The 72,089-nt window shown below is 37.3% G+C and overlaps 1 long non-coding RNA gene across 2 annotated transcripts; it reads left to right on the top strand.

Moving 5' to 3' along the window:
- The first annotated feature begins 36,739 nt into the window (after positions 1-36,739).
- LOC141558054 (uncharacterized) lies at positions 36,740-63,164 on the top strand. Of its 2 annotated transcripts, none has more exons than XR_012486944.1 (3): positions 36,740-36,896; positions 59,109-59,206; positions 59,941-63,164. It is a non-coding gene; the product is annotated as an uncharacterized LOC141558054 (long non-coding RNA). The 2 variants fall into 2 exon arrangements; XR_012486943.1 differs by lacking the exon at positions 36,740-36,896 and adding an exon at positions 45,321-45,575.
- The last annotated feature ends 8,925 nt before the right edge of the window (positions 63,165-72,089 follow it).

Raw genomic sequence — 72,089 nt, 5'->3', positions numbered from 1 at the left:
TGCCTTCAACAAAGAGCTCCTGGCAGACAAAAGTGCCAGTTCAGCTTATAAGCCTGTAAACCCAGTTCCAAAGCCCCATTGGTTTAAGACTTTTTCCTTAGTAATAGAGATTGAATGCCTTGTCCTGCATGGGAATAGAATTGAGAAATGCAAGAGAATTTCACTTCTTTTAGTCTCCTATGAGTCTTCTCCTAGTTCTCTTTAAGCTTCCGGGAGGCTTCTGACTCACAATTTCAACAGGATAGAGAGAAGAGCCCAACTCTATCCTAGGTTGCTAAAGGAAAATATTCTGGGAAGACATGAGAGAAATTTCTATTGAGAGAAAGAAAACTGAAGCTCAGGGAGGTCATTTGGCTTGCCCAAAGTTCCATAGACACTAAACATCAAAGATGAGAGGGACTTAGATCCTCTGGCTCCCCAGCCAGTGTTTTCCATCTTACCACATTGCAAGGAAGATCTGAGATCCTACTTCTGAAAGTATTGAGATAAATGTCACAAGCCTGGACAAAAAACTGGCACATTACAAGAATTCCAGTTTAGGGAGTTAAGAGCAGATTTTTTTCCCCTCAGCAAATTTGTTCACTTCCCTTGACCCAACAGGGAAGGGAGGGGGGAAGTTATGGGGGGTGGGAGGGGGCAGGCTGATGGGGCCTATGGGAGCAGCACCAAAGAAGCTTTCTTCCAACCCCCCCCCCAAGTTTAATCATCAAAAAGAAAACCCCAAGAGGTGGCTGACCATTGTTCTCTTCTCCTCGCCCCTGGGTGGGGAGTGGAGAGGAGGGGGAGAAGGGCAGGGAGAGTGGGGCGAGTGGAAGCCCAGCTTCGAGGTCAGGGGTGTGAGAGCCCCATGCCCTGAGCCAGCCCCGCAGCCCTCGACCCTTCTCCTCTCTGCCCCCCCACTCCTGGAATGGTACTGGCCAGGGTAAAGTCCTTTGAAGTTCTAAGCAAACTGGCTTCAACCTACCTTTGAGATATATTATTTATTACTCTCCTTTATTATACGCTCTGTTTTAGCCAAACTGGTCTTCTTTCTGTTGTTCAAATATCATTTTGCCCTCATCCCTTGTACTGAACTCATTGCTTCCTCACCTCCACAACTTAGAATTCCTGGTTTACTTCAAAACTACCTCAGGTACTTCTTTCTACAAAAATGGTATTTAGTGTGCTATACTTTCCAGTAACTTGTCTTGCATTTACCTCGTATATAATTTATATACTTATTTGGATATATTGTTTTTCTGTGTACATTGTAAAATTCTTGAGGTCATGGTATATATCTTCAGTGCTTAGCATAGTACCTGACGTATTCTAGATACTTAATAGCTGCTTATTAATTGATTGCTTATTGTAGAACTTCATTTATTGGAATGATAGTTTGAGTTTGTCTTCATATAGTCTTTGGAACAATGAAAAAACTTGAATTTTGTTTGTCTTTTATCCCTTCTTCCATATTTATCTTTCTCCATGTTGATGCAGAATAGTTCATTAGGTTTGTCCTTCCATATGATGTTCATATTTAGCAGAAGACTTCATTGTTTCAGTCTAAAGAATGATATCCAATAATACTTGATACTATAATAGGCTGAAAGGAGATTTAATTGGTAGCAGAAGGATCTTTGATTACCCTTCAAGTCACCATCTACTATGGATTTATATGGATATTCTTAGATATTTTCTCTTCTCCAAGATACACCAAATCCAAAACTGACATCATATTCTGATTTTTTTCTCTGAACTCAAAGCCCCACATGGAAATGGCTATTTATAAGAATTTTACAGCAAATATTTGTTAGGTGCCTCCATAAAAAGATGAATAAAGTCACAGTACATATCCTCAAGAACATACAATGTAATGGGGTTATGAGTAAGTTTACACATAACAAATGCAAGTAGATAGGGCTGAATGAGTTTGTCTCATGTTAGTTTCCTAGAATTGACAGATAATGACATGGTAAAATATGATTGGACCAAAAGTAGGAATCAAAGTGTACCCTAAGAAATAATTAAGGTAGAAGAGATGACTTCTAGATAGGAGAAGTGTTGCTGTTGTTTTAAAGAGATGGCTTTCAATAGGCAGAAATATAGTACTACTATGTTCTTGGCATGGAGAAATTTTAGGAAATTTTAGGAAATAGGGAATGAATGATGAGGCTGGGAAATAGCTTCATGACTAACAAATTGATAGATTAAACATTTTCTTCAATTCCCATTAATTTTTAAAAGCCTCAAAAAGAGGAATTACATGCCAAATGTAGAAAAATTACAGTCAAATCTATAGGATTTTAAAGTAAAAGTACTACAAAGTACTATTATCTTTATAGATAATAATTTTATGAATTAACACTGGAGAACAATACTCCTAAAGGAACTCAGTTAGTACACAGGGTGGGACTCTCGAGTGGGGCTAGCTTGAGCCTTTCACCAGTCTCTATAAAGTCTAAAACAAATCCTAAAAATAGCAGGAAGGCGACTACTAAATCCTCAGAAAGAGTAGAAAGATCTCAAATATACATGCAAAGGAAAGTGAACATTGGCAAATGGAACAGGATCCTGTGGAAGACCAAGCCCAAGAGAGCATGAAACAATAATAACAAACTTCTATATTTGTGCTTAGGCCCCAAATAGGTATTTTCCGTCTGCTTCAATTACTGCTACTTTACCTTCTCTTTACTTTTCAAAGAAAACACTGATTTAGTTGAGCCACCTGAGGGAAAGGAAAGCATGGTATTTTATACTTGATATGGCCCCAAAGTTAAGGCCCCACAAGCTATAGACATTCTGTCTTTAGCACTCCACCTCACGTAAGTCCTGCCCCCCCAAAAACAAACAAACAAACAAACAAACAAAAAAACAACAGCAAATGCTGACTCAATGCAATCAAAGATAGAAAGAAGAAAAAAAGGAGGGAAGGAACTTAGGTAAGGAGTTTTAATAATTTTTAATTATACATAAAATATGTTTTAAAATTCAGATGGAGATAGTGCCTTCAAGAAGCTACTTCAGGCAGGGATATAGCAGGGATATCAGTCCCTCCTATTCCTAAATGTTGGCAGATTCTTCTACACTTCTAAGTACAGCCCCAATGTTATGCCCAACATAAAAGTGGGGGAGGGCAGGAGAGAAGTCAGAAAGTGACAGTGCAATAGAAAGTCTAAGACACAAAAGATTTCAAAAGTAAGATAATTCAATTTAAAATCCAATATATAAGTTAAATCAAAAAAGATTCTAAAGACAGCAGGAAGTTGACCAATCAAATCTCAGAGAATACAAATATCTCAACTATACTGACAAAGGAAAGTGAACCATTGGCAGATGGAACAGGATCCTGTGGAAAAACAATAGCAAATTCCCAAATCATTCAAGAGGAACATCTATAAGAGAAGGAGTTAGAATGAAACAAAGGCCAGAATTTATGCATTTCATGTTAGAAATAAAATAGCATTCCAGTTTAGCTGGAAGGTAGAGTACATAAAGGAGATTAGTATGAAACAGGTAAAAAGGTAGTCTGAACCCATATTATGAAGTACTTTAAGTGCTGTGAAAAGGAGTTTTGTAGGAGGGGGAAAAATGCTTGCTTTTGGAATTTAAGGAGTCTGATTTAAATCCTGGTTTTGTATCACAGCTAGGTAGCTTTCAGAAGTGTCTGCATTTTAAAAAATTGCATTATTTAAAAAAATATATAATCTTGTATTAGAATTCCAGGCTCAATTACAATGTGAATCCAGATAAAACTGCTGAAAAAAAATCAAACATTGGTTTTTATAGTGCCTCTTCATGGTGGTTAAAATTGAAATCATGGATTGCCCTGTGTGTTATGTTGTTACTGCTCTGTTGTTGCCCTGTAAAATTAGGATGCTTTTATAGATCTTTCTCCACCATCCTTTCAGAGGTTGCAGCTCAAGAAAGGACTTTTTATCTAAAAGATAAAAAGGGGGACGTGCAAGGGTATGGGATTCTGCTGAGAGGGAGTGCCGAGGCCACCTGGACCTTTGATGCACAATGAGTTTTCTGTCACAGTGCAGAAATGCCCTTGTTGATCAAGGAGCACTGATTTGTGATGGTCAGGACAAGTGTAAGCTGAGGGTCACAACCAGTGGCTACATATACAGGGATCCCTTTCGCCTGGGAGCAAGCTGCTGAATTGCTAGATTGGCTCTACTCCCATTGATAGATATCATGCATACACAAAGCCCAAGAGTTGCTTCTCTGAATGGTGACTGGGGATTGCCTACTGTTCACGCATTGATCACCCTTGCAAAAATGTATATCAACAAGGCTGAATAATAAACTGTAGTAGCTCTTTTCACACTCTATGAGTCTCCTGCCTCATTCATCTCACCTCTGAGATCAAAGGGCTCATATGCCATGAGCTCTTAAAAGACAGTGGCAACAATCTTGACCCTAAATGCATTTTTAATTTATATAGCCTCAGACTGGGAAACAAAGGAAAATTGATACCTCCAGATAGAATGGAAGAGAGATGGAAGAAGAATCTTCCTAAGACTTTATCAAAGCACCAAGAAAGTATTCTTTTATAGAGGGATTGTTTTCTTTTAAATAGAATTTTATTTTTTTTCCAATTACATGTAAAGACAATTTTAAACCTTCATTTAAAAAATTTTTGAGTTCCAAATTTTCTTCCTTCGTCTTTCATTTCCCCTCTGCCTAAGGTGGTAAGTAATTTAACACAGGCTATATATGTGCGTTCATGTAAAACATATTTCCATATTAGTCATGTTGTAAAGGAGGAAACAGGCCAAAAGATTAAAAAAAAAAACAAACATGATAAAAATAAAGTGAAACTAGCATGCTTTGATTTGCATTCAGACTATAATTCTCTCTCTGGATGAAGATAGCATTTTCTATCATGTGTCCATTTGAATTGTCTTGGATCATTGCATTGCTGAAAAGAGCTAAGACATTCATAGTTGATCCTAGCATAATGTTGCTGATACTGTATACAATGTTCTATGATTCTGTTCACTTCATTTTTTATTAGTTTGTGTAAGTATTTCCAGGTTTTTCTGAAATCTGATTGCTTGCCATTTCTTGTAGCACAATTGTATACATTCAAGCACAATGTAGTGTTCAGTTGCTCCCCAATTTCTGGCCATCCCCTCTCTCTATATATATATAGGGTTATTGTTGTTTTATACATGACCTATTGTTGACAATTAAGATCATCTTTTAAAAAAAACAATTTTTTTCTTCTTTTTTTTAAACCTTTTTAACCTTCTTTTGAGCCTTGTATTTGAAGATTAAATTTTCTGTACAACTCTGGTCTTTTCATCAGAAATGATTGAAAATCCCCTCTTTCATTGAATGTCCAGTTGATTTTTGGGTGCAGCCCAAGCTCCTTTGCTTTCTAGAATATCTTATTACCAGGTTCTTCAATCCTTTAAAGTAAAAACTACTAGGTCCAAAGTAATTCTGATTGCGGCTCCTGGATATTTAAATTGTTTCTTTCTGACTGCTTGAAGTGTTTTCTCCTTGATCTGATAAGAGAATATTATCTTTAAAGCTAGTTATATTACCTGAAATAATGATACTTACTTAATAAAATAATATCTACTTTCTTTGTTTTTAGATTGTTTTCAGGTATGTTTATTCTAATTTCTGGACAAGATAGAATTCCCTGGAGGTAGAGAATCAGTTTATTATAAGAACATTAGGGATATCCAGTAACCGATAAGGTCATTTAATCCAATCCCTATATTCTATAGAATAATAGTTTACAAAACAGGTTTCTCATACTGAAACCTTAAGATGATGGTGCTGGGGTGTTTGACCAAGTACTATAATGTCAGAAGATTTAGAAGTACAAAGGGCCTTGTAGTTAACTTAGTTTAAATTCTTCATTTTACATGTGACTTTACCAGAGATGTGTGATATAGGCACATATCACATATAAGTGGGATGAGTAAATGGTATGATGTTCACCTGGAAGACTGGTTAATAACATAGCCAAAAAGGTAAAAAGGAACAAGGAAAAGGAAATGGATGGAAATAAAGGGAAAGGAAATAAGGGGAAAGGGAAAGTAAGAAAGGGGAAAGGAGAAAAGGGATGGATAAGAGAAACAGAGGAAGAAGAAGGAGGAAAAAAAAGGAGGGGAAAGGGAATGAAGAATAGGAAAAGTGAGAAAGAGGAATGGAGGACAGGGAGAGATAAGGAGAAGAGACAAAGAGAAAGGAAGGAGAATGAAGGAAAAAAGGTTTTGAAGGTAGAAGGGGTAAGATACTCAGAGGGGAGGTAGATGGTTCTCATCTAGGCTAGAGGGCTTCCTAGTGAAGGAAGATAATGACGGCTGTGAGTTTGTCAGTCTATAGTGAGATACATTTTAACCATTATAAGATTCAGCATGGTAATATTATGTGAAAACAAGGTATCTTGTTTTATTTTGCCAGAGAAATGTGGTCAATTGAACTTCAGTAGGATGCATTTTTGGATTAGCAGTTAATACCCATGGATCATTGCTGGGAGTATGTCCCAAATCTCTAACCCCACATGCTGCCAAAGGGCCAACTCTTCAGCCAGAAATATTCAGCCAGTGGAGCATCAAAATCCTGGCAAACCTGGTTCCAGGATGGAAAGGATTGCAGAAGTTTCTCCAGAGGGAGATATTGACTTGGACCACATTAGGCATAAAGCCATGCTCCTTTCAAAGCTTGGTTGGAGCTGTGAGATGCAGCCAGTTGATAAATATTGAATAACTATACTGAGAGTAGCTTTTTGCTAGGTTCTTTGCAGCAGTCAAGAGAGTAATGCTACAATTATTATATAGTGCTTGTTTATTTGTTTGTTTATCTATTTATCTATCTATCTATTTATAATGTTTTAGTGTCCATAAATGTTTTGGATTCTTTGTGTCATTTATCTTTACAGCAATCATATAGGAATGTGTTATTATTATCCTCACTTAATGGATGGAAACTGAAGTTGAGAAAAGTAAGTGACTTACCTAGTGTTTCTGACTATAGATCCAGAACTATCAACTGCATCACATTTTAGTCACTGCCCTAAGGTAAGGAGCTTACTTGTAGTCTGGGAGACAGGATGTACCCATAACAACATCTCCTTTTCTGGACCATCATTCTTCTGCTGCTCCCCTAGCCTTTCAGTGTCCTGTCTCTGTCCCATAGCTTCCTCTCTCTCTCTATCTCTCTCCCTCTCTCTCTCTGTCTCTGGGTCTCTCTATCTCTCTCTGCTTGTCTCTGTTCCTCTCCAATGTCTTTCCAATTTCTGCTTCTGTTTGTCTCTCCTCCTTGCTCTTCCTCTCTTTCTCCAATCTTCTCTTTTTTCTGTCTCCCTGTCTCTCTTTACCTTCCCTCTCTCTCTGTGTCTCTTCCCTCCTCCCTTCTTTGTGTCTCTAATGTTGTCCTTTGAAATTTGTCTGTTTCTTCCCCTTGCTCTCCTTCTCTTTTCCTAGTCATTTCTTTCTCTGTCCCTCTATTTGTCTCTCCCTCCCCCTGCTTTGCCCTCTCCCTCTGTTTCTCCACACTTCCCCTAATCTGTTCCCATGGGTTCAATTCTTAGCTTTATGTAAATGCCTTCCAAATATATCTGTCCAACTCTAAACTCCCTCTTGAACTCTACTCTTGCATTCTCAACTGCCTGCATTTGATTATCTGTCATGTCAAGCAAAATGGGGCAGTCTACAGTTTCTTCACACATTTGTTTCAGTTGGGAGCACTACCACTCAACCTTTAACTCATTCTGATTCACAACTCAGAAATCATCCTTCACTCCACATTTTCTTTCATTCACCTTCCATTTCTAATAAATGACTAATTCTTCTTCCTTCTGCTTCCACAACACCTCTCCTATGTGTACTCTTTTATCATCTAGTTATTCCTTAGCATCTCTTGCCAGGACTGTTGCAATCATCTCCCATTTGGTCTCCCCATTTCTTGATTCCCCTCTCTCTGTTCCATCCTTCAAGTGTAGCTGCCAAAACAACATTGCTAAAACATAGCTTTGATCATGTTTATTCCCCAACTCAAGCATCTTCCAGATCTGATTGTCTTTGGTCTAAAAGAGATGGCCAAATGACCATCCTGTTAAATTTAATAATTTGTTGGCTTTGTTAATAAAATGATTAAATTGCCAATAAAAAAGGATCTTCCAGAAATTTCTATTGCCTCTCTTTCTCCTACAATTTAGAGACCTGCACAATTTGGCCTCCACCTGACTTTCTAGTCTTGTTCATGCTATTCCTTTTCATGTAATCTATATTTAAATTTGATGTCACATTTCTTATCTTCATGACTTTATATAAGCTATATTCCAAAACTGGAGTGTATATCTCTCCTTAAATTCTTTTAGAATTCCTAACTTCCTTCAAGGCACAACTTAGGTGCCAAATCCTATGGGAAGTCTTTCCTAATTTCCCTAATTGCCAGTACTTAACTTCCTCCTGAAATTATCTTATATTTCCATATCAGTGTATATGTTAGATTTAAGAAGGGTGAGATACAACTCCACTCTAGAAGAAAATGTAGGCTTTTTGAGGGTAGGGAGTGTTTTGTATCTTTTATCCCTAATGCATGGCACATACTATATATTTAATAAATATTTGTTTAATTGAATTGAAAATTGTTCTGAGAAACAAAGATTTACTAAGATGAACAGAGTATGAGAAAGAGCTAATTCTTGATTGGAGTGGGAGAATGAAGGCATAGAATCATAGAACATAGAGCTAATGAGGAACTTAGAGATTATTCATTTGATACCCTTTATTTTTAAAAGGAACTAACCTCTATAGCTGAGGCCCTGAAAAGTCAAATGATTTGCCCAAATTGACATAGTTACATGGCACAGCTAGAGAATGTTGATGATGAGTACCATAGTGGTGAACCTGGAGTTAGAAAAACCTGAGTTCAAATTCAGTCTTAGATACGAGCAGTGTGACCCTGGGCAAGTCATTTAAACTCTGATTGCCTCAGTTTCCCCAACTATAAATTGGAGATATTAATAGCACTCCTAGGGTTGCTGTGTGGATAAAAAAAAAAAGAGAGAGAATAATTGTAGAGTTTAGCACACTGCCTGGATCATAATAAGTCCTATATAAATATTAGTTAGTAGTAGTAGTAGTAGCAGTAGTAGTAGTAGTAAGAAGTAGAAGTAGAGTTGGCATTCTAATCCAGGTGCTCTGGATTTCCAGATATTTTCCAATCCATCAGACTTTTTGTTCTGAGCAAAGTTTCACTTTTTTTTTCATCAGTAGGTGTCAACTGTGAACTTGTCAAAAATACCAAAACAACCAATGGCTTTAAAACAGGAATAAAAATGGATATGAAAATCAAAATTGAACATTCCTTCATCTTATTCTTTCCTTGGAGCCACTTATATCACATGTGTTCCTGAAATATGAAGCTGAAAGAATGAACTCATAGAAACTACTGCCAATGTGCAATTTAGAATCTTTGGTGGTTAAAAACAAACCTCCTAAGCTAAATATGTGGACACAGTCACAAAACAAAACAAAACAAAACAAAAAAAAGAGGAAAAAAGGGAAAGAGGAAAACAAAAAAAATAAAAACCAGACATATTTTTGCTTTCTCTTGGAAGGACCAGAAAACTAAACCTGTTCCCTGAAGGGTTGGTTGCAAGAAATTCTAGCCCCTCGCTAGAAACTTTGTTGCAATAGGAGAGATAGATTCAATGGTTCTGGCATAAGAGAACCTGGAGCCTCTCTATATATTGCCTCAAGGGAGATAAAGAGGGCTGGGGAAAAAGAGGAAGAGATGGTATAACATATGACCTTCTATCAAAAAGCTACTCAAATTCTTTACTGTAATATCGAGGTGATCCAGGGCTCCCAAAGGCTTCAGTAGTAAAGCACAGGTACCAGTATGTCCTTCCATGCTGGAGAGATTTTGAGCCAGGGTCTATTGACAGGTTGTATGACTACCCCATAAGGATTGGATTGTTTGTGTCTCCAGATTTATCTTTACATGCTCTGGCTATAGGAGAATATGTTATTTTTGTGTATGCTACTAATTCTTATTCTTTTTCCTTCCTCATAGCGTTTTCCTCCCAATACATGTAAAGATAGTTTTCACCATTCATTTTTATAATTTTTCTCCCTCCTTTCCTTATCTCCCTCCTCCCCAAAACAGCAAGGAATCTGATATAGATTTTACATGTACAATTCTTTTAAATATATTTCCATATTTGTTATGTTATTAAATAAAAATCAAACCATGAGAAAAATAAAAAAACCACAAGAAAAAGCAAACAAACAATAAAATGAAAATACTGTGCTTCAATCAACACTCACTCTTCACAATTTTCTCTCTGGATGCAGATCACATTTTATATCTGAAGTCTGTTGGAATTGTCTTGGATCACCACGTTGCTGAGAAGAGCTAAGACCATCATAGTTGATCATCACATAATCTTGATGTTACTGTGTACAATGTTCTGCTGATTCTGCTCACTTCATTTAGCATCAATTCATGTACGTCTTTCCAGACTTATCTGCAACTAGTCTGCTCATCATTTCTTATAGAACAATAATATTCCATTACATTCATATACTACAATTTATTCATCCATTCCATAGCTGCTGGGTATCCATTAAATTTCCAGTTCCTTGCCAATTCAAAAAGAGCTGCTACAGACATTTTTGCACAAGTGAGTCCTTTCTCCTCTTTTATGATTTTAATTGGGATATAGACCTAGTAATGACACTGCTAGAGCAAAGGATATATACTGTTTTATAATTCTCTGGGCATAGTTCCAAATTGTTCTCCAGAATGGCTGGATCAGTGCACAATTCCACCAACAATGCATCTGTGTCTCAGTTTCCCCACATCCCTTTCAACATTTATCATTTTTATCATTTATCAACATGTCATTTTAGTCAATATGAAAGGTGAGAGTTGTCTTAATTTATATTTCTCTAATCAATAGTGATTTAGTCACTTCCAATTGAAATTCTATGTTTCTGTGATATATATATATATATATATATATATATATATATATATATATATATATATATATATATATATATATATATATAGGCATTATGTGGCCCAGTAGATAGAGCACTGGTTTGGAATCAGGAGACTTCTCTTCCTGGATTCAAATCTGGCCTCAGACACTTACCAGCTCTGTGACACTGGGCAAATCATTTAATCTGTTTACTTCAGTTTCCTTATCTGTTGAATGAGCTGGAGAAGGAAATGGCAAATCACTACAGTATCTTTGCCAAGAAAAATCCCAAATGGGGTCATGAAGAGGCTGAAATGACTAAATAACACCACCTCCCCACCTCAAATTCATTCAGTGAGCACTAAATAAAAATCTTTTTAAAAGATGATATTCTAAGGGTAGCAAATGCTTTAGGAGTACAGGAAAGGGAGAGATTTCTGTGGCTTGGAACCATCTGGGTGGGCTTACAGACTCTCTTGGAGAATCAAGGGTTGGATTCAGAAAGGCAGAGAGGAAGGTATTCCAAGTGGAGGGGATAGCACAGGCAAAGGTGGGAAGGCAAGAAAGCATATGGTGTGGTCAGTACACACTGAGTTGATGAATTTGTCTGAATGTAAGAGCTCTTGTAGGAAGATAAAAGTTGGAAAGGGAGCCAGGATCAGATTGCAGAGAGCATTGAATGTCAGATAAGGAAGCTATGGGAAGCCTTGGAAAGATCCTGAGCGTGAGAATGGTAATGTTTTCAATTAAAGCAGAAAAATATTGGGGGAATATTACACTTGGTTGACCTCAAGGTAGAAATATAAGTCCAAAGCTTGCTTTCCTTCCTCCCTCTCTTACCCCCAAACCTGGTGAGTTTTGAAATGCTCCCTTCTCCTCCTTTTCTCCAGCTTTCATCACTGATTGCCCCAGCTGGCTTGATCAAGCAAGAGATTCCTCCCTGGAGCTGGGCTCTGTTTGGCTGAACACCTGCTCCCAGCAGCTGTCATTACAGCTCTTGTTAATGGTACCAATTGGGCTTTCTAATGGACAAGACACTTAAGCTCAGTTGGCAGTGGGGTTGTGGCTAAGCAGAGGGTTGCTCAGATGGGCTACAGAGCCATCAGCTACAGAAGAGCCAGGCAAGTTACAAGAGCTATCCATTAACCATCCACCTAGGCAGTCATTCATTCTCCATTGAGTACCTGATATATGTACAACCCTCCAGGTAGTTCGCTCCCTTGTATAGTCTCATATATACCTGAAATTCAAGATGGTTCCTGTTGACAGAGAACTTGCCTTTCAAGCAGGAAACTAATAAGTATGTAATGATGTACAAATAACAGAACCCAGAATATAAATGCTAGACTCTAGCAGTCATTGTTTTAGGGGTTCAGAGAAGGGGAAAAGGGAGGGAGAGCTAGAGATATAAGGAAAACTTGGAGGAGCTCTGATGTTGTTACTATCCTATTCAGGAAACTTTGGCTCATTATTTTCAAGTCATTATTTTCAAGATTTGAACATAAAACTTGGTTTCTTTGATTTTAAGTAAAGTGCCATATATCTTCTCTGCATTTGATTTCAATACTTCAAAACCCTTACTTCACAAAATCTAGTCCCTCTTCATCTTCAACTATATCACCCTCTATATCTCCCTCCTGCACTAGTATAATGACTGAGTAAACCTGACTTAGAAATATACGATTTGTGATTGTGTGAGCAAATTATTTTACCTCTGTGAGTTTCTCTGTGTATTCTCTTACTTTTAAAATGATGGGGTTAGACTAGATAACATAGGAAGTTCCTGTTAGCTATGTATCTCATGTATCACACAGAGCCTGTCTCTTATAATATTATCATAGGTTCAGGTTTAGAAGGATTTCAGACATCTTTGAATCTACCTCTAATTTCACAGAATTGCTCACAGGCAAACACCTTGGAAGTACCGAAGCTGAGAATCAAATTTCACTGATCCGTTTAGGATAGTTTAGGCTCTAATGAGTGACATGCCAATTTCCTTGTCTTTACCATTCCCAACTAGAACTGCATAGATCGAATAGGTTGATGACTACAGTATTATTTGGAGGAAGTCACAAAGTTCCTTCTACTTAACGATACATTCTTCAGCAGTTTGCTATGATCATTGAAAGAGATTTTACCATTAGACAAGCTTTCCTTTAGGTCTTTTCAATTTTCTAATTGTTCCTGGGAGGAATCACCCCTTAACAAGTAGGAACTAGTTTAGATCAACATTGTTGGAATGGGAAGAGCATAGTTTCTTGGTAAAATGATGCACTGAGCCAGGTTTGAGAAACAAATGAAAATGATCCAAAAGATAAATTTGACTTTAGAATTTGGCTGAAGGCTGGCTCTAAATGAAAGAAAGGAAGATGGGAAATGAGCATTTATTGTTATTGTTCAGTCTTCTCAGTTACAGCCAACTCTTTGTGACCCTATTATCGGAGGTTTTCTTGGCGAGGATACCAGAATTTTGGCCATTTCCTTCTTCTGCTCATTTTACAGATGAGAACATTGAGGCAAACAGCGAAATGACATGTCCAGGATCACATACATAGGAAGTGTCCGAGGCTGGATTTGAACTCATGAAGAGAATCTTTCTGACTTTTAGTTCAGCACTCTACCTACTGTGCCTAGCTGCCCACATAAGCATTTTCTTAACTACTATTTATTTATTAATTAAATATTTTAATATCTACTATTAATTAATTATATAATTGATATTATAATAATAACAATAATAATATATATAAATTATATACATAATATATAATTAAATAATATATTATATAATAGTAATTAGTTAACATTTATATTAAATATTTATTAAATATTTTATTAAATTCTATGTACCAGGAATTCTGCTGAGTGCTTTACAAATATCTCATTTGATCCTCCCAATAACTCTATGAAGTAGGGGCTATTTGACGGCTGAGGGGACTGAGGCAGTATGAAGTGCTAGGTTAAGGCAGAGATCATGTGACTTGCCCAGGAACAGCCAGTAAATTTTGGAGTCGGAATTTGAACTTAGATCTTCCTGATTTCAGACTTAGCTCTCTATCCATTATACCACCCAATATAAGACAGCATTCCTGGTAATAAAGATGTGGGTGTCCAAAGAGGAGCAGTTGGTCTCCACAACACCTGGGAATGAATCCAAGCAGAGTTGAATGGTTAGAAATGACTACAGATTGCATGTTTCAGAGAATCACAAGACATTAGTGACCATGTATTCTAACTGCCTCATTTTTCAAAGCAGGAAACAGAGGCTGAGAAGAGAATGGATGTGCTTACAGCCACACAGATTGCAGATAGCAGGGCTGAGATTGGAATTCAGATCGCTTTGACTCCAATCCATTGCTCATTGTTCCACATCCAGCTGCCAGTGTGTGTGTGTGTGTGTGTGTGTGTGTGTGTGTGCGCTCGCCTCCAGGCTAGGTCCATATTGAGCCAGAAAGAATTTCCCAGCTTTTGCATGGTCTGCAAAGAGGCATCTGGGAATCCAGGGCACCAGGGACCATGAAGAGGATGCCCTCATTCAAGCCTTCCATCCCCATTGGCAAGCTGCTCTAATTACAGGCCACAGCTCTCTGATGTAATGTGACAAAATCAGTGAGATGGCATACAGCCAGGCAGTTGACAAGCATTGATTTGCTGGTCCCAGGAAGGAGTGATTCATTCTCTATTCTCTCTCATTCTGTGTTGGGGGAAAATAGATTCCTGCAGAGCCATTTCCTCGGCTCATCCCAGTCTTTGTTAAGGAAATGAATTGTTGGAGCTGAAAGCCTTTTATATTCTGGGGTTGGAATGGGTGAGCTCCGCAGCTTGGGCTTTAGACTGTCTGGCTTAGAGAGAGAGTCACCCTACTCTACTCGAAATTAGATCCTAGATCAAAGGATCTTGAACAAGAAGGGAGCATCTACTTTGGGCCCCTCATTTTGACAGAACAGACTTGAAGCCCAGAAAAGAGGAGGAAAATGTCATTGTTAGGAACAGTAAGCAATACAACCATAACTTAGATGAGGTGAACAGGGCTTTGCTCCAAGATGCTCTTTCCTTAGCAACCACTGTCTCCATGCCTTATAATGTGCTGCCATCCTGTGTTACGTTGCACAGTTATCTCCAGGTCATGTTCCAGTGCACCCATTCTCCCCCATCCCATTCCTGTGGCACTCTTTCCCCAGAATCTATCTTCCCTGCAACCCTCAAAGGTCCAGGCCGAACTCTTTAGGGCCCTGCCTACTCTCTTCCTGAATGAATGAATCATGGGTGGGCTATCCTCTTCCCAGGTGGCCCCCTGTGTGGCCACCCTTAATCCCCTGAATTTGCTCTAGGCACAATGATCTCTCCTTACAACTTTGGCAACTAATTTGCCAACCATAGTATCATAGATTGTGGGTAAGAAGGGAACTCAGAGCTATCTAGTTTAACCTTCCCATTTTATGGATGAAGAAACTCAGCAGAGATAGGTTAAAGCAACTCGCCCCAAGTCACTCAAGGAAGTCAAGTACCAGAGTCAGGACCTCTGATTCCAGAGTCAGTGCTCCTTCCACTGGACCAGCAGCTTCCCTTCAGTTGTACTGAGATTTCATGACTGATGGTCAAAAATTTAAAGTAGGCCTGGAGTCTGACTTTTCCCCATTCTTCTAGATGAAAGCCTTGGGATTATTAAACTATGAACTCTGGAGAAATGGGTTCTACTCTTAGCTATTCTACTCCCTATCTGCACAATTTTGGACAAATTACCTTCCCTCTTGAAATGACAGTTTTGAATTAAGCTAACATGAAGATCCTTTGCAGTCTAACATGTTTGGAAAACTGAGAAGGAGATAACAAAATTAGAATTCTAAATGATTAGGGTTCAACCTAAGAAAAAGAAATGAAACAAAGACTAAGAGAAGACCCTACATTTGGGACAGTGGACAAATTGTTGTTTGCCCTTTCTTTTTTGAAGTGGCATCATGGGGTGATGCTAGGGGAGGCAATGAGGTAGAAGGATTTAGAGCCTTTTCCTCAGGAGAAACTTGAGTTTGACTTGCCTGCATGACCATGGGCCAAGTCATTTTGCCTCAGTTTCCTTACCTGTAAAAGGAAAGTAATAATATTTGTCATAATCTCACAGAACGATTGTGCAGGTCAAATGAGATAATAAATCAATTAGTAAGATTTTCCTGAGTCATTGAAATCCAATGTTAGGACAAAAGTCCTGGCAATGGCCCAAAGTGCAGTGGATGATCTTGGGGCCTTCATGTCTGACTAAGCTCTCACTGCTCTGTGGCACGTATGCCTGTCCTACATGCTGCCTGTATGGATATTGGAACAAACTATTCTCATCCACTCATTCTGCCAGAGAAGTTTTCATATTCTTGGAGAAAACATCCCTCTAACTCACTGATAGGGCAGCAAAGGTGTTTGAACATACCTGAAAAGGGCTTGAAACCTTCATACCAGAGGTGCTAGTCCTCCAGAATACCCTATATAGATCAGACTAGACAAATAGAGGATGGGGGAAGGGAGTTCTGGTACAGCAATAATTTATGTAGAGAAAAATATAGGGGTTAATTTGGCAGGAAACTCATTATGAATGTGATATGGCTGCTAAAGTAGTAATGTGATTTTAAGCTGCCTTAATAGGATCAGAGGATTAAAGTTGAAAGGGACCTTAGCATCTAATCCAACCTTTTCATTTTATAGATCAGCTAAGAGAAATTAAGTAACTTCCCTATGGTCATACAAATGGTGAGCAGTGAAGCCAGAATTCAATCCCACTGTCCCTGAACCGTGTGGGCAATAGTTCCATCAATTTGAGCAGGGGGAGGCAGTGTTGTGAGCCTTGTCCTCAGGAGAAACTTGGGTTTGACCCACCTGTATGACCATGACCTAAGTCATTTCACTTCTCTAGGCTTCAGTTTCCTCATCTATAAAAAAAGGATAACAACATCTGTCATATTATAACCTCACAGAACAGTTGTGCAGGACAAATGAGGTAATCAATCAATTAATATGCATTTATAAAATGTCTAAGATGGGCTAGCATTGTGGTAGGTATAGAGATACAAAGATAAACAATCAAAGTATCCCTATCTTCAGGGAGCTTACATTCTAATAATAATATCTATAAAGAGCTTTATAAATTTTAAAGTGTTCTATAAATGCCAGCTAATATTATTTATTGTATTGTGTTCCATCTTGAAAGCCCCGTCTTAAGAGAGATGTCTACAAAGCAGAGTGGCTAAAATAGGGTGAACAGGACATAATTTGGAAACCATCTCATAGAAGTAAGTCTTAACAATAGAAATATTTGCCCTGGAGAAATCAAGGTTAAGGGAGTAGTTAAATCAACAACAATTTATTGAGATTCTACTGAGAAGAGGGAACTTTCGGGCACAGAGAATACGTATAAAACTTGATCCAAATATTCCCTTTTTTGTGAGTTTAAGATCTGGTCTCAGATACTTAATAGCTGTGTGATGCTGGGCAAGTCACTTCACCTATTTGCCTCAGTTTCTTTATCTATAAAATGAGCTGAAAGAAATAGCAAATCAGTATAGTATCCTTGCCAAGAAAAGCCCAAATGGGGTCTCAGAGAGTCAGGCGTGCTGAAAAATTAATCAACAACAAAATCCCTTTGGGAACTTGTTATCTGACTGAGGAGAGATGACACATGTAAGAGAAAGATTGAGTAGTAGTTGAGAATTTACCCAAGATTGATATTCTAAAATGTTATTTTAGAGCAATGCATTGTGGGTTTTTCCATGAATACTATAGATACAATGATTGCCTTGCAAGGTTGGAAGAAGCCAATTTAGAGTTACTAGAAAATACTTTGTGGTACCTATGGGACCCAAGTGCCTGGCAGCTGGGTATTCTGGGTGGGTGAGATAGCAAGGATGGAAGAATGGCATCAGAGAGCTATAGAGGACATTGGGGAAGGAAAAATGGCAAATGGAACAGTTTGATAATTCATGGGTGGGTCATATGGGAAGGGAGGCATTTGAAAGATGGTACTGGAAAAGAGGTTTGGGATTAGATTGTGTAGAGGTCTCAAATGCCAGGTGAGAAGTTTGGATTTAGTCTTGTAGCCAATGGAAGGCCATTAAAGGTTTTTGAGAAAATAGGGCCATGCTGAAAGTGGTGTTCCAAACAGATTAATCTGGTGGTATTGTGCAGGAAAGATTTGAAAAGGAGAGCTGGGAAGCAAAGAGGCTAGATAGTAAAGTGTCTGAAATAATCCAAAGGTGGAGAAAAATAGGTGTAAACTTGGATAGTGATATCTAGCAAATCAACACATTTATTGAATATATACTATGTATAGTCAATATACCATGTATTTATTCAACTAAATTATACTATTTATATATACTATGACCTGAATACAGTTCTATGGGAGATACAAAAATGTAAAATGTATTCCTGCCTTCTGGTGAAATGACATAAGCACATGAAGAATTCCATATATATATATATTTGGTTTGGACCTGGGATTTCTTTAGTTTGGGGAATGCTAATAAGGAAACTCTCTCTGCTATTAATGATATGCCTGAGGTTACACTACCAACATCTAGTAGAAGCAATATTTGAAAGGAATTTCTTGACTCCAAGGATATTCCCTAACTACTACAACATACTCTATCTATAAAAATATGATCTGCAAATAACATCTTTTTTTAAAGACTATTTTTTGAGGCAATTGGGTTAAGTAACTTGCCCAGGGTCACACAGCTAGTAAGTGTGAAGTATGTGAGGCAGGATTTGAACTTAGCCTTCCTGACTCCAGGCCTGGTACCTTATGTGTTGCACCATCTAATAGCCTCTCTAACATCTGAGACAAAATGAGAGATATCAAAGATGAATATAATCATTTTCCAAAGTGCTAAGTACTATCCGATAGAAGGAAAGAGATCACATGGGGCTAGAATGATCAAAGAAAGCCTTTTGGAAGACTTTGGTCTTGAAGAATGATAGGATTTAATAGGAAGAGAGGAGGAGAAGTACATTCTTGGTACATGGAAAGACTAATGATGGAACAAATCCCGTTGTGTTAGGTTGAGAACTATGGGGGTTGGAGTACATATACTCATTTGCCTGGAGTAGAGGTTTTGGGAAAATACTAAAATGGAGATAGGATGATAAAGATAGGTTGAGTTCAGATTGCATGAAGACTTGAATTAGAAATTTAAGAAATATGGTGGCAGTAGAAATAGAAAATGAAGGTCAGAATGTGAGAGGTATTATAAAACATACTCAGCCTCTGGGTAGAAGTAACTGAGAACAGTAGAAAGAAGCCTGGATTGGAGATAGAGGACCTGGATCTAAATACTGACTTGGCTCATTACCTATGTGACCCTGGGACTAGATGGCCTAAGAGGTCCTTTCTAGTCTTAAATCTATGATCTTGTGAGTTCTGATTACATATAGTTCTAGATTGAAAGAAAAGTTGCTATCAAAGATCATTTAAAGTTTTGAGTCCAGGTTATTGAAAGATCATGAAAGATAATAGAAATGGGAAAGGAGAGCAGATATTGAAAGCAGAAAATTAATTGTGATATATAAGAAAGAACAGATTTATGAGATGCTACAGAGGACAGAATTAGCATTGATTGGTGAAAATCACAAGGAGGTAATCATTGGTTCCCTGTAAGGAAGAAAATTTCCTTTTTGGTCAGCTCTTGTTAGTATAGTCTGAGTTGGAAAGATAGTGAGCACCCTGTTGCTTCAAGCATTCAAGAAAGGTTGGACGACCACCCTATAGGTTGGGTTACTGTATTAGGTGGGCAAGTTTGATTAAGTCACCTCAAAGACCCTTCCAACTCTAAAAGTCTATGATTCTGGAAACCCTAAGATCTCATTATATTGTCTCTTCTCATTCAGAAAGAGTCAGTCTGACTTTAAAAGGAAAGCCAAGTGTGTGGGTGAGTTGTTTCTTTTTTTTGGATATCTTTAAATGTCAAATTGCAGACCACAGCTCTTCTTGCTTGGTGGTTAGCAAGCAACCCCATGAGAATTGGGTTTTGAATAGCAATCTTGGCTGGGTCCTGACTACAGCAGGGCCAGCGGATTCTTCCATAATGCATTTCTAATGCACATGTATTTTTATAGAAATGAAATACTTTCCCTTTCCTCATTATTCCCAACAATATGATATGCTAACGCCAACACATGGTAATCTGTCATGATAGAATCATTTTGGTGGGGGGGAAGGTGAAGGTGGGTGGGGAGAAGAGAGAAGTAGGGGTGTTATGTATTTTGTTATAAATACCAAAATAGTCTTAGGGGAAAAAATATCTCCAGACTAGAATGCACCAGAAATACATTTATTCTAGATCTTATTAGGCAGATTGATGATCTTAGCTTTTCCCTTGCTAGAATGGCCCTAGAAGAAGTTAGATAACACTAGATAGAATACTAGGCCTCCTGACTAGAGTCAAGAAGATCTGAATTCAAATTTGGCTTCAGATGACTGAAATGACTGAACAACAGCTTACTAGTGGGACCCTGGGCAAATCATTTGATCTCTGTTTGACTCAATTTCCTCAATTGTAAAATTGGGATAATAATAATCCCCCATGACTGTTGTGAGAACTATACAAAATAAGCATGGTTCCTGGCATGTAGCAGATACTTAATAAATGATTGTTCCTTTTCCCTTCCCCTTCCCCTTCCCTTTCTCCTTCCCCTACAGTATTCTTCCATTATCTTATTCACTTGGTTATACTTGTACCCACAATTTGGGACTTTTTAGGGGAGCCACAGACTGGAAAAGGAATCTCTCAAATAATTATTGAGCATCTGCTCTGTGCTTAATCCTGGAGCTCGCTTTTTGAAGAAAACAGAGAAAGAAAACACAATCCTTGATATGGAGGAGTCTGCAGCCTTGTTGGGGAGATAAAGGTAACACAAACCATACAGGACATTATTTAACTAAGTGCAATTAAGATTGCAAATTTTGTAACCATATTTTCTGAAGCAAGAATTAGAACCCATGATTTGATGAAGAATACTTCTTTTGCAAGACTTTTAATAAGCCTCAGTTTCTTCACATTTTTGAGGTAGCTTCCTTTCAGAGTAGTTGAGAGGAAAAGTGTATTGGACACCTTAAAGTTCTCTGTAAATGAGTCAGAATAATGATTCTGGCCTTCCCTAAATGTCAGCTCTGATATTTGCGCCTTGCAGCTTCCAGTTTGTTTAGCCAGCCTTATATTGTTTAAAACTGGAAAATCACTGGTTTTTCTTTTAATTTGTCTTCTTTTCTTTTCTCTTTTTTTTCTTTCCTTTCCTTTTTCTAAATTGGAGTTAATAATGAATGTTGTTTTTCAAAGATAACTCTACCATTTCATTGATTCATCAATCTATCCGGTATGTAACTATAATGCTGTTGTGACAAGTTGGCACTTCCCAAATGAAAAGCCGGTTGTTACCGGCTTGGTTTCAAACACAGCATTAGTTCCTATGTAGCCAGGGTAGATGAGTTTCCCTATCCTAACCCCCTTTTCAGAACTTGTAATCATTAACCCTTTCTTATCAGCAAATTGGGTTTAAATGATTTACTATATAAGCAATTAAAACTTGCATAGTGTCAGGGATGGAGAGTGATAAGGTGGGAAGACAGAGAATTAGATTTGTGTTTTACTTAGAGGAATGGTTAGAGTTTGCATTAACAACATTGAGTAGGCACCAGGTGGCAGAGCATTGGGATACATGGGGACAGTTCATCCTAGACTTTCTGATCTCTGTCTTTAGAAGCTCAAGAGGCATTGTAAAGAGAGCAGAGGAAAGCCTGGTTTTGGAATCAGCCTGGCTTCAACTCCTACTCCAGCTACTTACTAGATTTCTCACATGTAAGTCATTTAATCTGTTAATGTCTCACTTTCCTCATCTTTAAAATGGAAATAATAAAACTAATGCAATTTATCTCATAAAATTGTTACTGGAAACTGCTTCACAAACTTTAAAGTGCTACATGAATGTGTGCGATTATTGTGATCACAAACTAGTGACAGATGGACTAAGAAAGGCAAGTTGGTGTGTACAAGGAGACCAGCCAATTTGATGCCAGTCCCAATCTTTAGAACATACATGTTATTTCCTACCTGGTGGAACCCAAGTGAAAGCTTGGTGAGCTGCTTATGGATGTGATTGATAAAGGGACCCTTCCCCCTCCTCAATGGAAAAATAGGTAGGTATCATCTGATTCAGACCAGTTCCAATGATTTTGTGATGTAGAGAGCCATCCAAATCCAGAGAGAGGACTGTGGGAACTGAGAGTGGATCACAACATAACATTTTCACTCTTTTTGTTGTTGTTTGCTTTCATTTTGTTTTTTTTTCCTCATTTTTTCCTCTTTGATCTGATTTTTCTTGCTATATTATCTTAATAAATTTCTCCTTGTAAAAGTTAACTGATGTTCATTGGTTAATATCAAAGAGAGAACTAGTCAAATGGTATTGGAATTGATTGATGATTGATATTGTGGGGAACACATATGAGGGCTCAAGAGCAATAGTATTAGAAGATAAATCCCTGATCATCTGAGGGTTTCCTGAGAAGGAGAAAAAGGAGAAGGAAAAGAAGGAGGAAGAGGAGGAAGAAGAGGAAGAAGAAAGAAAAGAAGAGGAGGAAGAACAGTAATAGTTGAGCTCTGGAGATACAATCTGATAGTATGAATGTGAGTTGAGACAGTGAACCTCAGAATCTATGTAATATATGTGTATCATAGGCACAACTTCTTTGCTATGTCTAAACATATATTATGTGCAGTTTCAAGAATGTTGGACATATTTGTGCATGTTTTTGCAATAAAATACATTGAAAATCTATTTATATTATGTATTTAAATTCATCTTAGGGATAGAATGCTGTGGGTAGCACAATAAGGGTTCTGTGGATTTACCAAAGAACAAAAATTATTGAAGGCTGAGGGAAGGCTTTATGGGGAAGGTAGCATTTGGGCTAGACCTTGAAGGATGAATAAATTATGAAAAAAACTTAGAAGAGCAATTTATGAATGGGGAACAATATGAGTAAAAAAGGAAATTGATCATAAACATAGTGTTCCTAGAATAGTGAGGAATAGTAAGAAATTGGGTGGTCAAGTGGTCTGGATTCAGATCCTGACTTTCCTCTGTGATTTTGCTCATTTTTCTTCTTTCTCTGGAACTTTCCCCTCTCAAAAATTCAGGTTTGGTCTAAATACTTTCTCTATCTTTTTTGTTTATTTTTTATTAAAGCTTTTTATATAAGTCTCCCCAGGCCTCTCTAAAATCATCCTGCTAATCATTTTTTATAGAATAATAATATTCCATAACATTTATATTTCATTACTTATTCAGCCATTCTCCAACTGATGGGCATCCACTCAGTTTCCAGTTTCTTGCCACTACAGAAAGGTCTGCCACAAATATTTTTGCACATGAGGATCCCTTTTCCTCTCTGGGAATATAAGTCCAGTAGAAACACTGCTGTATCAAAGGGTATGCACTGTTTGATAGCCCTTTGGGCATATGCCCATAGATCTTTGGGCATAAATCCAGAATGGCTGGATCCATTCACAATTCCACCAACAAGGCATCAGTGTCCCAGTTTTCCCACATCCCGTCCAACATTCTGCATTGTCTTTTCCTGTCATCTTAGCCAATCTGAGAGGTGTGTAGTGGTATTTCAGAGTTGTCTTAATTTGCATTTCTCTGATTAATAGTGATTTAAAGCACCTTTTTATATGATTAGAAGTGTTTTCAATTTCTTAATCTGAAAATTGTGTGTTCTTATCCTTTGACCATTTGTCATTTGGAAAATGGGCTTGAATTCTTATAAATTTGAGTCAATTCTCTAAATATTTTATAAATGAGGCCTTTATCAGAACTCTTAAATATAAAAATGTTTTCCCAACTTATCGCTTCCCTTCTAATCTTGTCTGCATTAGCTTTGTTGGTACAAAAACTTTTTAACTTAATATAATCAAAATTATTTATTTGGTGTTCAATAATGAGTTCCATTTCTTCTTTGGTTACAAATTCCTTCCTCCTCCACAGATCTGAGAGGTAAACTGTCCTATGTTCTTCTAATTTGCTTATAATATCACTCTTTATGTCTGGATCATGGACCCATTTTGACCTTATCTTGGTATATGGTGTTAGGTGTGGGTCAATGCCTAGTTTCTGCCACACTAGTTTCCAATTTTCTCAGCAGTTTTTGTTAAATAGTGAATTCTTATCCCAAAGGCTGGGGTCTTTGAGTTTGTCGACTACAAGATTGCTATAGTCACTGACTATTTTGTTCTGTGGACCTAACCTGTTCCACTGATCAACTTCTCTATTTCTTAGCCAGTACGAAATAGTTTTGATGACCACTGCTTTATAATATAGTTTTAGATTTGATACAGCTAGGCCATCTTCATTTGCTTTTTTCTTCATTAATTCCTTTGAAATTCTTGACTTTTTGGTTTTCCAGATGAATTTTGTTTTTATTTTTCTAGGTCAGTGAAATAGTTTCTTGGGAGTTTGGTTGGTATAGCACTAAATAAATACATTAGGTAGCATTGCCATCTTTATTATATTCGCTTGACCTATTCAAGAGCACTTGATATTTTTTCCAATTGCTTAGATCTGATTTTATTTGTGTAGAAAGTGTTTTGTAGGTTTGCTCATATAGTTCCTGACTTTCCCTTGGCAGATAGATTCCCAAATATTTTATACTATCAACAGTTATTTTAAATGGAATTTCTCTTTGTATCTTTTGCTATTGGATTTTATTAGTGATGTATAGAAATGCTAATGATTTATGTGGATTTAGTTTATATCCTGCAACTTTGCTAAAATTGTGGATTGCTTCTATAGTTTTTAGTTGGTTCTCTAGGGTTCTCTAAGTATACCATCATATCATCTGTAAAAAGTGATAATTTGATTTCCTCATTACCTACTCTAATTCCTTTAATCTCTTTTTCTTCTTTTATTGCCAAAGCTAGCATTTCTAATATAATATTGAATAGTAATGGTAATAAAGGACAACCTTGTTTCACCCCTGATCTTATTGGGAATAGTTCCAGTTAATGCCCACTACATATGATGCTTGTTGATGGTTTTAAATAGATGCTACTGACTGTTTTAAGGAAAAATTCATTTATTCCTATACTCTCTAATGTTTTTTAATAGGAATGGGTGTTGGATTTTATCAAATGCTTTTTCTGCATCTATTGAGATAATCATATGGTTTTTGTTTATTTGGTTATTGATATAGTCAATTATGCTAATAGTTTTCCTAATATTGAACCAGCCCCGCAGTCTTGATATAAATCCAACTTGGTCATGGTTATTATCCTGGGGATGATTTTTTAATAATTTATTTACTAATATTTTGTATAAAAATTTTGCATCAATATTCATTAGGGAGATTGGTCTATAATTTTCTTTTTCTGTTTTCATCCTACTTGGTTTAGGTATCAGTACCATGTCTATGTCATAAAAGAAATTTAGAAGGAGTCCTTCATTTCCTATTTTTAAAATTCTTTAAATATAGTATTGGAGTTAATTGTTCTTTAAATGTTTGGTAGAATTCTACATGTAAATCCATTTGGTCCTAGGGATTTTTCTTAAGGAGTTGATTAATAGCTTGTTCTATTTCTTTTTCTAAAATGGGACTATTTAAGTAATTTATTTCCTCTTCTGTTAATCTAGGCAATCTATATTTTTGTAAGTATTCCTCCATTTCACTTAGATTGTCAAATTTATTGGCATAAAGTTGGGAAAAGTAACTCCTAATTATTGCTTTAATTTCCTCTTCACTGGTGGAAAGTTCTCTCTTTTCATTCCCCCCCCCCCCCAGGCTGAGGTTAAGTGACTTGCCCGGGGTCACACAGCTAGGAAGTGTTAAGTGTCTGAGATTAATTTGAACTCGGGTCCTCCTGAATTCAAGGCTGGTGCTCTATCCACTGCGCCACCTAGTTGCCCCCTCTCTTTTCATTTTTGAGACTAACAATTTGATTTTTCTCTTTCCTTTTTCTAATCAAATTAATTAAAGATTTATCTATTTTGTTGTTTTTTTCATAAAACCAACTCTTAGTTTTATTTATTAATTCAGTAGATTTTTTACTTTTGATTTTGTTGATCTCTCCTTTCATTTTTAGAATTTTAAGTTTGGTATTTGATTGGGGGTTTTTAATTTGTTCTTTTTCTAGCTTTTTAAATTGCAAGCACAATTCATTGATCTTCTCTTTCTCTATTTTATGCAAGTAAGCATCTAGAGTTATAAAATTTCCCCTTATTACTCTGCTCTGGCTGCATCTCACACATTTTGGTATGTTGTCTCATTATTGTCATTCTCTTGGATGAAATTATTGATTGTGTCTATGATTTGCTGTTTTACCCATTCATTCTTTAGGATGAGATTATTTAGTTTCCAATTAATTTTTGGTTTATTTTCCCCTGGCATTTTATTGAAGGTAATTTTTATTGCATCATGGTCTGAAAAAAAAAAGGCATTTACTATTCTGCCTTTCTACATTTGATTTTGAGGTCTTTATGTTCTAATATATGGTCAATTTTTGTATAGGTTCCGTGAACTCCAAGAAAAAAGTGTACTCCTTTTTGTCTCCATTCAATTTTCTCCAAATATTTATCATAATTAGGTTTTATAGTATTCTATTTACCTCTTTAACTTCTTTCTTATTTATTTTGTGGTTTGATTTATCTAGTTCTGAGAGTACAAAGTTGAGATCTCCCACTATTATAGTTTTGCTGTCTAGTTCTTCTTGCAACTCTCTTAACTTCTCCTTTAAGAATTTAGATGCTATATCACTTGGTGCATATATGTTTAATATTGATATTGCTTCATTATCTATGGTATCCTTTAGCAAGATATAGTTTCCCTCCTTATCTCTTTTAATTAGATCAATTTTTGCTTTTGCTTGATCTGAGATCAGGATAGCTACCCCTGCTTTTTTTTACTTCACTTGAAGCATAGTAGATTCTGCTCCAGCTTTTTACCTTTACTCTATGTACTGCTCTGCGTTAAATGTGTTTCTTGAAAACAACATATTGTAAGATTCTGGCTTTTAATCCAGTCTGCTCTGCTTACACTTTATGGGAGAGTTCATCTCATTCACATTTACAATTAAAACTACTAATTCTGTATTTCCTGCTATTTTATTAACCCCAAATTATACTGTTCTCTTTCCTTTTCCTCTTTCCCTTCTCCCCAGTATTTTACTTTTGATCACTACTTGACTCAAGCAATCCCCCCCTTTAGAGACCCTCCCCTTTTCTTATACCTTTCCCCTACTATTTCTGTTTTTCCCTTCTATTTAGCCTACCCTTTCCCTTTTCCCCTTTCCCCTCCCACTTTTCTATAGAATGAGAGAAGTTTCTAGGTGAAACTAAATATATATCTAATATTCTTTCTTTGAGCCAAATCTGATAAGAATAAGAACCATACAACATTCATCACTGTTCCTTCTTTGCCTCAATTATAATGGATTTTCTTTGCCTCTTCTTGAGATGTAATTTCCCTCATTTTACCTCCACTTTCCCCCCTTTTTTCTGTTACAATCCCCCTTCCACCTCTTGTTTCTTTTTTATATTATAACAGTAAAATCAGATTATACATGTACTCACTATGTATATCCATAACAGAAATACAGTTCTCAAGAGTCTTTTTTTCTTTTTACCTTTTTATGCTTCTCTTGAGTTCTATATTTGGAGGTTTTATATATTTATATATTTTATATATTTATTTATATTTTGAAATATCAGATTCCAGACCCTTTGATCCTTTAAAGTGGAAGCTGCTAGGTCCTGAGTAATTCTTATTTGGCTCCTCAGGATTTGAATTGTTTCTTTCTGACTGTTTGTAATATATATTTTTTTTGGTCTGCTAGTTATGAAATTTAGTTATGATATTCCTTGGGGTATAATGTTCTCTGTTTCACTTTTCCTGGGGTCTCTGGAGCAGCCTTTGTTTCAGTTCAATAATCACCACACGAGTAGCCAGGAGTTAAAGTCCAAATCCTTTATTATCCCTTTCAAAGTCTTGTCTCCTTCACTTGGGGCTCAACTAGTTTTCTTAGAAGCCTATCTCATTCATTGGCTCTGAGAGGTTATTCCTGCCACCAGTCCTTTGCTTTCTCTGCTTCTGCCTCTAGCTCTCCCTCAATCCAAAGGTTTGTGCTTCAGCCTCCAGCCACCATAAAGGTGGACAATGGAATTAAAGTCTCTGCCTCTGGCTGAGTTTGTCTGAGCTTATATGCTCTCTTATCATAAGTGTGAATCTTGTAGAACTATATTAAGTACTAAGTACATGTACTGAACTACCATTGTCTTTATCAATTCCACTGACTTACCACCTTGTAAGAATCCTTTGTTTCAAGTTCAGAGTTCTGGCACATAAGATTGGGGTTTTAATTTGGGGGTCTCTTTCTAGAGGTGTTCAGTGAATTCCTTCTTTTTTTTTAAATTTTTATTTTATTTTATAATTATAACATTTTTTTTGACATTACATATGCATGGGTAATTTTTTACAACATTATCCCTTGCACTTACTTCTATTCAGATTTTTTCCCTTCCTCCCCCAACCCCCTCCCCCAGATGGCAAGCAGTCTTATATATGTTAAATATATTACAGTATATTCTAGATACAATATATGTGTGTAGAACCAAATTTTTTGTTGCACAGGAAGAATTGGATTCAGAAGGTAAAAATAACAGTTTACATTCATTTCCCAGTGTTCCTTTTCTGGATGTAGCTGGTTCTGTCCATCATTAATCAATTGGAATTGGTTTAGCTCTTCTCTATGTTGAAGAAATCCACTTCCATCAGCATACATCCTCGTACAGTATCATTGTTGAAGTGTATAATGATCTTCTGGTTCTGCTCATTTCACTCAGCATCAGTTGATGTAAGTCTCTCCAAGCCTCTCTGTATTTCTCCTGTTGGTCATTTCTTATAGAACAATAATATTCCATAACATTCATATACCATAGTTTACCCAACCATTCTCCAATTGATGGACATCCATTCATCTTCCAGCTTTTAGCCACTATGAAAAGGGCTGCCATAAACATTTTGGTTTCAGTGAATTCTTTCAATGGTCATTTTACCTTATGATTCTATGACATCTGGGCAGTTCTCTTTGATGATTTTCTGAAAAATGGTGTCTAGGCTCTTTCTTATCATCATGTATTTCAAGGAATCCAATAATTCTTAGATTGTTTCTCTGAGATCTATTTTCCAGGTTGGTTGTTTTCCCAATCAGGTATTTTACATTTTTTTCCTATTTTTAAATTTTTTTTGGTTTTGCTTGACTGATCCTCTATTATCTCATTGAGTCATTCATTTCCATTTGTTCAGTTCTGAATTTTAGTGAATTATTTTCTTCATTTACTTTTTTTTACTTCTTTTTGTATTTGTCCAATTGAATTTTTAAATGAGTTGTTTTGTTCTATGGAATTTTTTCCATTTCACAAATTCTGTTTTTTAAGGTATTACTTTCTTTTTCTGTTTCATAAATTATTTTTCTGGGAGTTGCTTTCTTTTTCTATTTTATTGAATCTATCTTTTAATGAGTTATATGCCTTTTCCAAATCCTTTTGCAAAGTTTTCATTTCCTTTCCTCATTTTTCTTCTAGCTCTGTTTTAACATCCTTTTAAATTTTTTCTAGGAAAGCCTTGGGTGATGGGGACCAGGTTACATCACCTTTTGGGCTTTTATCAGGAGACAGTCTACTTTTAGTCCCTCAGGGTTTGAAATCTGTTCTTCTCTTTCACCATAGAAACTGTCTATAATCAGAGTTCTCTTCACTTTTTTACTCATTTAAAAAAAAGTTAAGGTCTGCTTTTAGGGCAGGAGAGGTTTTCCAAGCTTCCTCTACAGGCAGTAGTTTGGGATTTTGTAAGGGGCAGTGGCTGCATTGGGTCAGTGCTGACTCACTCCTATGCTGGGTGGGTGTGGCCAAGTCCCATGAGATTCTGGAGTTTTTGGATTCACTAGTGACCTTTTGTGTTTGTGTTGGATCTTTTATAACTTCTCTTCTGATCTACTGGCTTGCAACCAAAATAGAGTGGCCAACACTGCTGTAGATTCCTCCCCATAGATTCTCTGCCACTTGGAGTCCACACCGCCCTGGGACTCTGTGCTGTCTGCATTGCCATCTGTGCTCAGTTGCTTGTGCTTGACTGCCTCCCTTCTGTTTCTGATTGAAATAGACCTTTTCTGGCAATCTTCAAAATTATCTTCTGCTGGTAATTTGTTGCAATCACAATATTTGTTGGTTTTGCTGATCTAGAGCTAATTCAGAGGCTGGATTTTGTAATTAGTATAAGGATTGTAGGAGATGGAGAGAAAGAAGCGTGTGTCCTCTCCACCATCTTCTATAATATAGCTTTAGGTCTGGCATAACTGGTCTAAATACTCTCAAAAGTTTCTTCAGCTCTTAGGGAAAAAAGGGAGCAAAGGAAGGAAGGGACCTCAGGCAGAATGACTGAACTGGCTTCTTTATTTTTGCTTCCATTTTTTCTCAACAAGAGAAAGATCTTTGGACTGGAAAGGAGTGGGGATAATAGCTAATAAAGTTTTAATAACCAGGATAGTAAAGGAGATTTGAGATCATGGGATCAAATTACTTGAACTAAGTAAAGTATATTTCAAGTTACTTAAAGAACTAGGAAATGTTATGATAGCCACAATCCTTGAAAAATCAAGATGCAGAACAAGAGAGGGATCATGGAGTGGGGAGAGGAAGTGTTGTCCCAACTTCCAAAAAAATGGAGGAATGTGGCCAGTGATTTTTTTCTTTAATTATTGGCAAAATTCTAGATGTATTATTAAAGTAGCATTTAGTGAATACCTAAAAAAGAAAGCCATGTTTGATTATTTTTGATAAGGTTATTAGATTGGTATATTAGAGGAATGTTATTCCTTATATAGATTTTTAGGAAACCATTTTACAAAATATCCCATATTATTCTTATGGGGGAAAATGGAGAAATGAGGACTAGACAATGGTACAATGAAGGATTGAAGGACCAGACTCAAAGAGCAGTCATTAATTAAGAGTTGTTAGCCTAATGCCAACGTGGAAGATAGTCTATAGTGGAATATCCCTAAGGATTTGTTCTTAACCCTGGGCTCTTTAGCATTTCCAAAAATGATGGCAGAGAAAGTAGTCCTATCACATTTGCAGGTGACACAAATGGATAGCTGGTGTGCTATATACAGGATATATACAACAAACTAATGCATGGGGTCAAATTGAGTAAAATAATTCAACAAAGATAAATGTAAAGCTGTCTACTTGCATTTAAAACAAACAAACAAAAAAAGCTGCCACACAAGTTTAGAGTTAGAGAAGTATGACTAGATAGAACTCCATCTAAAAAAATAAGCTGAAGTTCTCAGTAGATAATAAAGTTAATATGAGACAACAGCATGATATGGTAGCCAAAACTGCTAACACAACCTTTGGCATCAATTAAAGTATTAAATATAGGATCCAGAAAGAAAGAGAGTCTTACTGAAAGCTGCCCTGAATCAGTGTGATAATAATCTGTTGAATTCTGGGGTGCTAAATTTTAAGAAGAGTACACATATGTCAAGTATTGTCCAAAGGAGAATGATCAAGATGGTGAAGAGCTCAAGAGTATACTATTCTTGAATCAGTTGGGTTCTTAATCTATTCCACTGACCTACCACTCTATTACTTAGCAAGTACCAGATAGCTTTGAAGATTACTGTTTTATAATACAATTTGAGACCTGGCACAGCCAGGTCAACTTCATTGGCATTAAAAAAATAATTCTTTTGATATCCTTGGCCTTTTGTTCTTCCAGATGAATTTTATTTTTATTTTTCTAATTCTATAAAAAATTTTTTTGATTGGTATGGCATTGAATAAGTAAATTAAGTTAGGTAGAATTGTCATTTTTATTAAATTGGTTCAGACTACACATGAGCAATTGATATTTTCCCAAATGTTTAGATCTAGCTTTATTGGTATGAAAAGTATTTTGTAATTGTGTTCATCTAGTTCCTGGATTTGTTTTTAGCAGGAAGATTCCCAAGTATTCTGTATTATTTTAGAGTAATTTTAAGTGAAATTTTTCTTCCTATCTTTTGCTATAGGAGGAGCCTATGAAATGTAAAGCATTTATATACTTTTAAAATACATCTTTCCCTCTTCCCTTCCCCAGAGTCTTTTGCCAAAAAAAATTAATTGAGAAAAAATGCAATTCAACAAAGTAGGCATCACAGCAACTGAATGGGAGCGTATATGCAATGTTTCATTTCCATATTCCTCCAAATTTGCAAAGAAAAAAAAAGAAGGAAATTAAAGAAGATAATTTTAAAAATTCATTAATTAGGTTGCCAAAATTTGGTTTTGAGCTTGGTATCCAGTATCTAATAATGCCAGACCTGTCCAGGGGACATACTTAGACCAGAATGAAAGCAGCTCTCTGGTCCCAAACTGGAAACTGCCTCTTGCTTAGAGCCAAGGCTCACTCTTCCCTTCTCAGCAACATGCTCTGTTGGAGGGAGCTATTTGTCAAATAGAAACCAGTGTAAATGCTTGTAACCTGCAGATGACAATACAGGGAAGTGTGGGTCATGTTGAGCAAGCATTTGACTTCATTTTCTAGCCTCTGGGAAGAGGGGAATTGGTACCTTGCTCTTACAATACTGGAGGTTTTGTTTGGCAACCTTCTTCTTTCTTTGTATTTCCTTTTTCCCTTTTAGTGCCTGGTAAATTGCTACTCCAGTGTCAACTTTCCAGGAGCAATGCTGCATTGCTAATGAAAAAGACACAGAGAGAAGCAAGCGATGTCCAAGATGGGTTGAGAACAATTTAGCTCAACAAGCATTTTAAAAGCATCTGTTGTGTGCAGAATCCTTTGCAATTAACAGAAATAGTGATTAGGAGAAGTAATAGACATAGGGAGGAAGATATTAATCTTGGCTTTGGAAAGATGAGGAAATCGAGACCCAGATGGGTTCAATGACTTGCTTCAGATCAGAAAGGTAGTAAATAACTGAGCTGTTAAAGTATTGAATATATATGGAAAATCCAGGTAGCCAATGAGCACTTACTCTCACTGATCTTGTGCTTTCTCTTTTTATAGTCTATGGCAGAGGAATGTCTATTTCTGCTCTTTATTCCTTTCTGTGGTCTGTGAATCCATGACATTTAGTAATATCATCTAGCCATACCTAAAGAAGCTGAAGGGACCTCTGAGGAGTTTTGCAGAGATGGGTGGAGTTCTCTAGTAGATGCTTAACAACCCACTCTACAAAAAGGAAGGACATACTTTTAAGTTTAATTTGGATTAACATTTTCTCTATCACTTTAAGTCTAGACAATCAAGAAAACAATAAATTTAGCCCCACCTTGTAGCACTGGCCAATTTCAGAAGGGAAAATGCTTGTATTGAAAATTTAATAGTTGGCTTGAGAGTAGCTGAACCTCGCACATCTATAACTTAATCTCTGTCTTTCCATTTTGACTCTGTTCAATAAATCACATAAATATAGAATGCTGGGAATTTAAATCTTTTGAATGTGGATCATAAAGTGAAGAGTTCAGCTACTTCTAGAGTTATAGACTGCACACTTGTGATATTTTGAGCAATACTTCATATCTTCCCTTAGCTAAATTCTGAACATGAGCCTCGTGACTTTTGAAAGCTTTGGGACCATTTTTTGAAGCCATGTCCTACAGGCTAGGGAAGCTGTCTGAGCACTTGTAGGCTGAGTGCCCTCTGGTGGACAGAAGGGATGCCACAGGCTTTTGGGAGGCCATCCCCATGTATCAGAGAGGAACTGGGCAGTTGGCCTAAGGGGAGAATCATCTGGTGGACAGCTCATATATTACAAGTCAAAAGAACTTATATCCTAACCTGACCTCTGATGCTTATAATCCGTGTGATGTTGGGGTAATCATTTAGCTTTCATAGTTCTCAGTTTCAGTGATACTATAATAATGTAGGGTTAATAATTAATAAGTTATTATTTGTTTTTGCATTGCTTAAATTTATATCTATATCTTTCCCCACTTCATCCTGCCTTCATCTAAAAAGTTATGTCTTTTAACAGAGAATTTGTTTGATAAGAAGCTTTATTACTTTATCATCTGGTAGAACAACTCTAAAATGAATAAGGAATAAGGAATTTACTACATCCTTCCTTCCTTCCTTCCTTCCTTCCTTCCTTCCTTCCTTCCTTCCTTCCTTCCTTCCTTCCTTCCTTCCTTCCTTCCTTCCTTCCTTCCTTCCTTCCTTCCTTTCCTCCTTTCCTTTTCTTCCTTCCTTCTTTCCTTCCTTCCTTTCCTCCTTTCCTTTTCTTCCTTCCTTCTTTTCTTCCTTCCTTTCCTTTCCTTCCTTCCTTCCTTCCTTCCTTCCTTCCTTCCTTCCTTCCTTCCTTCCTTCCTTCCTTCCTTCCTTCCTTCCTTCCTTCCTTCCTTCCTTCCTTCCTTCCTTCCTTCCCTTTCCTTCCTTCCTTCCTTCCCTTTCCTTCCTTCCTCCCTTCCCTTCCCCTTCCTTCCTTTCTTCCTTCCTTCCTTCCTTCCTTCCTTCCTTCCTTCCTTCCTTCCTTCCTTCCTTCCTTCCTTCCTTCCTTCCTTCCTTCCTTCCTTCCTTCCTTCCTTCCTTCCTTCCTTCCTTCCTTCCTTCCTTCCTTAGCTCATATTTAATCTGTAGCTCTGATCTGCCAAGATTAAAAGTCTACCAATGATTATCAAGTACATACAGATGTGTTCTCAATTTAGCCCTGGAAGGTACCTTAGAAATGATGTATTTTACAGATAAGGAAACTGAGACACAGAGAAATGATGAGATTGTGCCCAAAGTTACTGTCAGAGCTGGGACTGGTCTCCTCCCAATTAATGCTCTCAGGTTTAGAGTGGGCCTCAAAATCTACTAGTTTATTTACTTAACTGTTTTGATGCTGTTCTATTAGGGTCTGTTAGCACATCAACAAGTATTTGTTTAGCTCAATTAAATGCTAAATTATCCTTCTTTGAATTCCTCTGTTTCCAGTGCTAATTGTTTACAAATGCCCTTTTGATGTGTTAGGAGTCCCTAATGAGGATATGTAAATAAGTAAACTATTAGGCTATGTACAGGAGGGGCAATGCAATCAACTATTTCTTTGTTACTTGTTAATAATTAATTGGGAATGGGGAAGGGAATTGGGACACAATTGTCATTCTTTTCTGGAGGATGTTACTTCATCCAGCTAACCTTTCAAGTAACTCACTCCAAAGGAGTGTGGAGAGGCAGACTACTTTTTTATTTTCTCAAATGAGATCATATCTAGACTTTCCCTCCATTAAACCCTTGCAAGGGTGGAAGGGACCTCGGAGATCATCCCTGATGCCATTATTGGACAGAGGAGAAACAGACTCAGGATATGAAATGACTTGCTCAAAATAATTATATTTGTTAAGTGGCAGAATCATGATTCCAACCCAGGTCTCCCTTTCTCAAATTTAAAGTTCTTTCCACTAAAAATTTCCCCCTCACTTCAGGGATCACACTTACATACACACACAAATACTACATACTGGCTGAGAGAAAAACACCCTCAAACTCAATACATCTGGCCACTTGCAAGAATAGAGAAGTTCTTTATCCCATTTTCTCTTCTCCTTCAATGTAGAGAACAATCTCATAAACTCATTCTCACTAAGGAATTGACATATTAATGTTTTCCACTCCCCAAAAGAAAAATGCATTTAAAAGAAGAAGATTGAAAACGAGAGGGTAATATTGATCCAAAAGAACTAATATTTACTAGTGAAATTTCTGTGGGGAATTATTTGTGGGTGATGGGCCATCCTAGTGTCTTCCCGCACCTCCTAACCCTTCACACAAGGCAAGCAATTCCTATTATCTATGGAAAGAACTGATTACAAGGATGGGGTCTCTGGAAAAATGACTTTTTTTTGGAATTATTTCAGTCCAAGTAAACAATCCTTCTGATGTTTGCTCACGTGTGTTTCTGGAAGTGTATTTATCTCTATGTAGTTGGAGATTTGCTGTCTGTCCCTCCCCCTCTCCCATACACTTCAGTAACTTACTTTCCAAGTTAGGTGTTTAATGTAGACACTCAAAAGGAGAAGGAAAAGAATTGCTTTGAGCATCAGAGTGAAGAGACCAGCTGAGAAGACAATGTCTCTCTGAAACTTGTTATTAATATTTTTTTTTGCCCCTGCCTGGATTTAAATATTTGCAAGAAGATAAATTCCAAACAGATGCCCATTATGGAAATGACAGCAGCAGCTTAAAGATAACATTTACATTCTCTGGGTGTTTATATATATCTATCTCCTTCTTGCTCAAACTCTCTCCCACCTTCAGCGGGATCAATACCTCCATCAAAGGTTATGTGGAGGTGGCCACATTCTTCTAAGCTGTTTGTTTAGCCCCGGGTTTGCTGTGCTAACACACGCTGGTACTTCTTCCAACAGCTCTGTTTGCCTTGTATTAGGGCTGTTTGCTGAAACACCTAGCCCAATCCAATAGAGGACAGGCTTTCTAAACATGGGGTACCCACACCTGTCAATCAATAACACCAATCGGTTTCCTGATACCAGCAGCAACCCTTGCCAAAGACAATATTTGTCCAAACTTTTTTCTGATTCTTGCAAGTTTCAAGTAGTAAAAGGCATCTAGGCAGACATTGGCTATGGAGGCCCCCTGGCTAATATTTAACTCTGAGCAAACAGAAAGCATAATTCCGGTAATGAAAGGAACAAAAACAAACGTTGTAATGATTGTCCCCTTTTTATGAGTGGGCAATTTATTTAAATATGCAGACGATTATCTCCTCTTTGAGCTTGGCCATAATTAAAAGGGGGTAGGCTACGGGGTTCTCATTTAGCTGGGACTGGCAAATTGACTCTGATTTCAACTCATGAACCTTGCCCCAGCGCTCAGGGGTGAGTGGCTGGGGGAACATGCTGGCTAGCTCTATGGAGGAAGGTAAGGAGGACTGGGAGCTGAGAAGTCTGGGCAGAAACAGAAAGCAGAAACGATTTAGGTAGAGATTTGCTAGGAGGAAAATGAAAGTGAAAGACACCGAAACTATAGGGGAGGGGTGAGCTTGGAATCAGAAAGACTTATCTTCATGAGTTCAAATCTGGCTTCATCCCTTCATCAGCTGTGTGACTTTGGGAAAGTCATTTAACCTTGTCTGCCTCAGTTTCCTCATCAGTAAAATGAGAAGGAAATGCAAACTAATCCAGTATCTCTGCCAAGAAAATTCCAAATGGGGTCAGACTGAAATGACTAAATAACAATCTTTCGTAGGAAGCAGGATGGCAGATAGGATGAAAAACTGAGCTTGGAAACGAAGAAGCAGGGGAACTTATAACAGCTGAAGCTTGAGGAAGAAGAAAGTAGGGTCAAAGTGAATAATGGTAAAAGCTGGTAGAGAGAAGGGCCTTTTCCAAATCTGAAGGATTATTTGGAGCCATAACTAATCAGTACAATGGATCTTAACCTGGAATATTGGTCTGTGAGTAGGTTTCAGAGGGTTCCTGAGCTTAGATGAGGGAAAAAACATCTTTATTTTCACTAATGTTAGCATTTCCTTCAATTAAAAACACAGGCAACAAATATTCCTTTAAAGTGTTCTACATGTTGAAGACTAGGGATCTGTCACACACACACACACACACACACACACACACACACACACACACACACACACACACACATTCTGTTTTATGCATTGCAGAGATGATGACCTGCATTAGTGAAGGGAATTTCCTCAGCTGGGAGCTACCTAGATAAAAGAAATCACAGATCTAATCCCTAGCTTGTCTAAAGAATGAAGGCATATATTAAGCCTTCTAGGATGGCCTAATTTAATTGACTAAGCCTTTTCATGCTGAGATCATGCTCTGCAGAAATGTTCAGAAAGATTGATTTGTTTTAAAGCTTCCATAACCTGGCACCCTACTAATTTTCCACCATCCCTTTCTTCTTCCATTAGTGACAACAGCATCCTCATATAAGACATTCCATGTCCCATATCTTTCCATTCTCCCAGGCTAGTCTTCAAGTCTGTGATGTTTCTCTCCTTCTCTCCATTTCCCAAGCTAATTTCTCCAAGTCTCAGCTAAAATCTCACCTTCAACTCAGTCTTCCTTGAATTCCTTTAATGGTAGTGCCTTCCCTCTGCTGATTATCTCCAATTTAACCTGTCTATATCTTGTCTGTACCTATGTGTTTACATGTTTTCTCCCTATCAAGGAATTGTAAGTTCCTTGAGAAAAGGGTTTGTTTTTGTCTTTCTTTGAGTCATCTATGGTTAGTAAGTACTTAATAAATATTTGTTTCAACTTGTTGATTTTATTTTTAAAGTCTCCAAAACACTTGAATTTTTAAGTTTGTTTTGATTTGATTTGAGTGTGGTTATTTAAGGTCTTTTGCATTTGTGGACCTGTGGATCTCAACTGTTTTCCATGATTTTACTCAAATCATAATCTTGTTATATGGAATCCCTTAGAAATTCATTTGGAAAGATATATGTATTTGTGGGTGATTCTTTGTATAATTATCTCTTCCACAATCTCACCTTTCCCCATAGTAGTTTCTATATGTCATGGATCAGCATAAGAAATTAAATTGGAATTTTGGGGGAGTTTGTGGATATCAGAGAAGATAGTCAAAGGCCATCAGACAACACAGAAAAGTTTAGAAACTCAGAAGTACACAAAATATATGTATAGTATTATACAACATCAATACAAGTTTTACAGTAAAGTACTATAAACCCCCATAAAAGAAAAAGAAAAAAAAATCAGACTTTTCCTTAGGTATCAAGGGAGGGCCAAAAAATTTTATGTGAGTTTTCCAGATAGTAGGGACACCATTCCCCTAAGTCTATCCTCCCTCCCCCACCCATGTAGAATAGAAAACTATACTTTACTCACATTAAATATTTGGTAAAGAGATTGGATAGACAAAGAAAATAGATAGCTCCCCTTGCTCAGATATAGATCACCCACATAGTCTGTCCATTAGAGAGATTCATGTGAATTAACTAGATCAGCTCTAAAAGTTGAAAACCTTCCCTGAAAAGTTTATTATACTTTATTTATTTATTTTATTGTACTATATTATACTTTAATATAAATTAATTTCATCAGATAATGAGCTCTACAACAGGCTACAAACTGAAGTTTGAAGGAGGAGGAAGGATTTGGGATGTCAATCCTGGTGTGGATGGTGAGGAACTGGATCGGCAGAAAATGGGGAGAGGATTTGATATGGGAAGAAAAGGAGGGAAGAAGAATAGGGGAGCATAGGAAAGACATAGATACATTTCAAAAACTTTTAAGCCTGGAAAGAATTAAATTAAAGTGTTTTTATTGTGTACTTGAAACATAAAATCAACCAACTGCTTTCAATAGGAATACCCTAACATTATACCATCCTACTTCTGACCCTCATCACTTCTTACCTGAACTATCACCATAGCCTTCTGATCAGACTTCTTGCCCCAAGGTCTTTGTCTATCCAAACCATTCTCCATATTATGAAAGTGATATTTCTAAATCGAGATCTGACTCTGCTTGCTCAAAAGACTCCAGTGGCTTCCTATTACCTCTAGGATCAAATATAAATTCCTCTGTTTAGCATTTAAAACACTACTCAACTGGGCTCCGACCAACCTTTCTAGCCTTATTATACATTTTTTCCTTTCACGAATTCTTCAATCCAGTCAAACTCATCTTGTTATTCCTCACACCTTCTCCTTTCTCTACATAGAATGTTCACCATATCTGAAGTGCAGTTTTTCCTCTGAGAATCCCTAGTTTCCATCAAAGCTCAGCTCAAATATCACATCTTTGATAGTTTCTCCTGATTTCTCAAAGTGTAAGACTGCTTTCTTCCCTTATTGCCTTGTATTTGTTTTTTTATATATTTTGCATATGGCTATATGCAAAATCCTATTTTCTCTACATCCTTCTTATAGAATTGTTTCCCCAATGGAATGCAAATTTATTGAGAATAGGGCCCTTTCATTTTTATTTTTGTGCTTTCAGTTTGGAGAGAAGCATCATGGCTCATAGAAAGCTACTCTTGGAGTGAGGAAGATTTGACTTTGAGTCCTGCCTATGACCACACCTTTTCTATGACCCTGAAGGAATTCCTAAATCAGTGAGTTCCCTCTATCAATGAAATCACAGTCCCTATCTCTGTCTGCAATGTTTGGCAAAGAATTAATGCTTTAAAATGCTTGCAGATTGATTGACTGGGTTTTTGTTGGTCACCCTTCATTTTCTAAAAGGACCAATGATATCATGAATGACTGCTGTCTTCACTTGCAAGTGAATTGGATTTAAGGGAACTGCACAAAGTTGTCGGTGTCATTCTCTCTTTCAGGGTCACAGCTGGCACTATTGTCAGCCTGTCTTTCATGAGATACAGGGGAAGAGTGTTAGATTTAGAGGTAAGGAGCATGAATTCAAATATTGATTATGTTGTTTATTACCTTGGACAACTCATCCTATATCTCAGTTTCCTCATCTGTCAAATGAGATGAAGGAAATGGGAGCTTTCTCCAGAATCTTTACCAAGAAAACCCAAAATGGAATCACAAAGTTGGACATGACTTAACAACATGTGGATTCTTTAACACCTCAGTTTCTGATATGCTGACCATTAAAGAAGCAGATTCTGAGTTGAGTAGCTTTTGAACAAGCCTATGTTGAGGAAATCTGTGTCATTGGAGACTATCTTGCAGCATTAAGGATTTGTTGAATGAGCAATCTCAAGGAAGGGAAATGCCAAAAGAATTAAAAAATACCTTCACAGATAATATTATCACTCAAAAAAGTGGACTAGCTACTAATGCTCACCAATCCATAACCCTATTTTCTTATCTTCATAACATCTTTATGAGAATGGTTTATATACAGTAAGAATGGAACAGGTAGTTTTTGTAAATGATTTTCAGCCACAGACCACATTTAGTGGTTGCATGATTGACTGAATACATGGGCTTAGGGCTTATTATTTAATAAGCAAAGTTCACTTTTAAACTTAGTCCTTCAAGACTTACATCAACTGATGCTGAGTGAAATGAATAGAACCAGAAGATCGCTGTACACTTCAATGCTGTATGAGGATGTATTCTGATTGAAGTGGATATCTTCAACATAAAGAAGATCCAACTCACTTCCAGTTGATCAATGATGGACAGAAACAACTACACCCAGAGAAGGAACACTGGGAAGTGAATGTAAATTGTTAGCACTCTGTCTATCTACCCAGGTTACTTATACCTTCGGAATCTAATACTTAATGTGCAACAAGAAAATGGTATTTACACACATATATTGTATCTAGGTTTTATTGTAACACATGTAAAATGTATGGGATTACCTGCCATCGGGGGGAGGGAGTGGACGGAGGGGGGATAATTTGGAAAAATGAATACAAGGGATAATATTATAAAAAAAATTACTCATGCATATATACTGTGAAAAAAAATTCTAAAACAAAACAAAACAAAAAAAAAAAACTTAGTCCCCCAATGAAGAGTTCTTCAAGTATTTATTAACATCATACAACATGCCTTCATAAATGAAGCTACCTAAACAAATCTGTTTCTTATTCCAGCAACTCTATAATCAAGAAAATCAAGTGAGGCATAAATCAAGAAGATAAGATACTTACCACTGTTCTGGAGAATGTCTTACTCAGGGTCCAAATGAAAGAGGGATTCTCTAAAGAGAGTCAAGTCCTTCAGATAAATCCCTGTGTGGGGAATAACATTTTGCTGATTGAATCAAGTCCCCAAAACATTGTTGATCTTCCCCAATGAAATGATTAGTCAAAGGAAATTCACCTTTTATATATATTTAGGAAAAATGAAATAGATGAAACATACCTATTTTGATACTATGCCATTGTAATTGAATGGCCAATCCATTGAGTTAGCATATGAATACCCAATATGTGGAACAAATATAATAGAACTTGGCCTTGATCAAATAGGAAGAAATCTGATTCAATACAATAATCATTTACTAAGCACTGTACTGAGCGCTGGGAAAATCAACTCAGAAGAAAGACAGTGCCTGCCCTCAAGAAGTTTATAATCTAATAAGGAGGCAACAAGGTCTATCTTTCTCCCTGTGTGTAAGTATACATGTCCCTGTGACCTATCTGTTTCTGAATTCTCCCTGGAGCCACACACACACACACACACACACACACACACACACACACACACACACAAACACACACATGCTCTGATTTTGGTGAAATGACTAGAGTCTATGAAAAATGGGGTGCCTTTCTTATGAATTTACTTATATCTTAACCACTCTTTCAATCATATTTTAGCTATTGTTCTTGCCAATAGTTTGAAGGAGATTTGTATTAATAGATTTTAGTTGAGAAAGGGTTTGAAAGAAACACACAGAGGCAGGAAAGGAATGGAGGTGGGGACTTGGGGGGTACCTCCCTAGAGTTGAAATGAGGCAGAGCAATAGATGCAAAATGGAGTGTGCAACAAATCTAGTTTCTGCCCTCTATTAAGGAAGGCATTGGGAGGAGTTTGGGACTCCACACTCCAAACTTCCAATCAGAGGGAAGAGAAGACTGAGGAAGGGGGTATCAAGGAAGACTTGAATTAGCAGCATGATAGTAAGATTAGAAAAAGATGATTTTTTTTTTCCTGGGAGGAGCATCTTATTCCTGTGGAGCTGAAACCAGATAAAGCAGTACATGCCAAGAGGGGAAATGAGGAGACTGAATAATATTTAGGAAAATTGTGAAATAGTTTTACTGATTCTAAGGGTAATACTTTGCATTTATCTCTGTTAAAATTCCATTATCTCAGATTGTCACAAACTTTCTAGATGTAGATGGTTGTTAGCTCTTGTTAGCTCTTTCACTAAACTTTGTGTAATTTTTAAATTTTATAAATATGGCCTCTGTATCTTAATCCAAGTCACTGCTAGAAATGTGGTAAAGTAAAGAACTAAGGACAGATCCTTTGGATGTACCACTAAACAGTTTCCTTTAAACTGACATCTACTCACTATTGACTCCTGTTTGGATCTAGTTATTAAAAAATCTGCCTAGTAATAGTGCTCCAGCACTAGACCACAAAAGATTTCCAAGGAAAGCATGAGTTGTGAACTACATTTCTGAAGGACTACCCAGGTCAATGAATCACAAACCCATTGAAATATTAAAATATTTAACTTTGCAAAGCACTTTCCTCACAATAACCTAATTAGGTAAGTAGAGCAAATAATGTCCTTATTGAGGCAATGAGGTTCCAAGCATCTAAAAGACTTACCCTCTGTTGCATAGCTAGTAAGCAGGAGAACCCAAAATCAAACCAAGTTTCCTGATTCCCCACTCTGCCACTATTTCCATTATTCTGCACTCCCCAAGGCTATGTTTATTAAATTGAATTGGAATTTTCACAGGGAGGATGAAAAGCTATCAAGATCCAAAGGAAGGAATCCCTAATAGTGGAATTTTACACAGGATACGGGGAGGCATTTGAGGTACAGGTATTATAAAAGAGCCTTAGTCAGGGCCTTTGACTTCTTCTTCGTCTTTCATATTTGTAAGGCTGAGCCAACTAATACCAACTGGTTCAGTTAAATATTTCATACTTTTTTCTATTTCCAATTCCAGTTCCACCTACTTACAGGTTTCAGATTTCAGATTGATGAATCTTGGCTCCATTCCATTAGAAAAGTGTCCTCTCAAGACCCCTTACAGTTTTACAGTTTTATTGTATTTATATAATTACAAATCATGATACTAGCATATATTTCAGTAATCCTTTATGAATTTATGGATACTTTTTTTTTACAACAACACTGAAAAAAGGTACATTTATAATTTCACCAACTGTAAGAGTAGGATCATTTCATTTATGAGCAGCACTTGAAATCAGACCTTATATATGGTAGCCAGTAGGCAAAACCAGGCTTGAATGTATAACATTTGCTTGGGAATTCTTAATTTCTTCCTGATGAGTCAAGGATACATTATCTTAAATCACTGCTGCTGTTTCCAGGTCCTTCAGAGGGTTTTTACTTTGCAATCCCTCTTTAAAGTTCTGTCTGTCTGTGTAAGCATACATGCCCCTATATCTTTCTGCTTCTGAATTCTAACTGGAGCCATATATACAGCAGCTTTCATTCTGGCGAAATGATTAGAGCCTATGAAAAATAGGACTCCTTTCTTTTTTCTTTTTAATTTATTTGTACCTTTCCCACTCTTTTAGCCATCCTTTAGCAACTGTTCTTGCCAGTAGTTTGAAGACTTGTAGTCATAGACTTTCGTTAAAGAAAGGTTAGAAAGTGAATTTTGACATCACAGTTTTCCTTAGGGCAGGCCTTGCCTGATCTTCATTTTGCCTAAAATGCTTTTTCCTTCTCATCTGCTTTTTGAATCACTGACCTCCTTTAAGACCCAATTCAGTATCCCCTCTTGTAGGAAGCCTTTTCTTGTCCTTCCTCCCAAGGCTCCAGCTACCCTTACTGTCCCCTCTGAGAGAATCTTCCATGTTTGCTGTTACATGGGTTCAGTAGCATCCAGCTCTTCATGACTCCATTTGGGTTTCTCTTGGCAAAGATACTGGAATCATTTTGCCATTTCCTTTTCTCCGTGTATTAAAACAAGCAGTGATTTGCTCAGGGTCATACAGCTAGTGTTGGAGGCCAGATTTGAGGTCCTACCTTCCTCAGACTCGTAGTCCCAGCATTCTATCCAATTCACCATCTATCTTGTGCAAGATGGAGCAAAGGGGGCTGCATCTCCATTTAGTCACTGCTTACATTATCTTGCAATTGTTACTAACTTGTAATAATCCTAACTAGCATTTACATGGTGTTTTAAGATTTCAAGAGCTTAACCTGTGTTGGTTCCATCTTCCCAAAATTTCCTATTCTCTTCTCTTCAGTGACACTCATTTTCACTTCCTACCTGAACTGTTACAATAATCTGCTCTCCCTCCTTCGAATGTCTCCCCACCCTTCTGAAAACTTGGATTTCTTTATGGGTTTAGTTCATCAGTTCTCAAACTTTTAGGTCTCAGGGTCTCTTTATACTCTATAAAATCACTGCCCCCCCCCAATAAAAGCTTTTGTCTATCTATCCACATTTATCTTGTTAAATTTTAGAGCATGTCAGTATCTTTATGAAGATAACGTTGGATCTCGGTCTCCACTCCACCCCCTCCCCTGGTCCCCAGGATAGATCTGAGAAGCTTTGGTTCAGAACACCAGCTGGGACTGATACAGAGAGCAACCAGCAGATGGCACCGAAGGCATGTCTCTGAGTTCTCCTGCCAGCCCGAGGTGGCCAAGTTTGGACTGGGGAAGTTTCCCAGGTCCTTGGAGTCTGATCCCTGTTTTAAGTGCTCTGTGAGCTCTGAAAGATTTTAGTGTAGAGCTTCAGAATAAACATTCCTCTCTTTGGTCGGCACTCCAGGTGACGGCTGCTCGCCCGTTGTAGCAGCAAGCTTGGTCCCCTGGCCAGGTGATGGTCTGAGGAGATGGGGAGGCTTCCTTCCCGGGCTGGAGGCTGGGCACTCCATGGAAGGCATTGAATTTGGAGGAGAATTGGCGGGTCTGAAGGGAGACCCACCTTGAAACCGCAGTTTCTTTTCAGGTAACTTTTCATCCCACTTCTTGTACCATCTCCTTTTAGAGCACTAAACTTGGACTCAAGCAAGCCCCTTCCTCAGCTGTGTGACAGCGGGCAACCTCTCTGAGCATCTTTCTCTCATCTGCACAAATGAGTGGGTTGGACTCCATGGCTTCCAAGTTTGAAATCTTTGACCTGGGTCAGAACTGTGTCCGTTCCTCTTGGATCTCAGCACTTTATTCTACATCCCTGCTTTTTGTTTTTGTAAGGGAATAGGGATTAAGTGATTTGTTCAGGGTCACACAGCTAGTAAATGTTAAGTGTCTGAAGCTGGATTTGAACTCAGGTCCTTCTGACTTTTATCATCTACATGGCCTAGCTGCTCCTATTCTACACCCTTTAAATCTGTTAGATCCATGAAGACCATGTGACTTAATCTTTTCATCTTTACCTGGTACCCTATACACAGTATGGGCTAAACAAGTATTTGCTACACGAATAGATGAATGAAAGGAGAAATGAACTTTCTGACTTTATATACTTTTATATAAAATAATACAAAGGCCCAAGATGATGCAAGGGAGAGATCCAGGTCTACTTTTGTCTTTTTCTCCCCTTGTTTCTAACATATAGCTTGTACATAGGAGACTTAATAAAGGCCTGCTGTATTGAACTGATTAACAATTCCCCATGACCAAAAAATTGTTTCCAGCAGGCTCAAGTTTCTATCAAGACAGTATGTTTGCTTATACTCCTACACTGTGATTACAGGAGCTTAGAGAAGGCCCTCAAGTCCACCCAAATATTTCTCTATAAGTTGTTTTAAATCCCACCATTAAAAATTCATTCCTTTATCCTGAGTTTAAAATGTGTGTATGCTCCACCCAGGGATCAGCTCTTTTCAGTCACTGATATATTAGTAAGAATGAAGGATGATCTAAGAGAACATTTTGATAAAACAGGCAAGTACTGCTGGGGAAGGGGTCCCTGGGGATGGGTAGGAAGGAGTAGAATGGTGAAGCAGAGGCATTGAAAACAACTTTACAGACTCACTGTTTGGTAAAGGGCCATCCTTCATTATGAGTCTATGTTTTATATATTCCAGGTGTGTATACAGACATAGACACATACACAATATTTACATTTCTGTAGATCATATAAAGGGCGAGGTTATTGAAAACCCATTCAAACTTAACCTGGACTTTGCTCAAACTCAAATGAAATATATTATGGCCTTCTCCACATGCCCCTCACCCTATCCCCAGTCCCCAGGTTATTTTCATTCACAAAAGTACTTCCTGGTTGGAACTTCAACTGTGCAGATCTGGTATATATCTAACTCATGATAATAGCTTGTGTTTATGTGGTACTTTAAGATTTGCAAAGCATTTTACCCACTACAATTTGGAAAGCTAGTTGAGCCCCCCTAAGTGGGATTTGAAGCAATTGTCTTGATTGTATGCAGATCCATTGCCTTTCCCACTTGTACCAGACTTCCTTTTCATCTTGTATGGTGCAAGTATGGGGATATTACAGTCAGCATATGGAGTAGATGTGATTGGAGAGATATTTGGGGGAGATCCTGCTTCTCCCTGCCCCCTCCCCAGTATTTATCCTACTGACTGCAAGTGTCATTTATGTCACTAACTGAATTCACACTGGACAAGCTTATTTTTTTTTAAAATTTATTTTATCTTCAATTCACAGAACAAAACAAACATTTCCATAATAGTGCAATCAAAAAAATTGCACATGAATGCAAATCTACCATGTACAACTTGCTATTCCTTCCAAAAAAGCTATCATGTAAATTTATTTATTTTTTCTTTCCTTTTTTAAATTCCCTCTCCCCTACCCTAGAGATAGCTACTGTTAGCCATGAATAGGTATATATATATATATATATATGTGTGTGTGTGTGTGTGTGTGTGTGTGTGTGTGTATATAAAATTATTCTATACATAGTTCTATTTATCTATTCTTTTCCTGGATGCAAATGGTGTTTTTCTTCATATATCCTTTAATTTTTATATTTGTAACAGCCAAAATGACTTAGTTGCTTAAAATTGTCCTTCAAACAATATTGGTGTTGCATATACAATGTTGACTCTGTTCACTTTGCTTTTCATCATTTTGGACAAGTCTATTCTTTTCTCTGTTTCTTGGGTGCCTCATCTGCAGGAGGATGTTAGATTTCAGTAATTCTTTGGGAGAGAGGGAAAGGAAGGAGTAGTCTGTAAACTTATTAAAATTATTTTTATACTTGTGTTCCAATATAATCGGTTTCCTTTGAAATAGTGTGAATTTTAGACATTTAAAAACATTATTCTGAGAAAGGCATCTACAGGCTTCACCACACTGCCAAAGGGACCCATGACACACATGAAAAAGATTAAGAGCCCTTGGAACCTTCCACCTCTGGAAAGTCCATGAATCTAGTAGTTACAATGCCAGAGATTCATTCCTTCAGGTTAAGAGTCTTCTTATAAAAATGCAAATCCCTTGAGAGGTGATGCAATGTCTCTAATACCTCGGGGTGGACCACTTATCAGATCCCTTTCATCTCTGCTTTTCTAGAAGGAGTTGCTGAAAATAGGGGAAAGGGAAGACAGGTGTCCTAAGTACACATGTTGCCCATTTCATAATCCTCCCCCTAGGGTGTGAGGAGGCAACTAGACTGAATTCAAACCAAGGATAGGTCAAGTGATTCTCTGGGTCTTTGCTCTGTCCAGATCAGTCAACAACAATCCTTTATCTGTTTGCAAATCATGCTGAGTCCTCAAATCTCAGAGACTACCTAGCCCAACCTGTACCAGAATAGTAATCTGTAAATCAATCAACCAGCAGGTATTTAATAAGTACTTACTATGTACCAGGTACTGGGTAAGCAATTCTCTTCTACAGCCTTCTCAATAAGGAGTAATTTGGTCATCGGAGATAGCCTTATTTCCTCTTGTTGACCCACTCCAGATTTCAAGCCAAAATCTTCCATTTTACAAACTCCAACTATTGTTTTGCGTACTGTTATTCTATGTCCAACATCACCAAACAGTTCCATTAGAGAGAACTCATTTACCTGATACCTCTCATTTCCAGGGATTGTATAAGGTGGGTCTCTGGGTCTCCCAAAATCTTTCTTCTCTGTCCCTTACTCTGGTCCCCCCAATCCTGGACACCTTCCAACTAGAAGTGTTATGCTATTAACAGGTATGTGTTCCTAGAAAGATGTCATTTTCCAAATAGCCAGATAGTTCAGGGCACGGGAAGGACATATCATTCTGATTTCTTCTAAAAGCTATGAGATTCAAGAATAATCAAGGTAATATCCTTCCAGAACATCACTTGTCCCCTCAGGCCCAGGAAATCCCCAAATTTAGGTGTTGAGTTGATTAATTTCTGGCAGGGATATGTATCTCACAGAGGTGAGGGAAAATCCATTTGATCAGGACCTTAGGAAACTCCCCATAAATCTGTGTGTGTGACATAAATGACATGATACTTATCTTATAGATAAGCATGAAGCTCATTATCCAAGGCATGTGAATACAAAGGCATTGAAAAAAAAAAGCTTCAGGAAAAGTGTATTTAATGGAGGGTTGTTTGTTGGGACAGTAAAGGTGCACCATAGGATTTGCTCTAGAATTTTGCAAATGATGGAGAAGAAGGCTGGAGGTAGAGTCAGAAGTCACATCTTCCCATAAATTCGCCACTAGGATTCTATACAATGTACTGAAGGCCTTCTTCATTTTTTCTTTAAATTGCAAGGATACCGATGGAGCTCACAGGTAACCTTGGGGTTATCCTTCACTCATGTCTTCTCAGTCCATTTTTTTGATTACATATTTGGCAACATCCTTTTTTCTCTTTCAGAATTACTTATGTTGTATTTTATATCCACCACACACTTCTCAATTACCCTCTGCATGGAATTTAATTTTAATTTTTTGAAGATTGTTATGCTTTATGACTCATGGTCACACAACAATATTGGTAGAATTCTGGTATTAAAGATATGGACCTTTGTTTCTAGGAAAAGTTTGAGACCTTTAAGGAACTCTTCTGTTTCCCACAGGGAATTCAGGTCATTATCTTTTTCCTTTTCATTCTTGGTCTAACTTCTTGTCCATTTGTATTTTTTTGTCCAAGGTATAAAAACTGATGGATATAATCCATAATATGTCATAGTTAGTCAAAAGCATTGACCATTCTCTTGATTCTTCCTATATGGATATATTACTTTCAAGTTTGTAATGTAATATGTGTAGCATCCTTCTGGGATACTTTGACAACTTGCATTCCTCACCTTGGAATCAGCTGTTTTCAGAAACTGATACGCGAATAAGAGTGAATGATAGATTGGGCTCCCAGAAAGTAGCTATTACTCCCTGTGGGGCTTCATTCCTAATCTTATAACTCATGAAACCCAAAGAGTATGTTCCCCATTAATAGTCACCAGGTAGAACAAATTAGTGCTTAGCAAAGCCATTTATGAAAATGACATAGTAGCTACAAAAAATTGTTCTCTACTCTCGCAGAAGCCCAGGGAGATATTCTTTCACAGTTGCATATCTCTCTACTTCATTAAATAGGAGTAAAATAGACTCTACAATGGGTGGATAGTTTTTTTTTTCCCCTGAGGCAATTGGGGTTAAGTGACTTGCCCAAGATCACACAACTAAGAAATGTTAAGTGTCTGAGACCAGATTTTGAACCCAGGTCCTCCTCACTTCAGGGCCGGTGCTTTATCCACTGTGCCATCTAGCTGCCCCCCAGTGGATAGGTTTTTGATCAAGTAAAGTCACTGATGGAAACTATAGTTGATTGTGTCAAGAGAGAGGGAGAGAAAAAAAAATTTCCTCTTCATTACTCCTAATCCAATATCATTCTGTGATTTCTCTGAGGTTAATCCATGATGTTTCAGGACTGTTTCTCAATTTTTTATTTGCCTTTTGTGACAACCCGTTTTATTGTGTAATTTTAGAAAGAAATCTCTTAATGGTCTCTCTGTTGTTATTTTGTCATTGTTGGTCCTAATTGTTATATTTGTTTCCCCTTCTTGGATTGCTCTTATTTGCAATAGTTAAGAAGCAAAAGTTCAGGTCTGGTTTTCTTTTTAGAAATGCTCTGAATACTTTTAAAAAAATTGAAGTCTTCATTTTTTCATTAATGGTCAGATTCAGATTAACATGGCATATTACTTTGGATTGTAACTCCTTTGCTTTTAGGAACATATTCCATTGTTCTATTCCCTTCAGGGGTTTTTGGTGGATACAGAGTGTTATTTGAGTTTCTTTTCCTTTATATTTGAAGAAGAAAGCTCCTAGTCATTTGAAGAATTTGTTGTTTTCATTTAATTAATTAATTAATTTTAACTACTATTAATTAAATCACCACTTTACTTCTTGGAGTTTGTAGCATAAGTTTTTTTTCCTTCCTAGAAGTTTATTTGTGGATTCTTCTGGTTGTTTTCTGTGTTCGGAAGTTCTGGGTAGTTTTCTTGTACTGTTTCTTTACTTGTCCATTTTTTTTTTCTGGGCTGTCTAAATCCCTAAGTTGCATCTATACATCCTGTCATCAAAATCAATATTTTGCTTGTGGAATATAGTTTTATTTTAATGTTACTGCCTTTTGCTTATTTTCTTCCATTTTTAAAAACTTCTATATAATTTCACCCCAATTAGTTTTTTTCTCTTTTGTTCCTTTGGTGAGAGTTGCCACTACGGATTCACATTTTTCTATTCTGCCAATTTTTTCTTTAATAGTTCTTATGTCTTTTATTCTTTTTATTTCTCTTTTAAACTGTTCAGAAACATCCTCCTGTGGTTTCATATTCTCTTGGAAATCCTCAGGTTATTTTGCCTTGTCAAGTGTTGATTCATTTTCCTTTGTAATGTTTACTTACAGAAGCTTGGACTCTTTTAACTATTCTAGAAGCCTTATTCTTTTATAGTATCAATATCTTCCTTGATACTCTCAAAGTCTTTAACAGTATTTTTTTCCTTTTGAGATCTTTGGTAATTTCAATCTTTCCCCCTAATTTTCTATTGTTCACTTTCTTGGGTACTGTTTTCCTGGAGTTTGGATCTCAAACCATCTCACCCTCCTCTTACACAAGGTAGATCTTTGCTCCAATTGATTTCTGTGAGGATAGAACTGGCTACTAGTGGATGTAATGAAACATAACACAGCCACATATATTTGTCATGACCCAGTTTTCCCTATTCCTTAAATCTCTGACTGAGTTCTGTTACAGCACAGAGCACTGCCTTGCCTTTATACAAGCTAGAACAGAGGGTAGAGTAATAGAGTTTTATTCTGTTGCAAGTTCTGGATCAACCTGTGTGGCCCTGCGTGAGTGGTGGACAATGAAGAAAGGGTGCTGAATGAGGGGGTAGAGATTAGCCATCCTTGTTTTGCTGTTGTTGTCCTGGTGGTTTTGGTGGTGATGGTTGTTCAATTAGAAAACACCATTTGGGGTCCTCTTGACAAAGATACTGGAATGGTTTGACATTTCCTTGTCCAACTTATTTAACAGATGAGAAATTTGAGTCAAGCAGGGATAGATGACTTGTCCAGGATTATACAGTGGCTAGATCTGAATTCAGGTCTTCCTAAATCAGGTCCAGCACTCGGTCCGCTGCATCATCTACCTGCCCTATTTTATTATTAGTTCATTCAATTGTTATTTCCTTAGGGTTCTTGGTACCCTAAACCATGGAGACAGATGAAATTTCTTGAACATAATTTTTTATTTTGATAGGATTTCAGAGTTCATGAGGATCAGAAAAAATGTCAGATTCTCCATCTTGTTGGTGTCTGTAACTGCTCTGAGCCTTGACAACCTCAAACTGTCACTACTAAATGAAGTAAACAGAACCAAGGAAGAGAACACTGTATACAGTAACAACATGATTATCAACTCTGATGGATTTGACGCTTTTCTTTCTGTGTTTTTTTCCCTTTTGAGCTGATTTTTCTTGTGCATCATGACAAATATGGAAATATGGAGAGGAATTACATATGTTTAAACTATCAGATTGCTTGCTATCTGGGGGAGGGACAGAAGGAGAAGATTTGAAACACAAGGTTTTGCGTAAGTGAATGTTGAAAACTATCTTCGCATGTATTTGGAAAAATAAAATACTATTTTTAAAAAGAGAGAGAATAAAATAAAATAAAGAGGACTTGCCAGCAACAGGCCAATGGAGAGTGCCCTTCTGATTTAATGAGAGAAGAGTGTAGTATCAAAGAAAAGAATCAGGTCATTGAAGTGTCTTTGTAGTTAAATGTCTCACTTACACCTTATGATTTTATTCTGAATTATCTGGGTTGCTGGGAGGTTGGTTAAAGGGTAACTCCTGAACCAAAATATACTTCCAGATGTGTCCCTGTGAAACTGAAGCTACACTTCAAGGAACGTGCTATTAGTATTATTATTCCCACTTTGTGGTTAAGAAAATTGAGGTGCAGAGAAATTTAGTTATTTTCCCATGGTCACACAGCTAGGAAAGATTTTGATATGAGAAAGAAACTAATGAAAACGCTGATTGATGCTTCCTCTAGATCCTCTGCATGCATAACATTTTCCTCAGTTTCTAATCAAAGTTATTGGTGGTGTCCTTTTCTCTGGATAACTTAAAACAGTCATATCTCACATAGAGATTTTTTTCCTATGGATTCCTGGGAGAGGTGGAGTTGTTGCAGTGTGGTTACTTACCCTCAATCTATGATCCAATCCTTGGGGCATTTTTTATTTTAAAAATTCATTTAAAATTTTTTCAATTTTAAATTCTCTCCCTACCTGTCATCCCTCTCTTAAGTCCTATCAATTGAGAAGGCAAGCAATATATCCATTATACATATATGAAATTATGCAAAACAGATTTCCAATGTCATCCAAATTGAAAAAAATTAGAAAAAATAAAGAAAGCAAAAAAAATGCTTCAGTCTATATTCTGAGTTAATCAGTTTTCTCTCTGAAAATAGCATTTTGCATTGTGGGTCCTTTGGATTTGTCTTGGATCACTGAATTGATTAGAGAGCTAAGTTTTTCACAGTTGATAATCATTACAATATTACTGTAACTATGTGCAACATTATTCTGGTTTTGCTCATTTCACTTTGCATCAGTTTGTATGCAAGTATTCCCAAGTTTCTTTGAAGCCATTCTCTTTCTCATTTCTTATATAATAATATTCTATTCCATTCCATTCCATATACTATAACTTGTTCATCCATTCCTCAATTGATAGATATTCTCTTGGGGGATTTTTGCGTAAAGCTGTAGTTTTTCTTCACCCTGCCCTACACTTAATCCAAGGCTGCTGAGATGATAGAAAGAGCTATTTCCCTCCCCTAACCTCCCTGGTCTCTTTACACATCAGTTTTGCATTCACTCACTTTGGACTGTTGTTTTTGGCTCCTAAACCATGAGAATCTCAAGCAGGCTAATCTTGATTACTCCCAAGCAACATCATAACTGGCTAATTTTGCCTAAGAACCAAAACTATAGAATTGTGCCTCTCCATCCTTCAGTGACTTAATGGCATGGTGGACTTGGAATAGTAGATGCAAAATTTTTCTGTATCCTTCAGTTTCATGTGCCCAAAACAAATCATTCATTTGCTTCTTGTTATAGCTCTGATCCTAAGGCCAGGTAATGAAGGATGAAGAAAAAGGGTGTTATGGCTCTAAAAGCCTCAGGTTCTGGGGATGTCAGAAATAGAAAATTCAAGGAACAGGGAATTCCCAGTTCTTATCTAGATTTAAAAAGCTGCCATGGAACAAAGCCAAATATCCAAACAAGATCAGAGATGGGAACGACAGACCTTAGGGACCAGCTAATCTAACTCCATAATTTCTTAAATAGCATTTTATTTTTCCAAATAGATATAAAGATAGTTTTCAACATTCATTTTTGTTTTGTGTTCCATATTTTGATCCCTCCCTCCCTTACATTCCCTTTCCCCAAGACAGCAAGCAATCTGATATAGGTTAAATGTGTGTAATTTTTAAAAAACATATTTCCACATTAGTCATGTTGTGCAAGAAAAATCAGATCAAAAGGGAAAAAAGCAAAGAAACTATAAGAAAAAGTGAAAATATTATGTTTGATTCATATTCAGTCTCCATAGTTCTTTCTCTGGATGCAGATGGCATTTTCCATCCTAAGTCTATTTAACCCCATCAATTTAAAGATGAGGAAATTAAAGCTTAGTGACTTGTTCAAGATGACATAGTTAGTAAGCAGCAAAACTAGAATATAAACTGAAGGTCCTCTGATTCAAAACTCAGAACTTTTTTCTTATATCATTGATACCTCCTAGCAGCACTCCTGTCTAAAATGTTTGCTTTCTAGATGTGTAATAAAATCAAAAGACTTGTGTTTAAGTCTTGTTTCTGCCAGTTACTATCTGTGTGATCCTAGGAAAGTTATTTTAGTTATCTGTGCCTCAATTTATTTTTCTGTAAAACGAGAATAATGTTATTTTTTCAGGAAGAGCGGCTAGATTCTGGGCTTCCCCACAGAGTCACTGTTTAATGAGTGGAAAGTTAAAAAACTTGCAATTGTTCAGACTTTTTCCAAATGAGAAAAGAGTATCTAATTTTTGAGGACAGGAATGTTTGTTTCTGTTTTCTCTGCCAAGGAGAATAAACCTTTCTATTCTAAATACTGGAAAATGTAAAACTAAAATGTCTAATGGGGAGTTGACAGGAAAGATATATACATATACCCACATAGATATAGATATATAGTAAGGTAATATCTAGTAGTCCTTAATAAATTGGGGTCACTAGACCCATTTCAATAACAGCCTCGAATACTAGAAGAACTGGCAAACATGACTGCTGATTTTTGAGAGACTGTGGAGAACTGATCAAGTTCTGCAGGAATTGAGGACAAATGCTCTTTCAATTTTCAATAGAAGGGAAGAAAATGGAATGTGCAGACTAAAGACCAGTGAGCTTAACTTAAAATCCTGAAAACATGCTAGAAAGTATTATGGAAGAGATAGTAAACCTCTAGAAAGAGAAGCAGTAATCATAGAGAATCATCATGTCTTTCACAAGGACAGGTCATCCCAGACTAATCTCATTTCCAGCAGTGTTACTAGACTGGTTGATCAATCAAAAGCTATTAATAAAGTTTACCTAGATTTAAGTAAAGCATTTGATAAAGTCAGGTTATTGTGGAAAGGCAGACAATAAATAGGTCAATTAGTTGAACTCAGAATCAGCTGGGTGAATGGACCCAGACCATAAATCATTACTGGGTTATGTAGGTCTCCACTGGAGTATGATTTTTATAAAGATGTATCTGATTTTAGGCTGTGAAACATTTCCATCCATACATGTATCATGTATGCAGAATTATAGATGTCACAAAGTTGGGAAGACTAATTAAAATACAGAAAATATGTTCAAGATTCAAGGAGATTTTAATAGGTTAGACCAGGGGGTGTAAACATGCTTCCTCTCATCTCCCTACCCTAACCCCAACCTCCTGAGAAAAAAAAAAAAAAAGGTAGCTAGGTAGCACACTGGATGGAGCACTCTTCAGTGTGATCCAGGCCAGTTAAATGTAGTTCCTCTGTGATTTTAATGTGTTGATGCATTAATTTTAAAAAATGTATACATATGTGATTTTCTAAATCAGTATGTGAACTAAGGGTTAAACTAAATGACTTTTGAATGTCTCTCCTGTCCTCTCCTGTCCTCTCCTCTTCTCTTTTACCCTCCTCTCCTCTAGAACATTGAACTAGAGTCTTCAGCGTGTTTCACTAGCTCTCTAATCCTGGCCAGAAAATTAATTGATTAATAAGCATGTATTAATTATTTATTGTGAACTAGGTCTGGGAATACAAAGACAAAAGTAAAACAATTCTTGTCCTCAAATTTTTGTGTGTGTGGTAGGTATGTGTATGAAGAAAATGCACATATACAAAGATATCCATAAGATATGAGAAATGGATATAAGGCAGCTTTGGAATGGAGCCACATTATGAGGTTGGGTGTGAGGAGGGTCAATAGTCATTCAAGCTTTCTGGAATTCAGTTTGCTCATCTCTAGAAATGAAAAAAAAAAGATTATTTGTATAAGGACCTCACAGGATTGTGTTGAGGCAAGTGCTGTGTAAATCTTAGAACTCCATAGAAATTCAAGGTATTGTTCTTAAATGAGTTCCTGGATATTACAGTTCCTTGGGAGGTATAAAGCATTGTACAAATACAAAGGCTTATCATTTATTCACTCATCCAGCCATCCAGCCACCCCTTTCTTCTGTCATTCATTCAACAAATATGTATAGAATGCTGTGCCTGGCTTTGTGCTTATTTGTTATTAGAACAGATAGGCTTTTGCAATTTGGTCATTTAAGGTGAGATTCTTTCAGAAAGGAACCAGATGTCAATGATTTTCCTTTTCTTTCTCTCTTTTTCTCCCTCTCTCTCACCTTTTTTATTTTTCCCACTATTTTCTCTCTCTTACATCCCTCTCTGTCTCTGTCTCCACAATCCTCCATCTACCCCTCCCCCAATCACTCACTCCTAGGAAGAGAGCTGTGTGAATTCTAAAAGTCCAGTGATTTTCCACCTCTCTTATCCAGGCTGTGTTTAAACTGAGCTAGTGTCAAAGTTTGCTTTCTGTAGGGCGCACCGACCTTAGGGAATTGCATAATCTTCAGAAACAGTCGAGATGAGGGAGGTAGGTCATTGCTCCCCTCTGCCCCCCTGGGCTATGTGTGTATGTGCAGGCCTGTATACACTCTCCTATATGTGAGAGAACTATCAGTGTCTCTTTGATCAGTAGCTGTCAGGGAAGATGAACCTTCCCCTGCTACCCTCTTGGCCCCAGGCCTCCTTGGAGCACCTGACAGGAGCTGAAGATGGGTAAGAGAAAGAAAAGAAGCTGTTGGTTTGGTTTTCTTTGCCTGTTCAGAACTGGTGGTTTTATTCAACTTGGGCCACTAGAACTTGGGCCAGCTTAGTCAGTGACAAGAGCTCTAGACAGGGAGTTAGAAGGCCTGAATTCCAGTCTCAGCTTTGTCAATGATTTGCTATGTAATCCTGAACTTGTTTCCTCATATGTAAAAAGGAGGATAATTATAGCTGTACTATCTACCTGACAGGGGTTTATGAGGATAAAGTAAGACACTTAGGTGTGAGACTATTTTGAAAATTTAAAAGGGCCAGTAAAAGAGAAGGCATTATTATTATTGTTTTTTGACTCAGGCAACTGTGGCCTACCTTCATCATAATAGCATAGGCTCTATGGGCCAAGTCAATTACAGTAATCTTTTTTTTTTTTTTTTTTTTTTTTTGAGATTGATATCTTTTAGTGATATGACATGGTTCATAAAAACTGTCTTTGAATTGTTGTCAAAACATAGAATTACAAAACAACAGCACTGGTTTGGATGACCTTGAAGATCATGTAGGTGTTATAATGAGTTTTGGACTCAGGAGTCAGGAAGACATAAATTGAAATCTTGACTTTAACTTTGTGACTGTGGGCAAATCATTTGATCTGTCTGCCTCAGTTTGCTTTATATAAAATTAGGATAATATCAGCACTTGCTTCTTAGGGTTGTTGAAATGATCAAGTGAATTGAGAAATATAAAGCATTTTGCAAACCCTGAAGCTAAAATGTTAGCTATTATTATTAACCAGGGCCCTAGTTATGAATATAGATATTATTTTTTCTTTAAAAATGTTTTATTAAAAACAATATGGATTATAAAATGCCATAAACTAAACTTCCTTAGTAACACTTAATATTTAAGTTAATTGCAATACACAATGTATAATTCTTTTTTTTTAGTCACTCCCTCTAAATTCTTATCAAGATTCTTTGTCCATTCATTCTCATTGTCTTTTCCTCTTCTTTGATTGTCATTATCGTAAATTCTATTCTTTTGGTTTTGCTTTGCTGGGTTTTACGTGGAGATCTTTCTAGATTTCTTTGTATTACTCATGCATTGGTCTTAATGGTGTTTATAGTGTTCCATTACAGGCGTGTACCATAATTTATCCAACTATGTCCCCATTGTTGGACATTTATATTGTTTCTAGCTTTTTGAAAGTACATAAAATATGGCTATAGACAATACTTGGATGCTTTATTTTTGTTTGTTTTATTTGGGGTATTTTGAGGTATTGGTATTTGGGATATTTGAAGTATTTGAAGTGTTTCAAGGTATATTCCTAGCAGTATATTTCCTTTCTAAAAGAATCATAGAACATTAGATATGTAGATAAGATATGTAGTAATGGACAAAAAAACCACTGGCTTGAAATTAAAAACTCTGAATTTAATCCTAACCCCACCAGATATATACTCATGGTATAACTTCAAGGGATGAAGTTCACAGAATAGTTATTGAAAAGCAAGTTATAATACATACATATATATACACATAATACGCATATGTATTGTGTTATATATGTATAAAATATACATGCATATATATATACATTCTTATATGTATTATGCATATGTATATGTTCATATTTTTGGATACCCATTATTTTTATATCTCCTTCATTTCATCTTCATAGAAATACAGTGTGTCATCGTGGATAGAGAACTGATTTTGGAGCTGAAAAGATCTGGGTTTAATTCCCTACTTTGACATATACTGGTTGTGTGGTCCTGGGTAAGTCACTTAACCTCTCAATACTACAGACAACTCTCTAAGACTATAAATTGCAGAGAATGTTTTGATTTATATCAGAAAAGGGAATTTCCTCACCAAAAGTGTTCCTTATAAGAATGACATCCATAAGTGTTCCTTATAAAAGTGACATCCTTAGTATAGCATATTGAACTCAAATCAGGAAGACCTGAGTTCAAATCCTGCCTTGGGATTTACTAATTGTGTGACTCAAGGCAAGTCACTGCTAGCAGCCTCAATTTCTTCATCTGTAAAATGGGTATAATTATATCTTCCTCACAGGGATGTTGTGAGGATCAAATGAAATAAGATGTATAAAATCTTTTGTAAACCATTAAGTGTTATAAATATTAGTTATCACTATTAATTTCTAAATATATACCTTACTACTCAGTGAGTTATTTCTTGTAAGAAAATAAGAAAGTAATATTTTTAAAAGTAGGACAGCTAAGCTAATCAACAAATAGAATGAATTTGACATTACATGTGATATTCCATCTCCATATAATCCTCTACCATTGCAATTTAAGAAAAGTTGTGAATTTTCTCTTTTTTTTTTTTCTTGAGACCATGGGGGAAACTTATACTGTTAAATGGAAGCTACTGTTCTTAAAAATATTCTATGTTTCTATATTTTGATGTTATGTTACCTATATTACATTCTACATTTCCCATTATATTACCTACATGTATCACCTCCCCATTCTTCCTTCCAGGGAGACATGCCTCATAAGAAAGAGTAGGAAGAGCCACCCCATGGAACATGTTCAGAGTTGCCTCTATTGGTTTTGGTGCATCAGCTTTGGAGTCTGCTTCCAGCTATCTATGATTGAATACTGAAGAGCTAGCACACTAATATGACAAGAGGCAGCAAGGAGTCACAGAGAAGAATCACAAAAATTAGTTCACATCCAGCCTTGGAAATGTATTAGCAGTGTGACCCTGGGCAAATTTGTTCATTCCAGTTTAAAATGGAGATGATAAATAGCACCTACCTCCCAGAGTTGTTGTAAGAATCAAATGAGATAATAAATCAATAAGTCAACAAACATTCATTAAGCACCTACTATGTACCAGACAATTTTCTAAGTACTAACTAGATAATTGAATCATAATTATAAAGCACTTAACACAATCCCTGGAATTGTAATAGGTGCTAAATAAATGTTAGCTGTTATTGTTATTGTTGTAGTTGTGGTTATTATTGTTGAATCCCTTAATGGGATACTGATCAGAAAGAGCATGTGGTTCAAAAGATACTTAGAAGGAAGTGGCCCCAGCCTCAGGGAACTCTCCCTTTCCTTTCCTGAATTGTGTTAGGGTAATTTTAAGCACTAGCAGAGGTAGAGGGAAGAAGTGACTTTCCTTATCCCCCATCTCACCTACCACATAGCCATAAGCCTATGGTATCTCAAATCCCTGTTCTATCTAGGCAAGCTTGAGCTTGGGTTCAGCCTACATCTTTTGAGATTGTTCTATTCTGAACTTGCATGAAGAATCCTATCCCCGAAGGAAGATATATCTAACAATCTTGCAAGTATGAGAAGTCCAGAGGTCTTCAGTCCCAGTGGGTTTTAATTAACTAGTTACAAGAAGAGTCCTTAGCAATAACTCCAATGATTTTGGGAATATGACTGCCAACAAGAAGAATGACCTAAGCCTGGTCTATTTTTACCAGAAAATAGTAGACTAAGAATGGTTTAGACAACACAGGTCTGAGGTAATATGAAAAGTGACTATCAACAGTTCTTCAAATTGTTTTATATTTTGATGAGATTTAAGTACCAGCCTCTGAGAGAATGTTTTATATCAATTATTCTTGATTATCACTTCAGTAAATACCCATTTTTTTTGGGGGGGGAGAAGGAGGTTGGTGTCAACCTTTAAATCCTTTAAATGTATTTTTACTTCTTCAGGAAAGGAATTGCATTTCCACTTGTTTACAGTATTGATAAAACACACTTCTCTTCCTCTAAATATATTCAAATATTGGGAGTGACTAAAATTGAAAGACAGCTCAAATGCATATTTCTTTCTTTCTTTTTTTAATGACCACTTGGCTACAAATTTGGGTACTTCAATTTTTTAACAAACTGTATGAAATGTTTTTTCTTCTTTTATTTTTTTGAGTAAAGCTTTTTATTTTCAAAATATGTGCATGGATAATTTTCAACATCCACCCTTGCAAAACCTTATGTTCCAATTTTTTTCCTTCTTTCCCATCCCCTCCCCTAGATGGTAAGTAATCCAATATATGTTAAACATGTGCAATTCTTCTATACATATAAAATGTTCTTTCTTGTCCAGAATTTAGTTAATTTCCTTAATGGTGTATCCATAAGAAGCACCTCTAGATAGGGCAGCTGTGCCACTCAGAAATCATGCATGTCCCTTGAATTCAGATATAGCTCAGTAATGAACAGATCTCTGGTTCTTCTGATACTCAAATACTTGCTTCTTAGCAGTCTGGTTCTTACTGAACCAACTGATTATTTCATTGCAATTTTCAAGGTCTTCCTCACCAATTTTGCCTCAGGGTTTTTCATTTTCCACTTAGCTGTCATTATGAAAATAAATGATTCAAAAGAGACACGTTGACTCTCTGCTTTTTATCTTCAGTGTTTTATTTCTTAACTTTCTTGACTGGGTACTCAATGAATCCTTTATTGTTGACCCTTGCCACTGTTGATGGTGATTTTATTCTCCGTGACATTCTCTTGGTGATAGCAGTTACATTGAGGATTTTATTTGCATAAATGTCAAAGGTCTTTTAATTTGGAGAACAGTTGACAATCCCCCTGAGATAAAATTTGCCAAGTAGTTGATATCCTTTGTAATTTATCTCTCACTTTCATAAACCTGGATAAGGGTATCAGGATGGTTTTCTGAGTAAATCATGAAGATGTGTGTCTGCTTAGTGGGGATGGTGGTATTGGATTTGCTCAGAATTATTGTAGCTCTAACAGAAGTTTTGTTATCAAGAAAAAGAGGAATCATATCCAATAGCACCAAGTCTTGAATATTCTTAGATTTGTCCCTGACAGTTTGGCAGCTTGAATACCTGCCTTATAAGAAACAGTTTCATTAGGATTGTTGTTCATGTTCAGCACTTTGCCAATGAAAAACTTGTGCTTGGATCTTGGGGAACTAAGTGGAACCACTAACCAAAATTATGCCCTGCATCTACCTTGGCATCTCTTAGGGGCAGTGTGCCATAGAATAAAAATTCACTTCTTCAATGAAGGTCCAGATGACAGCAGATAGAAGTTGGTACCTTCAAAGAAGGTATTAATGTCAATCTGGATATTGATGTCAATTTCAGTATTGACCTGGATTCTGAGAAGATGCTGACTTTTGCAAATTCACAAACAGGGTGGAAGTGGTGGACAACACACACTTATATAATCAATTATATATAATATAATTATTATAATTATAATAATTCTTCGTATGCTTGCCCTTGAAATCAGCAAAGAAATGGTTGAATGGATATTCCTTAGCTATGGACTTGATTTTTTTTTTCTTTTTTCCTGAGGCTGGGGTTGAGTGACTTGCCCAGGGTCACACAGCTAGGAAGTGTTAAGTGTCTGAGACCACATTTGAACTCTGGTCCTCCTGAATTCAAGGCTGGTGCTCTATCCACTGCGCCACCTAGCTGCCCCTATGGACTTGATTTTAAAATCAAGATGCCACCTTAAAATTTTTTGTATTAAAGTTTTAATAAACATAAATCTATTTTCTCTATCACTTATTCCCCACCTTAATGATTTTAAAATCAAGATGCCACCTTAAATTTTTTTGTATTAAAGTTTTATTTTTTAATAAACATAAATCTACTTTCTCTACCACTTATTCCCCATCTTAATGAAAAGAAAAAGAAATTCCTTACAACAAATGTCAAGCCAAATAAATTTCTTCATTGGCTGTTCTCAAGAAATATATGTCTTTTATTATAAGAATTCATAACTTCTCTTCCAGGAGGTAAACAATACTTTATTGTTGATATTCTGGAATCATAAGTTACAGATTTCAAAGATTTTTCTCTTTATAATGTTATTATTGTATAAATTGTTCTCTTGGATATGCTCAGTTCATTCTTTCTCAGTTTGTAAAAGTCTTCAAAATTGTTCTTGTTAATAATAACATTGACATTATAATAAAAATTAAAGATGTTATCTTCACTGGAGAGGATGGAGTCATCAAAATTACCACCACTGAAATCAAAGATCAGCCCAATAGTCTCAGTACCAACCTTCTTGTCTAAGCAAAAAGCAATAGCAGAGATTGTTGACTCACTGATGACTCAGAGCACATTAAAACCAGGAGTAGTTTGGAGATTCTTGATGACCTGACATTGGGAGTTGCAGTAGGCTGATATTGTTACTGTAATGTCTGTAATAATCTTTCCAAGGTAATCTCCAATCTTTCTTTTATCTTTGTCAAGACCATACTTTTGTCAAGACATACTTCTTCAGAAAAGAAACTTTTGTTTCTCTTGTTCAGACTATACAACTGCATCATATCTTTAACTACTTAGATGCTTGGAATAAAAAAATGTGTTGCTGAAGTTATTGCCACTTGATTCTTTGCAGCAAATGTTCTGTGTTAATAAAGATAATGCAGCTTAGAGGTGATTCTGTTTCCTTAGACCAGTGGTCCTCAAACTTTTTAAATAGGGGGCCAGTTCACTGTCCCTCAGACTGTGGGAGGACCGGACTATAGTAAAAACAAAAACTTGCACTCTGTCTACGCCCCTCAGCCCATTTGTCATAACCGGGTGGGCCGCACAAATGTCCTCAGCGGGCTGCATCTATCCCGAGGGCTGTAGTTTGAGAACTCCTGCTTTAGCAATAAACTTCACTTATTCCATGATGTAAGACTCTCAAACAGTAGGAAGTCAGGCCAATGTCAATGTCAACTGTATCTTCCTTCAACATGGCTGCTGCAATATCAGGGTCATTGCTGATCAATAAAAGTCATAAAACCTGCTGCTACATTGAATGATTATAAATGCCTTTTGTTAAAGGCTAACATAGGAAAAACCATTGGACTGATTGATAATGTGGAACATAGCAACTGGGGCTCGGGATCTAAGTTTTAGAACCTCCAGGGATTATTACTCTTGAGGATGGTAGCAGTCCCTTTGGGGAATTTAAACCACAAGTGCAAGCATGTTGGGGATTGGTTTCAGAAGGGTTGCTACTTAAACACCACCACCATATCATGTTCCAAGGGCAATATAATTGTTGATCCATTTTGAGCATCTTTAAAAGATTATATATAATGATAGAAATAATATAGTTCCCACAGTCAGAACATGTCAGAGGAAGGATATGAACTCACAACTTCCTGATTCGGAGGCCAACTCTCTTTTGAATTCAAATTCAATTTTATAGATGAGAAAAATGAGGGTAGAGATGGGAAATAGCTAAATGGTGGCAGAGCTAAAGCTGCAACGCAGACTTCTTAGTTTTTCTTTGTATAATTTGCTTTTTTATGTGTGTGTTTTCCCTTCCTGCCAGTCTGTAAATTCCTGGAGGACAAATACTATATCTTATATATTTCTGTAATACTACAAAGCCAAAAAAAGATCCCTGCACACAATTTTTACTCATTGCCACTTTAGGAACTAAAGTTTATGTGTTTGAGGATCTGCATAATCAGTTAGATTGGATAGTTACTTAATTGAAAAAGACTGAAAGACAAGGAAAAAAAAAACAATGAATGAACTAAGCCACCAAATCCCTTGATTTCTTTCTATCCACTCTCTCTTGCTCCCAACTGAGGCACTGTATCCAACTGTCTGGTGAGTGGGCAGAAGCTCTGGGAGAAGAACAAGAGATGAGGAATTAGAATAATCAAATAAAATCAAGAGAAAGGAAGTTTTTACAGTTCTCAAACTTTTAAAAAAATTTAAATCCATAGAACCTTGAACAGAAAAATAATTATTTTTAAATACTAGTATGTGTTCAACACTGGACTTGACACTTTGGGAAGAAATTTACGAATAAATTAGATGTAGGCTCTGCCCTCAAGGAGTTTATAGAAGTTATATTAGAGAAATGGTATAATATTCAGATGAATGAATGACCATATGAAGCAGAATAGGAGAAGTGGTAAATAAAAATTATAATCCATAAATGCATGAGTCCAAAATAAGGATAAATTAATAAAGACTGGGAAAATTAGGGAAGGTTTCACTGAGAAGAGGACTAAGGAAGATTAATGATAATAAAAACTTTAAGGTTTACAAAGTGGTTGATATATATAGGTGCTGTTATTATTCCCATTTTATTTATTTATTTATTTTCCCTGAGGCTGGGGTTAGGTGATTTGCCCAGGGTCACACATCTAGGAAGTGTTAAGTCTCTGAGACCAGATTTGAACTCGGGTCCTCCTGAATTCAAGGCTGGTGCTCTATCCACTGCGCCACCTAGATGCCCCCTCCCATTTTATAGATATGAAAACTGAGACTGAGATAAGTGAAGTTACTTCCTGAGACTAGTTAGTGTCAGTGGCAGGATTTGAAATAAGTTCTTCCTGAAAGAATTATGTTATATGTTATTTATTATGACAACTTTCTGCTCCAAGCTTGATACCTTTGTGAATGGGAATTTATTTGTTTGCAAAAATCTATAGGAGTGAAGAAATCATGTTTTCCATAGCTTTCCTGTTCCTAGCATCTTGCTCCCCTGGTGTTTAATCTAAATCTCTTTACTTGTGTTCTCCATGGAACTGAACAATGACTGATTGCTATTTTCCCATGAGATAATTCTTCAGAGACCTGAAGATCATAAAGTGAATTCATCTTTCTCTTTTCCAAGTCCCTTTCTAACTTCTGTTCCTAGGGCTTATAAAATTTTGGAAGAGAAAGAAGGAAACTTATGTTGAGAATTTTGTAAATATGTTACATTTTTGCCTTAGCCAAGACATTTAATTGGACACAAGAGACTAGGCCAGAAATATCATACCTCTTTAATGAAACCCACAATTACTCAAAAGATGATTTGACAATCCACACAAGAAAAACCAAGTGGATAAAGAAAGTTGGGGGGGCAGTCAGAGTAGTTCATTGGTCTAATATTAGAATATTAGGCTACCTGGAGGGTGACCTGCACTACATTGAATCGATTGCTTATAGACTATTTTTAGAAAGATATGTACAAGAATCTCCCAAGATGAGAAGAACAGTATATGTTTCATTCTGAATCATCAGGAAGGATCAGAGACATTGCTAAGAAATCATTTACTTGGGACAAAAATAGCTGATCAGGGCTGGAGAGGTTGGTGGTTGGAGTGGCGAAGAGAACAGTCTACTAGTGCAATTACACCAGAAGAATAGGTGTCCCCCAGAGAGTTTGGCTCTTGTGCTTGAGAGTGGAGGGTGAAGGCAGGCTTTAGGAGAAGGGCATTTTAACAATGATATTCTGGGTGATGTGTTTCAGAAAAGAATTAAATCTGGCACAATTCAATTAGTTTACTGAGATATAACTCCCAAGCAGTAAATAGATGAGGAGCTCAGATTCCTGCAGGCTTTCTGTTTACCTCTTGTTTATTCCAGATGGACTTGTCCCAAATGAAACGAAGAAGCTGTGAAGGGGCCAGTAGAGTGGTTCTTATATGTTTGTTAAGAAACTTCTCTTTAGTGGATGATCTGTATCACCCAAAGGCCCATCTATACCTGTCTCTCCTTGGTCAATTACTTCACCTAGCTGCCCCGTATTTACTGCTTCCTTGTTGTAAATTTCTGACATCTTTGTATCTTTACTCAACACTTAATCTTCTACAGAGTAGTTGGTGGTTCTGGGGTAGTTGTGTCTCATTACGCTATGGGTTGACAGAGCATAAGAGTTTAGATTTAAAGACAATAATCACCAAAAATGAGAAGTGTCCTGTATGAAAAGTAGGTTTCCTTTCCCCCTTGGAATTATGACCCCTAGATATCAGAACTCTGGGGGACAAAGCTCCATTTGACCCTGTCTAATTTCTGTTCTGGAGCAGCTAGGTGTGAAATAGATAGCATGTTAGCCCTGGAGTAAGGAAAACTATTCTTCCTGAGTTCAAATCTGATCCCTTATACATACTGACAGTGTGACCCTGGGAAAATCACTTTGCCCTATTTGCCTCGGTTTCTCCATCTGTCAAATGAGCTATAGAAGGAAATGGCAAAGGATTTCAGTAACTTTGCCAAGAAAACCCCAAATGGGGTCACAAAGAATTGGACACGACTGAACTACAACAATAACAAGTTCCAGCTCCGGAGGTGGTACCGACTTGAAGAAAATAGATTCATGGATGGAAGCAAGACTGGGTAGGTAGTTCCTTGTGTTCACTTTGAACAATTCAAGCTGATATTTAGAAGATGGTATTTTCCTCTGTGTTGCATTGACTTGCAGCTCTATTTAAAGTAGAAATAACAAGCATTTCTGGGAGGAACATTTGAAATCTTTTTATTTAGAATTTAAAGTTTGGTTTAAGAGATACTTCTTTAATACAAAGAATCACTCTAGCATCTAAAATCTGGAAATTTAGAAATCCTCCAAGTTCAAGTTCAAAGCCAATCACACACCAACACCACCCCTTTTCCTCCCCAATCAAATAATTCTATCTAGTTTAGGAGACGCAGAGTTCCAAACCATTAATGAACACCAAATTGTTTGAATTTGTCTTTACATATAGCTGATCTTTTGTCAATAAGCAGCTTATGGAGTTCTGATTCTGTACAAAGCACTGTGGGGGGAATGGGTAGAAAGAAGAATTAGACATAGGTCTTGCCCTCAATAAGCAGTTCCAGCCCTCAGCTGAGCACAAGCCTAGGAGCTAGAAGCTGTTAGCAGCAGTGGGCTGCCTCAGCAAAGGGAATTGCTCTCCTGGGCGATCCAAGAATAAGTACCATGTGTGAGAATGTTCACTATCTCACTTGGCAGAGGCCCCAGCTCCCTCCCCCGCCAGCCTCCCCCAGGACTGACACGGCCAGCTGGGAAGCTGGTGTCTTTCTCAAACTTGGTGGCAGGTTGCTGCCAGTCCCTGGAGACAGGGAAAAGGAGGAGGAGGAAGAGAAGAAAAGGAAGAGAAGAATGGAGGAAAAGGAGGAGGGAGGGAAAGAGAAGAAAAAAAAGAGGAGAAAAAGGAAAAGGGGCAGCTTTTAGAGATTTCAGAGCTTACCATGGGTGCTGACAAACCTCCTTTGTCTGTCTTTTATATGCTTCTTTCTCCAAAGTAGCAATTGTTGATCCACTGGTAGAGTGGATCCACTGGCCAAGACTCAACCTTGTCTATGGGATGCTGAGAACCACCTCCCTTGTTTTCATAATATCATAGAGAGTGAATATTGGAGGAGCCAAAGACAAAGAAAATGAGATGAGGGTCTCATCCAAGGTCACTCAGAAAGTTAGTGGCTGGGTCATGGTTCACTTTCTAACCTTCTTCACTTTCTGGTATTTCACCAATAGGGATTTTTTTTTCATTTTTCAATGTTGTTATTATTGCTGTTGCCAAGATCAAACACCTCTGGTACAGGTTATATCTTCAAGATCATCTTAAACGGTTACCTTATTCACTGAACAGCAAAGCTCCATGAGAACAGGACATTGGGTAGAAATGGATATGAACTACAGAAACATGGATGAAGCAGGTTTTGCATCAAAGGCAAATTTTGCTGAATTAAATCTGACAAGGATAATGCTTTTCCCTTGATGTTTGGTTTGGTGCTTGGCCCTCCTTCCGGCCATAGGCCTAGTAGTTTGGAGGAAGAAAGAGAGGGGATTCTCATTATCTTATTACACTCCTTAAATTAGGTCCATTTCCTTTCTATATTTCCTCTATGGTATGTCAGAGAGACGGTGGAAAGGGTGCCAAAATCAGAGATAGAAGACCTGGATGTGTCTCTCACCTCTGATACCTCCGATCCTTTTGTGATCATGGGCACTCAAACACTCAACCTTGGTTTTCTTATCTGACAAATGGAGATATTTGTAACTGTACAGTCATCCTCACAAGGTTGTTGTAGGAAAATGTGTGATACATTTTCGTGTGCATGTAACTGGGAGTGATGATTTTTGTTATATTCAGTCATAAAAATTTCAGTCCTGTAGCCTCACAGCCCCTTGCCTTAGGCTGTCCTGAGGAATGGACAAGGGGAAGGAAAAGCTCCTCTCAACATTTATGGAAAGTGGCACTTTGGAGAACAGGAGAGAAGTAATATCAGACCTCAATGAAGCAGAAATTGATTCCTTTCCTTTCATTTGGCCAAGGAAGAGGTAAGATCACAGGGAAAATACTGATTTAAACATCAGGTTTAATTTACCATAAGGCAGAGGAGCATGGTATAGAAGAAAGAACATTGGCACTGGAATCAGAGGAACTAGGTTTAAATTCCCCATCTCCTGCTCTGTGATGTTGAATCAGAGCCATTTCTCAACATCTCCTGGGCTAAGTTCTCATTCAATATCTTCTCCATCTCTGGGCCAGAGCGTGAGGACCCAGAAATTTTGCAGGATATTACTACCAGGACTACAATGTCCCACAGCTACTTCCCATTTATAGAGCATTTTAAAGTTTTCATAGCATTTTCCACAAGCTAGGTAATGTAGGAATGATTGGGCCCATTGTACACATGGGGAAACTGAGTCTTAGGATAAGTGACTTGACTGAAGTCACATAACTAATAAATACTGGAGTCAGCATTAGGTCTCCTAACTCTAAGCCCAGAGCTCTTTCCATTATATCAAGGGTTTTCAACATCTACTGTCCTTTGTAGCAGCTCTTTTTGTGGTGGCAAAGAATTGGAAAATCAGTAGATGCCCATCAATTGGGGAATGGCTGAATAAATTACAGGATTTCCTATAAGTAATAGGAATGTAATGGAATATAATTATTCTATAAAAATGATGAACAGGTTAATTTAGAAAGACCTGGAAAGATTTACATGAACTGATGTGGAGAGAAAAAAGCAGAACTAGGAAGATATTATACACAGTAACAGCAAGATTGTGCCATGATCTATATTGGATATAGCATATTTTAACATAATTAACATGTATTGGACTACCTGCTATCTAGGGGAGGGGGTGGGAGGAAGGAGGGGATAATTTGAAACAGAAGGCTTTGCAAGGGTCAATGTTGAAAAATTACCCATGCATATGTTTTGTAAATAAAAAGCTTTAATAAAAGGAAAAAATTAAAAAGAAAAAAAAAGAAAACCTGAAAAAAACAAAGATTGTGCCATGAACAGGAAAGGCCGCTATCTCAGTGAGTATCTAAGAGGATCCAGTGAGGGCTGGGATATTCTGGGAACACTTTCTGCTGCATCATAGGATGATAGCCCAAGAGCTGAAAGGGATCTTTCCTATTGTTTGGTCATTTCAGTCATGTCCAACTCATCGGGACCCCATTTAGGGTTTTCTTGACAAAGACACCATTTCCTTCTCCAGCTCATTTTATAGACAAGGAAGCTGGGGCAGAGTGAAGGGACTTGCTCAGGGTCACACAGCTAGTCAATGTCTGAGGCTGGGTTTGAACTCAGGAAAATGAGTCTTCCTGGCTGGCCGAGCTCTATCCACTGAGCATGGCTGCTCTTGGAAGGGATCTTGGAGGGCATTAATCCAGGTCTAATCCCTTCATTGTGAAGGCAAATTCGAAGGCAGGACCTCTGACTCCAAATACAGGATCTTTTCACTGAAACATACTGAGTTTGCCCCTGAGAGCGGCTTGAAAAGAAGATGGATAAACGCAAAGATTTGTTCTCAAGGATGCATAGTGGAGAGGAAGAATATAATATGGATCTTTAACAGTGTGGGATATTTTTAGCAATGTCTGGGGATGTGTGTAAGCGCACATATGTGCATACCTGTGTGCCTGTGTTGGTGTGTGCACATCTATGCATGCTTACATGTGCATTGTGTGGGCTTGTGTTTGTGGGCATTCACATGTATGTGTTTGTGTGTACATGCATGTGCACGCCTGTGTGTGCTTGCACACTATGGGCATGTGCAGGCATGCGTGTGCATAATGCACTGTTTGCATGTGCATGTGTGTGAGCATGTGTCTTTGTGTGCACATGTGTGTTTGTGGGTGTGTGCCTATGTATGTGCATACATGTGTGCCTGTGCATATACATCTGTGTGTGCTTGCACATGTGTGTGAGCTTGTGTCTCTGTGTGTGCATATATGTGCACAATGTATTGCTTGTATGTGAATGTGTGTGAGCATGCATCTCTGTGTGTGCTCATGTGCATGTTTTTGGGTGTGTGCATGCGTGCCCATGCATGTGCATGCACGTGTGCTTTGTGCACATGTATGTGTACACATCTGTGTGCTCATATGTACATTGTGAGCTTGTGTCTCTGTGTGCACACATGTGTGTGCATGTCTTTTTGTAGTACATGCATGTGTCTCTATGTGCATGTTTCAGCATGTGTGAAGTGTGCATGTGCATGTGTGTGCATGTGTCTGCTTGTACATGCGTGTGTATGTTTGTCCATGGAGGGATGCGCCTTGTGTGCATGCGTATCTCTGAGTGCGTGCTGTGTGCATGTGTATTCCTGTCTGTGGAGTCCGCCTGTGTGTGCATGAGTGTCTGTGGATGTGCATGCATGTGCACATGTGTGTGCCTATCTGTGGGGGTCTGCCTGTGTGTGTCTGTGGGGGCAACGAGGAGGAATAGTCTGAGAAGTAAGCTCCTAGGCGGAGTGCTCGTCCCAGACAACTGCGTTCCATCTAAATAGAGCGATCGCTGTGATTTTGAAACCACAGAGGGTTTGTTCCATTTCCATTGTAGCTAATTATGAAAGGTAATTGTTTAAACACGGTGAAGTGTTTTGACCTGAATGATAATATTATTCCAGGCATCCTTTTTGTTTTGCTA

This window comes from Sminthopsis crassicaudata, chromosome 2 (genome assembly GCF_048593235.1).
Source record: "Sminthopsis crassicaudata isolate SCR6 chromosome 2, ASM4859323v1, whole genome shotgun sequence".
NCBI classification, from domain to species: domain Eukaryota; kingdom Metazoa; phylum Chordata; class Mammalia; order Dasyuromorphia; family Dasyuridae; genus Sminthopsis; species Sminthopsis crassicaudata.
Note: the sequence above shows the minus strand (reverse complement) of the source record. Positions and strands in the feature narration are given on the sequence as shown.